Below are 71,333 nucleotides of genomic sequence, written 5' to 3' on the forward strand. Positions count from 1 at the left end.
TTGGGAGCTACTGGATATGTCCTGATACTTCTTCCATTTCCAGTTTCCTGCTGGGTGGGGGGAAAAGACCTTCCAGGAACATGGAGGGCAGACAGCAATGAAAACTAAGGACCACAGTCAATGAGAGAGAGGAATTTGAAGAGACCAAGCAAGTTTAGTGGAAAGGAGATGAGAAGAAGTGAAGATTGACAAATGAAGTAATGAGGAAAACCAGACTAAAGGAATAAATATGTACATAGCAATATCAAATGGGAGGAGGCAGCAGTTAAATTTTAGAAGGGAGTGAAATAAGCTTTAAAAACACTCTGAAAGTACCTTTTGGAGGGGTGTCTGGGAAGGAAAAAATAAATTCACCTTAAAAATGAGTACAGAATAAGTACGGGGGGGAAATAGACACAGAAGTTGGTGTATGATGATTATGTCTATTGATAGAAGCTTGTCACCTTTCAGTTTAAATACACAGCGGTGTCTTATGCAACAGAAAGATATGGGACATAAGGTCTAGAATACAGAGATTTGTGACTAGCATTGATGCTGGGTTTTTATATCAGTCATGCTATCTGAGTAACCTCGTAAGTTTTATGGTTGCAAAACAGTTTCTACTAGAACTCCCTATTTTCAGAGGTTCACAGTCTTCCAAATGTAAATACTTTGGATAAGGAAAACCTCTGTGCTTGGCAGGCCAGAAACTGGGGATGGTGAAAACTTGAGTAAAGTCCTTTCAGCTGCCTGAGCTGCAGAAGAGAAGGATGAGGAAAGTGTATTCCTCATTAATTATACTTTTTGTTTTAAAAATAGGGCTATAGCTCCCCCCCCCGCAAAAAAAGCTAAAGTTCTGAAACATTTACAAGACTCGGGACTAGTGAGTCTCTTGGTTTGGGAAAACATTGTCTTGCTTTAACAAAATGACTGTATGACAATAATATATCTAGCATCAATATGGTTCTACTCTTAAAAGTACAAAAAAAGCTACACAGGGTTCTATGTTTGTCTCAATCATTTCATAGCATTTTTTTTCAGTTTCTACAGGAAAAAACTTCTAACTGCCAATGACACAGTCTCCTGGGATTTGAAAATCAAACTGGGTTCTCTCTCAGACATGATCACCAGTAATAAAGGTAGTATAGACCAAAACCTGCCCTCAGCTAAACCTGTGAAAATCTATTGAACATCATTTTGCACAGGTGTAACTGAAGGCATAATTTGACCCTGCATTTATTACTGGTCCAAACTTAGGGCTTGTCTACACTACAACAGCACAGCTGCAGTGATGTTGCTGCAGTGCCATAGTGTGGACACTTGCTACAGCGTTGGAAGGGTTTTTTCCCCCACTATAGTTAATCCAGCACTCCAAGAGGCAGTAGCTAGTGGTGTCTATATGGGGGCCTAGGTCAGAATTTTTCACAACCCTGAGTAATGTAGCCATATTGATCTAAGTTTTAGGTATAAACCAGGGCTAAGTAAAAGTGGCTCAATGATCAGAGGTGCTGAGCAACTCACCTCCCAGTGCTGCATGTTAAGTGGCTTTGTAGAACTAGACTTTCTATTTAGGTGTCTAAATATTATTTTAGGATCCTAACTTTAGACACATAGTTCTAAATGTTTTGGAGTAAGTAAATATTCTGATGTGCATGAAAGCTCTTAGCTGTTTTGATTCTCTGGGGTTACACAAGTGTAGAGCAGTAAGAATGTGTTACAAAAGTTGTAGACATGATTGAACACATAAAGGGAGCAGATCTCTTGAGAAATGCAGATGCTTTTTTTACAATTGTCTTCAACATACGACTATACCCCTAAGTCAGAATGAGGATACCTTTTAAATATAGATGTATGTGCTGATGGGTGGATTAAGGCAGGATCTAAAGCCTAGGCTAGAAGGAGCCCATCAATATGTAAAGCTTGGATCTGAGGTTAGGGAGTAAAAGTCCTGGTGGAAGCTGATTTGTGTGTTTCAGTAGGCAGACAGATTAGGACATGAATATGGCTTTAGTGTGTAGGGCCCCACTCAATAGAGTCATGTGAAATCAGAACTTAATTCATTTTTTAAAAGTTTCTACCCTTCCTGGTTGCAAAGAGAACCCAGAAAATGGCTTGTAAACTGATGCAGTGTTGTCTGCAAACTTCAGGAAGGCATTTGAAACAATAGCTCTGGCGATGTCAACCTGACATCATTTACAGTGGCACACCTGCACTGATGCAGCTGTGCTGCTGTAATAGCACTTCTGGTGCAGATGCTCTCTAAGCTGACAGGAGAGAGCTCTCCCATCAGTTCAATAACTCTTGCTTCCATGAGAGGGGATAGCTGTTGGCAGGAGAAGACATAGCCACTGCTCTTCTGCCAACATAGTGCTATCTACAGCGGCACTTAGGTCCATATAATTTACATCGCTTAGGGGTGTGGATTATTCACATCCCCTGAGTGACTTAAATTATATCAAAGGAATTTGTAGTGTAGACATAGCCTCTGTAAGGTCTGAATTGTCCTTTCATTTTAATAGGTTAATGCTGAACCCCCACCACCACCTTGCCCGGAACAGTAGTGTCACACCAATATTACCTCAGCAGAGTACCTGTGTTTGTCTAGATGAAAAGATTAAGGTCATATTATCTCTGTTGGCTAACCTTGACCAAACAAAGCCTGCATCTATACTAGGGGAAAGGCCAAACACCTTTTACCTTTCTTTAGCTGGTCCAGGTTGATACGAGGCACCCATTTTAGGGTTGACTTGGTATTAACCTTCATCAATACTAGGCAAAAGGTTGTGGTAGCCCTGATCTTTTTCTAATCTTTGTGTGAAGAAGCCAGCCCTTGCTGCTGCCACCTCAACAGGTTTGTGAGGGGGATGGTATCAAGGGCCTTTTGACAGAGTCAGCTGCGTTGGTGCGTACAGAGTCCTCTCCCATCAGGAGGGATTCAATTTATCTGAAGACCGAACAGTAATCTGAGGGCTTTTATAAAAACAAAAATTGTACTGATTTAATTATACCAGTACTATTTGAACTATACAACACCCTTAGAATGGATGCGCTGACATTGGTATAAAAGCTTTTATTTAATTTATTTATATATATATATATAATGTAGATATCTATAGGGAGAGAGGGGGAGGGAGAGAGTGATTGATTATTCTAGTTCAGGAAAGAAAATCGGCTATACCAGTATAAGGCACTTTTATGCTAGTATAACTGTGTCCCTATTAGGGGTTATACTACTGTAACTGTATCAGTAGAAAGTCACACCTGTAACTGACTGAGGGCTTGTCTAAAGTACCCGCCGGATTGGCAGGCAGCGATTGATTTAGCGGGGGTCAATTTATTGCATCTAGTAGAGATGCGAGAAATCGACTGCTGAATGCTTTCCCATCAACTTCGGTACTCCACCAGAACGGGGAGCGCAAGTGGAGTGGGGACACTGCGGTAAGTAGATCTAAGTACATCAACTTCAGCTACACTATTCACGTAGCTGAAGTTGCATATTTTAGATCGACCCCACGTGGTAGTGTAGACAAGCGCTGAGTTGTACCAGTTTAACATTTCTAGTGTAGACAAGGCCTAAACTATATTGGTCTAAGCACCTTCATATTGATATAACTGCCCACACTAAAAAGGGTTTACTGGTCTAACTATGCTGGTATGATTGAAGGGGCACTACTTTTGTGTGTAGATAGGGTCTTAGATCCAGGAGCTTGGCTCCTAGCATGCTTGTGTGAACTCTGCATACTGAATAGGTGTGGTCAGTGGAGTCTGCACTTGGATTCTGATCCTGTGAGCCAATCGGTGCAGGCAGACCCTTTAGGGAACCTAACTGACTAATCCCCCCCCCCCCGCGCACTAAGATGGGGAAGGGAGAGATAGGTAGGCTGGAGGGTAGGCATAGGGTCCAGAGTGACCTAGACAAACTGGAGGATTGGGCCAAAAGAAATCTGAGGTTCAACAAGTGCAGAGTCCTGCACTTAGGACAGAAGAATCCCATGCACTGCTACAGGCTGGGGACCTACTGGCTAAGTGACAGTTCTGCAGAAAAGGATCTGGGGAATTACGGTAGAGAAGCTCAATATGAATCAACAGTGTGCCCTTGTTGCCAAGAAGGCTAATGGCATATTGGGCTGCATTAGTAGGAGTGTTGCCGGCAGATTGAAGGAAGTGATTATTCCCCTCGATGTGGCACTGGTGAGGCCACATCTGGAGTATAGCATCCAGCTTTCCCCCTTCTCCTCCAAGGATGTGGACAAATTGGTGAGAGTCCAGCGGAGGGCAGTGAAAATTATTAGGGGGCTGGAGCACATGACTTACGAGGAGAGGCTGAGGGAACTGGGCTTATTTAGTCTGAGAAGAGTGAGGGGGAATTTGATAGCAGCCTTCAACTACCTGAATGGAGTTCCAAAGAGGATGGAGCTAGGCTGTTCCCAGTGGTGGCAGATGACAGAACAAGGAGCAATGGTCTCAAGTTGCAGTGGGGGAGGGCTAGGTTGTATATTGGGAAACATCACTTCACTAGGAGAGTGGTGAAGCACTGGAATGAGTTACCTAAGGAGGTGGTGGAATCTCCATCCATAAAGGTTTTTAAGGCCCAGCTTGACATAGCCCTGGCTGGGATGATTTAGTTGGGGTTGGTCCTGCTTTGAACAGGGGGTTGGACTAGATGACCTCCTGAGATCTCTTCCAACCCTAATCTTCTGTGTTTCTTTGACAACCATGCAGGCACAGGAGTTAATGCACATCGATCAGCTCACAAGATTGAAGCCTTCAGTTCCACAGACTAACTCTGTTTTTCATTTTTCTAATGGATGATGTAGATAGGGACAACACAGCATCCTATGGCAGGGAGACAATACTCCAATTCATCCTTCTGGATGGGGAGACTACAGCTTCCCTTTCCTGTTAGGTTTAAATGGACACTGCAGGACTGTAGGCTGCAGTTTACTAGCTAGTCAGCCACACTGCCACTGCTCCTGTCTATAATCCTTATCAGTTAGTGCTGATAGCTACTACTGATAAAGCACCAAGGGCCCTGGCCCCGAAGGATGATGATAACCACCTACCTTTGTATATTCCAAGTGGGGGCCAAGGCACAGAGCAGAGAAGGGACTTGCCTAAGGTCATACTTAGCTACTGATGTTACTTGTGCCTGTACCAGTGGCTCTTTGCTAAGATCACTAGTTGTGTTCCTCCTGCCCGGTGAAGGGTCCATACCTGCCCCTTGTGGCGCTGGAAAAGGTGGAGGTAGGCAAGGTTAAATGCGCTGGGGCGGGTATTTACGGTAGTGGGGTTGGCGAGGCGCTCGGCGGCATTTACGGTAACTGGGGAGGACGGGGGTATATTGCGTGCGCGGGCAGGGCGGGCAGAGCTGCGTGCGCGGCCCCGCGAGGCGCGTCTCTCCCTCGCGAGCTCGGTGAAAGGATTTGGCGCCAGGCGGGTCCGCTCTGCAGCTGCCGCAGCCGCACGAAGCAGCCGCGCCACCCACCCACCCGCGTCCCACCGGGGCCTCGACCCAGCGCCGCCGTCTGACCGAGCCCAGCGCCGCCAGGCACCGCGCCGCCGCCATGAGCTGCTCGCCCGTCAACGTGAAGAAGCTGAAGGTGTCGGAGCTGAAGGAGGAGCTGAAAAAGCGGCGTCTCTCCGACAAGGGCCTCAAGGCCGACCTCATGGAGCGGCTCCAGGCCGCGCTAGACCAAGAGGAGGCCGGCGGGGGAGGCCCTGCCAGCAGCGCTGCCGAGCCCGGCAACGGCAGCATGGAGGGGGAGGCGGCCGAGGTCGGCCAGGAGGGAGGCCCCGACCAGGCCGCGGCCTCCACCGCCGAGGACGACGACGAGGAGGGGATGGAGGCGGTCGATGGCGACGCCATGGAGCTGGGCGAGGAGAACGGCGCGGGGGCTGGGGGCGGCCCGATGGAGGAGGAGGCGGGCGGCTCGGAGGAGGAGGAAGAGGAGGATGAGAACGGAGACGACCAGGGCTTCCAGGAGGGGGAGGACGAGCTCGCCGACGAGGAGGAGGCCGAGGCCGGCGACGCCAACGGGCACGGGGAGCAGCAGCCCCCGCAGCAGCAGCCGCAGCCGCCGCCGCTCCTGCAGCCCCAGCAGCGGGGGCCCGCCAAGGAGGCGCCCGGGAAAAGCGGCGCCTCGGGACCCCCGGCAACGGCTCCTGCCGACCCGGCGGCTGCCGCCAAGTATCAGCCGCCGCCGCAGCAGGACAAGAAGAAAGCGGAAGGCGGCGGCGGAGGCGGCCGCCCCGGGGCCCAGGCAGTCGGGGGTGAGTGCGTGGCCGGGCCGCAGCGGCCTCCCCGGGGCTGAGGGGCCGGTCGCGGGGGGGCCGTTTCCGGGGTGAGGGATTCGTAGCTTAGCACGAGATCCGGGCCCATCCCCGCCGGCGGTGGGGTTCGCGCCCCTATCACGGCCGCGTGTCTCCCCGCAGGGCGGGGGCGGGGGGGTCTCGGGCAGGCGGGGTCGTTGCGCGAGGGCGGGACCGTTGCGCCGGACTCTGAGCGCGGCGGGGGGGTGAGGAGGGGGGTCGAGGGGAAGGGGCTGGTGCGCCGTGGGGGAGGGGCGGTTCCGGAGGGGCCGCTGGGGCGCGCTGTATTGTGCAAACGAACGCTGCGCGGTGTGACGTTGCTTCCGGCCTGGCTGCTCTTCGGGGGATCGCGTTTTTGGAACGTTCGGTACAATGGAGGCGGAATCCCCTTCCCTGCGGCCAGGCCCCATGCGGAGCGGCCCCGCCGCCAAGCTGCGCCTGGCCACGCGGAAAGGGGGGCGCTGCAGCTCTGTAGTGCCCTTGTGCGCAGCTCCAGTGTGTCCTACAGGGAGCGCGTGGGGGAGGGGAAGGAAGATAGATAGAAATGGTCTATTTAATGCAGCGAGTTACTACTGGTCTCTCTGCCGCTTAACCTTCCTGTGCCCTGAGCGCAGCAGGTGTCTTCTCTGTGCAGGAACAGTATAAATGAGGTCATATTATTCTTGCCACATTTTTCACAGATCTGACAATTCACGAGGTAACTTTCAATAATTTTCAGACCACGTTATTGTCAGAACAGATAGGACAACTCTGCATTTCTTTTCTCTTAATTTTAAGAGATCTCTATGCCAGATGTTAATATAATTTTTCTGGCACCTAGATGGTGTGCTCTTAAATTTTAATTTGAAACCTAACGTTTAGGGAAACACTAACATGTACAAATTAAAATGCATTTCTCAACCGGGCTTACCTTAAACATATTTTTCATTTAAATTACTTTCTATAGGAGATACTAAAACAGAACAACAAAAAGCTAGTGATAAAAAGAGAGGTGTGAAGAGACCACGTGAAGACCATGGCCGGGGATATTTTGAATACATTGAGGAAAACAAGTACAGCAGGTAGAGAAACTTCAAACAATTTAAATATTATTAGAGGTCTATCAATGAAAAGCCCTGAAAGCTAGGTATTAATTCCACTTTGTAAAACCAAAATGTATTCTGTTGGTTTGTAGGGCCAAATCTCCTCAACCACCTGTTGAAGAGGAAGATGAACAGTTTGATGACACAATGGTTTGTCTTGATACTTGTAAGTATATCTGCTTTTTTGACTCTCCCGGCCCTCTCTCCTTCCCCCTCACCCCCGCCTTTTTTTTTTTTTTTTTTTTTTTTTTTTTTTGAAACTAGCTTGCTGAACTTAGTAGGAACAAACAGGTTGACTCACCAGTAAAAGCTACTTGTGAAGGACTTCAGAATGCCATTTTTCTGCTTTTTATGATATATGAAGAGAGCCTGAAAGGCTTTACTTTGAAATAGCACCCCTGGTTTTGATGGGGGGAGGGGTTTCAGGATTTATATTGCAAAGGGGTATATCAAATATATAACTAACACCTTCCAAAATGTTCACCAATTACTAAAACAGGTGTTAACAAATGAGATTCAAAGTTGGGAGAATGATGTACAGTGAGGGCATAAACCAAGTGAAAAGAAACTTGAGCTGGTTTAAATTGAGAACTTGATTGTGAAATGGTATATACAGGCTCAGTTATACTGTATAGCCTTTTTAACTTGGGAGGGAAGAGGCAGTTTGCCACAATTTCAAAGATTAAACAATACAGTGATAAGAGTACATATTGTGATGATGTAACTGCTTTTTGGTTCGCTTAAGCCCTATTCTACAAGAAGCAGTCTTTGCATTGATATTAATAAGTTAGAACAAACCATTAGTTGACTTGTAACTGGTTGTTAGTCATTAGTGCAGGAAGTAGAAATGTGTTGGTATTGTGTTAAAACTTTGTACAGCTGTAAAGTCTTACTATCAGTCATCTGTAATGTCAGCTGTGCATTAATCTCAGAATTAGTTCAGCACTAATACGTCCAGTTCCAAACGTGTGTGATTGACTTATGCAGAGTAGTAAATTTATAAAGGGGAGAGAATTACCAACTTGTGAGCTCTTGATGCTGCCACAAAGGGTAAAGCGACGGGGAAAGGACACTAGTTCTCCCAGTTATGGCATGTCACTAGCATTTAATGGTCTCTGTATAAAGCAGTACCATATTTTCTACAGTGCCTTGACACAACGGACAGTTACAATGTCAGTTTAAAAAGAAACCTTATCCAATCTGTTAGACATCTGCAAATTATATCCTTCACTTTCATTAAAGAGAGAACAGTTTAGATGACACTTGTCTAAAAATATCATACATAGTAGTAGTGTTGCAAGTAACGCTAAGATTACTATTGCTGAAAATTATAGAAATGTTTCATATTTCAGCTTGTTTGCTCTGCATATTTTGACACCATTTTGTCATCTGTTTCTGCTCGTTGTGGAGAAACTTTTTAAAACTGGGAAAATTTGGATTGACAGTCACATCAACAGAGAATACGGGTTAGATGTAGTTTAAGAAACTTAAATTTTATTTATATTTTTTTTGGAAAGTACCTAGCAGTTAATTCAGTTTAATAGTGTTTCTTGACACTATTCTTAATTGAAGACTGCTAGTCGTAAGCAGCTGTCTTTTAATGATAGAACTTTGAGTGCCTAAATAATAGCCGTGGTTTTATTGTACTGCTAGTAGTGGTCTAGTTTTCTTGAACACAAGTAGTTATGCCATTGAAATGCAGTCATCTTTACACAGATTTCAACTTAATATGAGCAGTGGCATGAGGAAACATTATGTGTGCCTTGGTGGCCTGTATTTGCTAGGGTCTGCCACAATTTTCAGATTGCATTAAATTTCTACTTGTCAGCCTCTGGGCAACATTGATCCAAATTATATGTTCTTGACGCTTCCATACAAAGGAGTGTTAACTTTCTAAATTAAAAACTTTAAATGTTTTTACAAGACAGGTAAGCAAAACTGTGCAAATGTATATCTTATCAGTTTCACTTTCTGGTTTGTATGCAATAATATGTGGAGGCTATGGGAAGTGTCCTGAGAACTATGAATGAAAAGTGTTTAGTAGTAGTACAAAATAAATTTCAGTTGCAAACTTCATGGTTGTAGAAGGGGGTCATTCCATACAAACAAAATGAGAATTCTGGTAATACTAAGCTCCTTAAATCTTAGGCCTAAAATATGTATTCTGTTAAGACTTCTTAGTTTTTAAGAATATCACAAGATGCAGCATGTAAAACAGTACAGTTCCTCTGCATAGACTGGTTATTGTTAACTTTTAACACTTCTGTGCTGTTCTAAATACAAGTGGGAAGGCAAGTCTTGTACATGGGCAGGAGAATATATAGTTTGCTAAATTTTAGCATGGCTGTGGCTTCTAATACGTTCTTGGGCACTTCAGGGGTTGCATCCCACACCTCACATCCCCATGGTACATTGGCTTGTTATGGCTTTAGATCTGCTGTTTTTGTTCTCTAGAGGCTTCCATGGTGTTACTGGTTTCAGTTTTGACATGCTTTTTGGGGCTAAGGTTCCAACTGTGCACTAGTAGTGTGGTTTTTGTTTAGTTGTTTTTGTTCCCATGTGGCACTTTTTTATCATTTTTGAAGGATCATCTGCTGCTATGCTCTCTCCGTGTAAGCTTACCTATTTCTGGTTTGGAGTATTTTATTTTAATTGGCTTGAAATTAATATGGCTACTTGTTAGTAACGTAGACAATTTATATATAAATAAAAAAAATATGACAGCTTTAGGTACTTGTTTTTATATTGTTGTTCTTTAGAACCTGTTGTATAAACTGTTAGTACCTATAGGTGTTCAAGGCTATTTTTGATGTCTGCCTGTAAACAGTTACACCACATGGTAATTAGAAATAAATAAACAGTGGCATGTGGACTTACTAGCAACATGTTTTTATAGGAAATTGGGAAACTTCAATAAATGTGTGAAACTGATTCGGAACACACTTCCTCAGGGCTTTCTGGTTGATCAGCTGTCTGAAACCTTGGGCTGGGAAAGTACACCAATTTTTAGCAAACCAGTTGGTTTATTGAAGCGTGGAGAAGTGTCCATATCCAGGAGCAGGACAGCTGTGTTCTGGTCATGCCTCATTTGGAATAACTTTGAAAAAATAAATACTGAAAACGATACTGAGAACTTTCTGAAATTAATTGTAACTAAATTTAATAAATTGTATGCCAAAACTTTCTAGCATGAGTGCCTAAAATTAAATCTAAGTCATATCTGAGCATCTAAATAATGAGTTTCATGAGTTCACTTGCAATCAACTGCTTGGCACTTTCGATAGTCAAATCACTTATTTAAGTGCCCCAAATTTAGACATCCATACTTAGCAATACTTCTTATAAACTAATCTGTTTAAATTTCAAACATACATATGAATAGCAGTAAACAGTATGATTTTTATTATATTGACAGATAACTGCGACTTACATTTTAAAATCTCAAGAGACCGTTTTAGTGCTTCCTCTCTGACCATGGAAAGTTTTGCCTTTCTCTGGGCTGGAGGGAGAGCTTCCTATGGAGTTTCTACAGGCAAAGTCTGCTTTGAAATGAAGGTAAATCAGATTACTGTTTTTAGTGGGGAATGATCTTGAGCATGTGTAAAAACTTTTAATTATTGCTCATCTTGGTATAGCTCAAATTTTACAGAAATATAATTCCATTCAGTTGTACCTAGATCAGATGGGATAAATCCAGAGCATGGGGATTTTAAATCACTTTCTTTATAGACCAGAGGAACAATTTTATTTAAAACATGAAAAATAACAAACTTTATTGGAAAAATGATTTTTATACAAAGACTCTACAAAATGCAGAGATTTACATTTGAATCATGTAGCTATAAACAAGGCTTGAAAAACTTACCTGACACCAACTAGTCAAGACCAGAGGATTGTGCTTCATGCCACCTACAGTCTATAAAGGAATAAAATGCTACTGTATTTCGTTGTAATTTAACCCAGCAATCTCATTCCTGGCCATACCCAGTCATCTGCTTATGCCACAGGAGTTGGTAACTTTACCAGGCAACCAATAGTCAGGACTCAGTCTTCTAGCTGAATCCAGCATTGATCAAGGTGGGAAAGGGAAAGAAGTAGTAGTGCTGTAGATGGTCCACGGCCATGTAGGAAGCCAACACTTTCCACCTGCCGGGGAAGGAGTGGGTGCTGAAATTACTAGCAGGTATTGGTCCTTGTCTTGGCTCACTGCCTTCAGCTTATGTCTTAAATTCTTAAGCCTTTTCCTTTCATGCACCCTGTGCACAATTGTAGTTGCTTTTTATTCTCCTTTCAGTACCCTTAGGCCTCGTGGCTGCTGCAAGGGTTGGTAGGTGGGTATCTCCTTTTACCCAGGCTCCCTTACTGTATTATTCTTGGTGCCTGCTGCCATTGCCATTACTGCTGCAGCTCCAGTTGTCTTGTCTTCAAGTCAGTGTCATTCTGCTTATATGACTTTGAAGCGCAGAGGATTCTGGTTAGTTTTCACTTGATACAGCTTGGCAAAGCTCGGAGCAGCAGCAAGTATATGGCAGCTACCTGTCTACATATTTATGGGGACTTAAGGATTTTTTTTCTTCTTTTTTCTTTGTCATCATAAGAGTAGTATGTCTTCATAGAAAGCATAGGTTCTGCAAAAGCTGATACTCATAACATTTACCAAAAGAGCTGTTTGCTATCAGTCCCTTGCTATAAAAGAAATACTGTTAAGCTTTAAACTGTCCTTGTATAACTACAGCCAAAACACTGGCTTAATTTCTTCATGTAATACTGTACTTTAATCTGTACCGTATTGGCTAGAATAATGTTCACTGTCTAAAGTTAGAAGGGCTCCTTATACGTCAAATGCCCTAGCCTCCCCATAAACAAAGCTCTTGAAGTCACATGCACCTTAACGTCCTTAGCGAGAAGATATAAGTACTTGGTAGCTGACTTGTAGTTCCAGGAAGTTTTAACTCAGACTGCTTAACTCTTTCCCCATGCCAACCCTTCCCGCCTTCCCCCCAGTAGTGCCTGAAAATGTGGTAGGCTCTTATTTGTACTTAATAATTTGAAGCCTGTATTAAGAGGTGATGCAAAATATCTTCAGGAACTTGATATTTCATTTCACTTTCTAATCATTTTTTGTTTAAAAACAGGTTACAGAGAAGATTCCTGTTAAACATCTGTATACAAAAGACATTGACATACATGAAGTGCGGGTTGGCTGGTCACTGAATACAAGTGGAATGTTGCTTGGTAAGACTTCAAAATATGTCAGTCAGTATTACTTAAATTTAGCTAAAAGGCATTCAGCCTTTTTTTGATGACCACCTCATTTCTTATGGAGTAACTGAATCTGTATAGGCTTTTTTAAACTGTTGGTGATGCCTCCTAAACACACTAAGATAGGCATTGTATCAAGTGATTCTGTGAAGGCAATGGCTTTGAAAGAAGGATACACTTCTTGGGCCAAAACAGGTTGGTTTTTAAATATAGGTGTAAGGGCTACTTGACTTTGCAAGAGCTGTGCTTCCCTCTTAATGATAAAATGCATCAGCTGTGTAGAATAATTCTGTATAATTTTTGCTCTGCATATCACCTGTATGCCATCAGCACAAGACTGACTTGAAGAGCAGATTGCTAAGTATGTTGGCACAAGTCCAGAGAAAGAAACAAAGGTATTACACTCAGAATTATTAATAGGAAAATAAAGAATTATGTGGTGATTCTACCAAAAATCTTTCACTTTTGAAAATGAGTAGGAGGGAAGAATACTCTGCTGGATGAAAGGAAATTAATTTCCTAGTATTCTGCTGTTAAATATTTAACACGCACCATCTTTGTAGATAATATTTGAGTTCCGTCTGTTTCTGCTGCAGCAGCTGTAAACTAATATTTTTAAAGGGATGCTGGTGCACAAACTGTTCATCATTTAAGATAGTTTTAATACCTGTGTCTGCTGCACTTGTTGAAATGTTCACTATTGAACAAATAGTAATTTGGAGTAGCATTTGATGATGGTATAGGCTCCTTAAAGATGGTTCTTAGCTGCCATCTAATTCGTTTCAGTAAAAGTCAAGTGTGTGTTTAAAAACTAAAGATGTCCATTTTGACAGTTTATAAGGTAGAATTTGGGAACTGTGAGTAGAGAAAGTCAAGAACTTCAAGGATCTAACAATCTATGCTGTACATTTTTTTTTTTTTTTTTTTATAATACTGGAAATATTTAAAAGAACAGTGTGCTGGAAAACAGATGGCCTTAGAGTAATTTGGAATATCTGATTTATTTGTGTCGATGTCTAGCTGCTTTTCTTTCCTCTTTTATTGGAACTCCTGCTAGATAATGGCCTGTGGTGAAGTACCTGGAAAATGAGACACAGCACAGTTCATTTGAATGAATATAAACTTTTTTAGAATGTTGACAACTACTTTAAAAGTAGTTAATCTAGAACACAAGATTGTAACTAGTCACTGTAGCTTTAATCTAAGTTATCTTTTCTTTCACCAGGTGAAGAAGAATTTTCTTATGGATATTCTCTAAAAGGAATAAAGACATGCAATTGTGAGACTGAAGACTTCGGTGAGAAGTTTGATGAAAATGATGTGATTGCATGTTTTGCTGTAAGTTTTTTCCACTATTTCTCTGTTTTTGAAACTTGAATTTTCTGGCTTAGTTACGTGGAAAAGGCTGACCTGATTTTAAAAAACTGGAGCAAGATACTTGTATCTTAAAGATTCTGGTTAATTTTCTTAGTGTTGGTATATTATTTGATGTTTGTTTAACTGAGTTAAAGCCATTTACTGTATAGAAGATATTTACATTATACAAAGTTTGATAATGTAGATAAAAAAGTTATGTTAAGGGCTGCAAAACTTTAAATAAGATTGTTTGGTTACTTGTATTGTGGACAAAAAGTGGAAACTGAGATTCCATCATGAAGCCTTGATAAAAGGAAACTTGAAGTGATTATATACAGAGTACTTGGATTCCTCCAAATTTGGTCTTTATACTGTGCAAGTTGAACTTTTGTTTCATATATTAACAGAATTTTGAAGGTGATGAAGTGGAACTCTCGTATTCCAAGAATGGGCAGGATCTTGGTGTTGCATTCAAAATCAGTAAGGAAGTTCTTGATGGGCGACCACTCTTCCCACACGTTCTCTGCCATAACTGTGCAATTGAATTCAACTTTGGTCAGAAGGATGAACCCTACTTTCCCGTACCTGAAGAGTATAGCTTCATTCAGAAGGTTCCATTAGAAGATCGGGTTAGAGGACCAAAGGGACCTGAACAAAAGAGAGACTGTGAAGTAAGTTTGATAGTTTTCAAAAAAACTAATATTTTAAAGCATATTAATCTAATTACAGTAATCCTATTGAAAATCTTACTACACAACGAGCTTTGTCCATCTGTGTGGATGCTAGTTCTCGAAACAAGTAACTTAGGATGTTTAAAATCATAAAATTTTTGAGATTGGGAATTCTATAAAGTTTACCAGTTTGGACCCATTCTGATTTTTCTCCATATTTTAACTAAATGAAACAATTAAAGCAATAATTGGCATATTTATGGCCACATTTTTTGATAAGCTGCCAATTAGCACAGCTTCTGTATTTGGCATTTCACTTTAAACTAAACTATAACAACCTAAACCATGTCATAATAGGTGGTAATGATGATTGGCTTGCCTGGAGCTGGGAAGACCACATGGGTTTCCAAACATGCAGCAGAAAACCCTGGAAAATACAATATCCTTGGAACAAATACTATTATGGACAAAATGATGGTAAGTAGTGACAGGGCTGAGGTCTATCAGTAGATTTATAAAAGTTGAAAGCTTGCTTGGATTTTTTTTTCTTTCCCATATTGTTTGTGGACTTAAATGGCAAAGTATTGAATAGTTGTTTTGGGAGACTTAAGGAATTTTGACTAAACAAAGTAAATATAGCATGAATTACAGCAGGCTTCTAAACCTTATGTATGTTCTTAGTAGAAATCAGGTTTCTTTGGTTGACCTGCTAGTTATGAAATGTTAAGTATTTTTGGCCTGTATTGCTTTTTGAGCATGGATTCTAAATTCTGACATGGATTGTAATGCAGTAATTGTTTTTGCATGATGTCTGTGGTGATTTATAAAGGGAAATATTGCTCACGTGCCATAGCAGACTTTTTAAAGAATCACTGTTCCTTTGTGGGATATTGTTAAGAACACCAATTCAAATGAGTTTGCAGTGCTTCACTTGGCTTGAAAAAATTAAGCCTTCAGTGCCAGATAAAAACACTTAACAAAGGAATAGGTCAGCAACAGGAGGAGTACTACTATAACTTTGGAATATGTTTCTGTAGGTTGCAGGTTTTAAGCGGCAGATGGCTGACACTGGAAAACTTAACACGCTGTTGCAGAGAGCCCCGCAGTGTCTTGGCAAGTTCATTGAGATTGCCGCTCGTAAGAAGCGGAACTTCATTTTGGATCAGGTATAAGTTAATGTATGAAAATAATTTTTAAATTAGAGTGGAAATAACTCAGTGGGATTCAGGTTTAAAATCTAGCAGCTGTTTCTTGCGCTCGTCTGCTTTTCCTACTTACCTCATTGAGGAGGCCAAAGGTTGAACTGTACTACCAGCATTTTTAATCACTTCATGTGTCATTTAAGCTTTCTCCAAAATTGTGGGGTGTTGAGGGAAATAGTGTTCACATCCAAAGTGTGTAAGATTTTTGTAAAGGTGCACCATGCTACATCTGTCCTTCCACTTACATGTAAAAGTCATTGCAAGCTCTTGTAGAGATGAAATTTATACACCATAAGTTTAACTTCCTTTAGTTCTGACAATGACAGCTACGTGTAGTAAGTTACTGCATTTTTTTCAGACAAATGTGTCTGCAGCTGCGCAGAGGAGAAAAATGTGCCTGTTTGCAGGCTTCCAGCGCAAAGCAGTTGTTGTTTGCCCAAAAGATGAAGACTACAAGCAAAGAACACAAAAGAAGGCAGAGGTGGAGGGAAAAGATCTTCCAGAGCATGCAGTTCTCAAAATGAAAGGCATGGAACATAATCCTATACTGTGTTTTAGGATGTTGAGTATCTGTTTAAAGGGATAATGTAAATTTTTAGACTTCAAATTTGCTTACCTTAAAACAGTTACACTAAAACCTAGAAACTGGAAGACTATTGTAGCTTTGTTAGACAACACTATATTGTGTGTTCCCTCTGCTGCAGTCCTTAATACTACTCAGTCATGCTGATATGCTCCATGCAGATGCACAAAGCTGTCGTGGCATAAAGTGCCCCATTAAAAAAAAAAGACAAAAAACATTAAACATGCTTGACAGACATTGATGTTTGTTCTGAGTGCAGGTTTCAAAAAATTAACAGGCAGAATATTTTAGCTTTGGATAGTGTTAGCAACTTCTTGGTGAACTGTTTGCTTCACTTACCGCTCCTCAGTTTTGTCTTCATATTCAGTGATTCAGTTTCTGGAATTTTGTCCCTGCTCTTGGAGGAGGAGTGAGTAATTGCATCTCAGTGGGTATTCTGAACATCCAGGGTTTTCTCCTTTATAGGAAACTTCACACTGCCGGAGGTAGCAGAATGTTTTGATGAAATAACCTATGTAGAATTACAGAAAGAGGAGGCTGAGAAGCTCTTGGAACAATATAAGGAAGAAAGTAAAAAATCTCTTCCTCCTGAAAAGAAACAGAACACTGGCTCAAAGAAGAGTAACAAAAAAAGTGGTAAAAATCAGTTTAACAGAGGTGGCCAGAGAGGACGTGGAGGATTCAACATGCGTGGCAACTTCAGGGGAGGAGGTAGGCCTAGAAACAGACCTGTTAACTTTATAGACATTTCTGGCTTTGATGTTCGCCTTTGACTGTAGCTGGTTCATTACCTTTATGCTGGGGAAAGCTTAACTTCAAATACACTTGAAGAGGAAGTTAAGGCATTAGCAAAATATACTCCTTCATAAGCTGAATATTTTTGGTAAAAAATGTTTCAGGGTAGCAGCTGTGTTGGGCTGTTTCCGCAAAAAGAACAGGAGTACTTGTGGCACCTTAGAGACTAACAAATTTATTTGAGCATAAGCTTTTGTAGGCTACTGCCCACTTCTTCAGATCCGAAGAAGTGGGCTGTAGCCAATGAAAGCTTAGGCTCAAATAAATTTGTTAGCCTCTAAAGTGCCACAAGTACTCCTGTTCGTTTATGGTTTAAAAAAAAAGTGACTCATCAAAGAGCAGCTTATAAATGGGTCGACACCAAGATTTGATTTTAAACTCTATGGAATCATTTAATTGAATACATTGTTGTTTTTGTTTTTCTTTTTGTTTTTAACCTGGAGCGTTCACAGGCACTGAGCCCCTCAGCTCGCCGTAGCCGCAGTTCGCCATTCCCAGCTGATGGGAGCTGTGGGAATGGTGAACCGCGGCCACGGGGAGCCGAGGAGCTCTGTGCCTGTGAATGCACCAGGTTAAAAAAAAAAAATCCTGACCTGCCAGTGGTTTACCCTCATGGGCTGGGAGCCAAAATTTTCCACCCCTGAAATACAAGGTTGGCTTATGAGAGGGTCGTGCAGTTTTTGCTATTTTTACTTATCCATTTTTGGGGGGGTTGGCTAATGAAGGGTATATATGGTAACTTAAATTAGTCCATAATTTAGAGGGAACTAGAGATCCTATACTGTATTCATATGGCTTGTCAAAGGCATTGCTGCTGAATTTTCACATTTGGATTTGGTGTTTAGTTTTGCACTGTATTGGTGTCTCTGGATGTTTTAATCAGGTATCAGAAATTTCTTATTCAGGCATTCTTTTTCATTTGAAGCCAATGGGCTTGGAATCCAAATCCATTAGGCAAAACAAATCTTCATTAAAATGTAGTATGTGTAAAACATAGGATTTGAGATATGTTGGCTGTATCAGACAATAGTTTTCATATAAGAAAGAATTGTCAAACAGATGCATGGTTTTTGTTTTTTCTTCCTACAGTCCCTGGGAACCGTGGTGGATACAACAGGAGAGGTGGCAATATGCCTCAGAGAGGAGGTGGCGGCGGTGGTGGTGGCGGCAGTGGGGCAATTGGCTATCCATACCCTCGTGGCCCTGTCTTTCCAAGCAGAGGTGGTTACTCAAACAGAGGAAACTATAACAGAGGTGGAATGCCCAACAGGGGGAACTACAACCAGGTAGGTAATGCATTCTGTAGGTGTGCTAAAGTTGACTTACCAGGTATTTAAGGCAATTTCTTATTTGAAAGGTTGCAGTAGTAATTTACAAATTTGCAGGTTGAAGCATGTTGATTCACAGTTGAAAAAACAAGTCTCCTGTGATAGTGGTATGGTGAGTTTGTGTTTAAAAGGCCTGTCTACTTTAGGTAATTTTGGCACTTGCTCACACACATGGCACCAAACCTTTATTAAACATGCTTAGAGCTGGTGCATCTGGTTTAATTGGGAAGATTTTAAGCCTTTGCTCCTGTTAAATAGAAAAAATTTAGAGTTCTTGTTTTTGCAGTCTAAGCACAAGCTTCCTACATTAACAGTTAACTGATCTAACAGAAGTGTTGACCTAGAATTGTTAAGTGAAAGGGACAGCACCTGTATAAAATGCTTCTGAAAAATACCAAACTAAGAAAGCATTTTCACAAATTTAATAGCAGTAACTCAATAAATGAATGTACTTGTTTTATGGAATATGTGGAGAGGCATATATAGGCTCAAAATTGTAGGAGCTAGCATATCCAGACTACTAAGACATGACAAATAACACTAGGAACTGTGTTCCATGTACACAGACCCTGGGATCTCCCAAGATGTACAGCTATGTAAGGCTCCTTTCACATCATTGCAAGTAAAGTGAAATGTATCTGAAGGAGTAAGTTTAATAACAAAAGGGATGCAGAAAGGAAATATGAATTTTAACTGCTTCAGGCACTACAACCCAACCTGTGCACTGCTCATGGTTTAGGAGTGGCTATGGGACCTCCTTATGACTGGCCATGTCACTTGTATGATATGTGAGGACAAATGTATCATGCTGTAGATCAGCCCCCAAAATTGGGATACATCAGTTAAGCAAACAGTTAAGTATTCTGAGTATCTCATAATAGCTGTTTGTGATCTTAACAGCACCAGGAACTTAACTGCTACTCTTTCAAATGGACAGACTTCAGCGGAGGCATTCAAAAGTTTATGTTGAATTATCTTGGACTGTTAAAGAGCCAGCAGATGGAGCTCAAGCTAATAGACTTACTTGAGAAACTTCCGAAACACTGATGCTAAACCAGAATGCTGCATTTCTTCCAATATAGTGAAAATTCTTAAGTACACTTCCATAGTGTGGCTTGTATCCCAAACTCTGTGCACCACCCTTTTCTCTCATTAAATAAACCATATCTTTGCCTGATCACATAATATCCTTGTGGCGACTGCAGCATGAAAGAATAGGAACCTATTTTGTATTTATAGTTGTCTTAATAGAATTAGCCAGCTGGAAAGGAGTCAAAACTGGATTAGCCAGTTGTTCAGACCACCAACAGCAGCAGTTTGAGAGCTACTGGTTTATGAAACCTATCAAAGCCAAAACCCTCACCAAATATAAATCGCTGAAACAATGGAGAGAAATGTAAGCGTTTTAAGAGCTTTTCAGTGTCTCTGTAAGGTTTGTACCATGACAAGTGCACTAATAAGTTTTGGATTCTTGTGCATACCCTTCTGGAATATGGCCTACAACAGATGTAGTCGTGTTCTAAAACACCTTCTTCTTACAGAATTTCAGAGGAAGGGGAAATAATCGTGGCTACAAAAACCAATCTCAGGGCTACAACCAGTGGCAGCAGGGTGTAAGTAACTTCTGAGACTTTTCTTTAAGTCCTTAGGATTTGACTCACTAACACATGTGAAAATGCTGTGCAAAGTTGTCTCGAAAGTCTAGGATATGCTGTTCAAAGTCTAGGATATCTTGCATTCCAGCTGTGGCTTATATGCTTATAATGGCTGTCAGTATATTTGGTTTCTTCTCAGTATGGCATTACATTAAACAGTATGACGCCTCCTGTTTCTTACACAGTTCAGATATTACTGCCAACTGAAAAGTTGTTTTTCCCTGGTTAGTTAGCTGTCATCTAATTTCCTTGTAAATATATTTAATGTAGGAAAGTGAGCTGTGAGTAATGTCTAGTTACAGTTCAAAATTAATTATTTATCCATCTATTGCAGCAATTCTGGGGTCAGAAGCCATGGAGTCAGCATTATCACCAAGGATATTATTGAATACCCAAATAAACGAACTGATACATATTTCTCCAAAACCTTCACAAGAAGTCGACTGTTTTTCTTTAGTAGGCTAACTTTTTAAACATTCCACAAGAGGAAGTGCCTGCGGGTTCCTTTTTTAGAAGCTTTGTGGGTTGATTTTCTTTTCTTTTTCTTTTTTTTGTACATTTTTAATTGCAGTTTTAAAGTGATTCGTAAGAGAACCTCAGCATTGTGCACGATAAGAGAATGTGTCAGTATTTCAGGGTTCTACATTTTATCTGTAAAATGTGACTTTTTTTTTTTACCACAACAAAAGTAAAACGTTGCTTTGTACCTGGTGTCTTTTTATTAAAGAATTTTCTCCTTTTTCCTCCCTCCCCCCAATTTCTAGGAAACAGTCGTGAGTCATTGTCACAATTGAATAGAAATGTTAGCAACCAGATTCATGTTGAGGCTCATAGTGGCCTTCATGAATATCATGAGACTATGTAATGCTCATATTACACTCCATCCTCTCTATGCGGTTTCTGGGTGGAGGGATTGGGAAAGCAAAAGTTTCTAGCAATAACTAGAAAGGTTTTATAAGATTGGAGTTCTGCAAAACCTGGGGCAAAGGGGAAACTTAGAGCTAAATAGTGAAGGTGGAGTGCATGTAGAAGAGCTCTTAAAGTGTAAAACTTGGTTGCATTAATTGTGAAGGCTCAAACTTGTGAAGGTACAACACCATGAATTCTTTTCCATTTGTTCTGCATTTTGATTCTGAAAAGAAGCTGGCTTTGCCCATTTCTTATTAAACAAAACTTGTTGTAAATCCAGTTGTCTAATGGGATCTATATGAAGTTAGCTGTGTGTCTGTATAACCCTTTTCCCCCAAAATACTGTATACCTAGTGTGCTTGTAGTAGTTACTCCACCATTTTGTAAGCTAATGAAACTGTGAGTCACCCATTTTATATCTAATTTTTAATCATGTCAATTCTCAAATGGGTGTATCTCCTTAGCCTGCTGATTCCTTTTTCTCTTTAAAAAAGTAGGTGGAGAAATTTAACTTTAGACGTTTGTTTGCAATAAAATAAATTCATTTTACTCTTGTTTTGGGATTCTCGCCATCAAGGTCTAAAATCCCTTTTTAAAACTCTTCAGAGGAAGAAGAGAATGTACAAACTATTATGTTGGATAGCTCCAATGCTTTACTCTGTACACTCTAAAAATACTGAAATGAAAATTGGTGGCTTCTGTAGTAGAAATATCAAAGTGGGATTTTGTTACTGTGGAAAACTTGCTTGTAAAGGAACTACATTTATCAGTCTCATAAGACAACTGTTAACCTAGCTGAAAGAAAAGTCTTTCATTAAACTTTCATATGACAGTAAATTGTTCCGACCTAACATTACCACTGCATATGATCCTTAAACCCTCCACCTATCTTGAAGGAAGAAAGTCTTTTTAAAAAAAAAAAAAACTACGTAAGAGGCAGTCTTTTTATCAAATATTTGAGCTTTCTGGGGTTGAGACATACGTAAAATGTACCTCCCATGTATAATTCCATAATCTACTACACTAATACGTAAAGATTTAGCCTTTGATGTGGATTGTACTGACTGCTGTGTAAATCAGTTTAAAGAAATCCAGCTCTTGCTGTGAAATAGAAAATAGGGAGGGAAGAAAACAAAGGCCAACTGTAACATCTTAAAAGCTCCAGTTTTACTGTAGCAGCACTGTTCAATTATAAGCATATACACAATTGTTGTAATGATGTTGTTAGTTAATTCTTGGCCTGCATAGATCACATTATATGGGCAAGTTGGATACTGTTGACCTAAAGCTAGAATTATGACAGATGTATTTACATCTTACCACTAGTACAAAGAGGTAGGGACTCAATTTTTAGTTTTAAAACCTAGAACATGGTGATCCATTATAGCAGAAACTGACATCCTCTGTCCCGATGTAGAGACAAGTGGTGTGCACTTGAACAAAACAGGTTTTCTTTAAAATGTCACTTGGCTAGTGAAAGAAGTCCTGTGTAGTGTTGATGTTCAAAAATACTTCACTTCTTTTATTAAGAACTTGTAGCCATAGCAGCAGATGGTAATTGGGTACTAAGGCAGGGCCCCTCTCCTTCCCCCCCAAACCTCCATACATCCTTCTGTGAGGTAGTGTTAGATAGTAGTAATAAAATTGCTTTGAGGGAAAAGAAATTCATGAATCAATCAATTTTTTCCCATAAAGATACTAGTTGCTGAAGCCAAGTGGGAACTCTAACCACAGTACCTCTCTTTGACTGGGAATCAAGCATTTTGAGTACTCAGTGGCATCAGAACACCTTTTTCTCTAGTACTGCTTAACTTTTTGCTCTTTTCCAATGTTTTGCTATATACATGATTTTCCTTCCCGTTAGTCTTTAAATATTAGAAAACTAGTCTGATATGTAAGGTATCTTTGAGCATGCAATTTCAGTAGTCATGAAGACTACAAATGCAGTAAAAATGCTTTCTCTAAAAATTCTCTTGCAAACTGAGCTGTAAGAACAAACCTCTCCAATTAGCTTAAGATCTGAGCATGGATATAAGAGATGCTGACTCTTGACATCTCTTCTGATCCTATAGCTGTTCTGTTTGCACTGTTAAAATGTAGATTTTAGAAATCTCCATCAAAAAACACAAATTATTTAAAACTTGAAGAAATTCATTCTTTACTTTGATTACAAAAGCCTAGTCTTAAATAGTTTTTGTTTTTTTTTTCCCTTAGCCAGCCAAGCAAGGGAGAGGCTTTTTCTGTAGTTTTAGTGAATCGTGTTTGAAGCTCAAAAAATGAGTGTATACATTTATTGGGCTGGTTAAGGTAGTGTATGAAGCTGGAATGTTAACTGGAGAGGGAGAATGGAAACTAAGTTGGGTTTAAACCTAGCCAGGTCACAGAGACTTATTCCTCATATGACCATTACTACACTTTCTGCATTTAAATTTTTAGTCTGAGTAAAAAAAATTAAAGGGATAACAAATCCATGAGAATTGTAATAATTACATGCCTTTCCCCCAAATTACTGGTCTCTTGGGTTACAAAAATGCAATTATTTCCCCACTCCTTGCTTCCAAAATGACTTGCCAAAAATCCCTACATTTGCAGTTAACTCATGACTAAGGAAAAGCAATAGAAAATTTGCATGGAGTTGAGTTGATGAAACTAAGACTGTTTCAGCAGAGTATAAACCACAGCTGTCACCAAAGGGCTTGCCATCTGGCATACTAAGTAACCACCAGCATGTTATAAGGCCTTGTTTACACTGGAAAAAACTGCCCATTTTATAGCAGTTGCACTTCTGCTAGCTATGCTGTGAGTGCTCATAAAATGGGCTCTTATTTTACTTCCATGTCATAAAAAGTACTGGAGCTGCAGTGGTGGTGTAACTGGTAGAGTTAATAGTGTAGTGTAGACAAGGCTCTATTGTACACATATTAGCAGTTCTGGTACCATACATATTGCTCAAAATAACTTGTCTGGTAAAATTGCTTGAGTCTTTGCACTAGAACTTCAACTATAGCTACCAGCTCCTGTAATATGGGCATTAATTTTTCTGGTTTCAGTATACCCTAAGGATTTGTTTTCTGTACTATCAATGAAATTCCACTTGTGACAGAAACCGGTTGCTAATATAGAGAAGACAGCCATCAGCATTTTCTAAAGCAGCCATGGTGGTAAAGCAACTGTAGGAGACATCCCAAAATACTTTGTGTGGGCACCCTGTGCCCTGAAGTTTTCAGAATGGGTGGCTCTAAGAAACTACACTCCCTTTAATGTGCTGGGAGAATGGTAGGTACTGTACTACTATACACTTTTATAGCAAATCTAGTAGAAGTTAGTGTGAAAGAAACCTTTTTGGAATTCTGTTTAAAATCCTGACTTGGAAATAAGCTGTGTTTATGTGTTTCTTTTTTAACTGAGCTCTGAAAAGCCTAGTAAATAGGAAACTAGATTTTTGGGTCCACTCTTGCTCCCAACCCAGACTGGCTTGTCTCATCTGCCATATTGGCCTTATATACACAATGAAATAGAACCATTACTGAACATAGTTGTCAGCAAACAATTCAGGTGACTTGGAGCTAAACACAAATGGCTCACTGAGCAGGGTTTGTCTTGACCTATGCTTACTCATTAAGTGTTCAGTTACAGTTCTGTTTTCTTGTTTAGATAGGTATGCTAGCAAGCTTAGTCCTTAATGGCAGCAACTATCTTTCTTTAGTTGACTGTTGTGGGAATTCATGTAGTATTTACAGCTTTCATTTTGGTATAAAACACCTTGTTGGTTCCTGAAATATATTTAAAACATACTCTTTTGAGTCTGTTGTTTCCCATTTGCTTCAATGGGGGAGGAGGGGTGGATTCAGTCCAATTCTGCTGTTTTAAATCTGTACTTACTGTAATAATCACTCTCCCAAAAGGATCTTCAGTGGGATTCTGCCGGTTCCTAGAGAAGGGCAACAAAGGTGTGACAAGATTATGGCGATCAACAGATGGCTCGGGCAGTGGTGCTATAAGGAGGGCTTTGGGATGTACGGCCACTGGGAAGCATTTATGGACAGAAGACTTCTCGGGATGGACTTCACCTGAGTAAGGAGGGAAATAGACTTCTAGGATGGAGGCTCACCCAACTGATTAAGAGAGCTTTAAACTAGGAATTTGGGGGAGATGGTTGGGAGATGTCCAGGTGATCTCCATGCTGGACTTTAACCTTGAGAGGGAAGAAAACAAAGTAAGAGGGGATACAGCTGTGGATAGAAGAATTGACATAAGGAGGAAGGGTAGTGTAGATACCAGTCTAACAGGTGCTGGTGGTAGAATGTCTGTGCCTAACCGGGTAACGGATGTCAGTGAAGCCAAACGGCAAAAAATAATATGTCTGTACACTAATGCGAGGAGCCTAGGTAACAAAATGGAGGAACTAGAGCTACTGGTGCAGGAAGTGAAACTGGATATTATAGGGATAACGGAAAGATGGTGGAATAGTAGTCATGACTGGAGTACAGATATCGAAGGCTATGTGCTGTTTAGGAAAGACAGAAATAAAGGCAAAGGCGGTGGAGTAGCATTGTATATCAAAGATTAGGTTAACTGTAAAGAAATAAAGAAGTGATGGAATGGATAAGACAGAGTCTGTCTGGGCAAAAATCACACTGGGAAAGAGCTACTAGAGCCTCCCCTGAGATAGTGCTTGGGGTGTGCTGCAGACTGCTGGGATCTGATCTGGATATGGATAGAGACCTCTTTAATGTTTAATGTTTTTAATGAAGTAAACACTAATGGGAATTGTGTGATCATGGGAGACTTTAACTTGGGGGGAGGGATAGCTCAGGGGTTTGAGCATTGGCCTACTAAACCCAGGGTTGTGAGTTCAATCCCTGAGGGGGCCATTAAGGGAACGGGGGTAAAAATCTGGGGATTGGTCCTGCTTGGAGCAGGGGGTTGGACTAGATGACCTCCTGAGGTCCCTTCCAACCCTAATAGTCTATGTTTCTATGTTTCCCAGATATAGACTGGAGGACAAGTGCTAGTAAGAATAATAGGGCTCAGATTTTTCTGAATGTGATAGCTGATGGATTTCTTCACCAAGTAGTTGAAGAACCAACAAGAGGGGATGCCATTTTAGATTTGGTTTTGGTGAGTAGTGAGGACCTCATAGAAGAAATGGTTGCAGAGGACAACCTTGGTTCGAGTGATCATGAGCTAATTCAGTTCAAACTAGATGGAAGGATAAACAAAAACAGATCTGGGACTAGGGTTTTTTTGACTTCAAAAGGGCTAACTTTAAAGAATTAAGGAAATTAGGGAAGTGGATTGGACTGAAGAACTTGTGGATCTAAATACCAAGGAGGCCTGGAATTACTTTAAGTCGAAGCTGCAGAAACTATCAGAAGCCTGCATCCCAAGAAAGGGGGAAAAAACCATAGGCAGGAGTTGTAGACCAAGCTGGATGAGCAAGCATCTCAGGTGATTAAGAAAAAGCAGAAAGCCTACAAGGAGTGGAAGATGGGTGGGATTAGCAAGGAAAGCTACCTTAGTGAGGTCAGAACATGTAGGGATAAAGTGAGAAAGGCTAAAAGCCATGTAGAGTTGGACCTTGCAAAGGGAATTAAAACCAATAGTAAAAGGTTGTATTGCCATATAAATAAGAAGAAAACAAAGAAGTGGGACTGCTAAACACTGAGGATGGAATGGAGGTTAAGGATAACCTAGGCATGGCCCAATATCTAAATAAATACTTTGCCTCGGTCTTTAATAAGGCTAATGAGGAGCTTAGAGATAATGGCAGGATGACAAATGGGAATGAGGCTATGGAGGTAGATCCTACCACATCTGAGGTAGATGCCAAACTTGAACAGCTTAATGGGACAAAATCAGAGGGCCCAGATAATCTTCATTCAAGAATATTAAAGGAACTGGCTCATGAAATTGCAAGCCCATTAGCAAGAATTTTTAATGAATCGGTAAACTCAGTTTGTACCGTACGATTGGAGAATTGCTAACATAGTTCCTATCTTTAAGAAAGGGAAAAAAAATTGATCCGAATAACTATAGGCCTGTTAGTTTGACATCTGTAGTATGTAAGGTCTTGGAAAAAATTTTGAAGGAGAAAGTAGTTAAGGACATTGAGGTCAATGGTAATTGGGACAAATTACAACATGGTTTTACAAAAGGTAGATCGTGCCAAACCAACCTGATCTCCTTTGAGAAGGTGACACATTATTTAGACAAAGGAAATGCAGTAGATCTAATTTACCTCAATTTCAGTAAGGCATTTGACACGGTTCCACATGGGGAATTAATAGTTAAATTGGAAAAGATGGGGAGCAATATGAAAATTGAAGGTGGATAAGGAACTGGTTAAAGGGGAGACTACAACGGGTCATACTGAAGGGTGAACTGTCAGGCTGGAAGGAGGTTACTAGTGGAGTTCCTCAAGGATCAGTTTTGGGACCAATCTTATTTAGTCTTTTTATTACTGACTTTGGCACAAAAAGCGGGAATGTGCTAATAAAGTTTGCAGATGACACAAAGCTGGGAGGTATTGCTAACACAGAGAAGGACCGGGATATCATACAGGAAGATCTGGATGACCTTGTAAACTGGAGTAACAGTAATAGGATGAAATTTAATAGTGAAAAGTGCAAGCTCATGCATTTAGGGATTAATAATAAGAATTTTAGTTAAATTGGGGACACATCAGTTGGAAGCAACAGAGGAGGAGAAGGACCTTGGAGTATTGGTTGATCACAGGATGATTATGAGCTGCCAATGTGATGTGGCTGTTAAAAAAGCTAATGCAGTTTTAGGATGCATCAGGTGAGGTATTTCCAGCAAAGATAAGGAGGTGTTAGTACCGTTCTATAAGGCACTGGTGAGACCTCATCTGGAATAGTGTGTGCAGTTCTGGTCTCCCATGTTTAAGAAGGATGAATTCAAACTGGAACAGGTTCAGAGATGGGCTACTAGGATGATCCGAGGAATGGAAAAACTGTCCTAGGAAAGGAGACTCAAAGAGCTTGGCTTGTTTAGCCTAACCAAAAGAAGGTTGAGGGGGGTTATGCTTGCTCTTTATAAATATATCAGAGGGATTAATATTAGGGAGGGAGAGGAATTATTTAAGCTTAGTACCAATGTAGACACAAGAACAAATGGGTATAAATTGTATACTAGGAAGTTTAGACTTGAAATTAGACAAAGGTTTCTAACCATTAGAGGAGTGAAGTTCTGGAACAGCCTTCCAAGGGGAGTAGTGAGGGCAAAAGACATATCTGGCTTTAAGACTAAGCTTGATAAGTTTATGGAAGGGATGGTATGATGGGATAGCTTAATTTTGGCAATTGATCTTTGATTATCAGCAGGTAAGTATGCCCAGTGGTCTGTGATGGGATGTTAGATGGGATGGGATCTGAGTTACTGCAGAGAATTCTTTCCTGAGTGCTGGCTGGGGAGTCTTGCCCACATGCTCAGGGTTTAGCTGATCGCCATATTTGGGGTCAGGAAGGAATTTTCCTCCGGGGCAGATTGGCAGAGGCCCTGGAGGTTTTTCGCCTTCCTCTGCAACGTGGGGCATGGGTCACTTGCTGGTGGATTCTCTGCAGCTCGAGGTCTTCAAACCACAATTTGAAGACTTCAGTAACAGACATAGGTTAGAGGTTTGTTATAGAAGTGGATGGGTAGGATTCTGTGGCCTGCTTTGTGCAGGAGGTCAGACTAGATGATCATATTGGTCCCTTCTGACCCTAAAGTCTATGAGTCTAAGTCCTCTGCTTTGATAGACATGTCTATTGAAGTCATACCTCTTCTGAAAATCCCAGCCCTTTAGAAATCTCTGTTAATGTTTTCTAATGGCACAACTTCAAACCAGGTCAGGAGAAATCAAATTAAGTCCATAACAGAGCATGAATTTCTTAGATGGAGGAGGGGTAATAAGATGCCAGAAAAAGCTTATGGAGGGAAAGTAGAAATTGAAAAGTGCTGATTTGTAGTATAAAGGTGTTATCAAACCAGCTATGGTGAGGTTAAAGGAAGTATGCTAGCTCTTCAGCACCCCCCGCCCCGTTTTGTGATGCAAAGTTCACGTAATCCTACACAACTGGCTGCATGTGGTTGGTTGGGAGGAGGAGAGTGTATTTTATTGCAAGATAGATTAAGCCAGGGTGCGTCCCGGTTTTATATAGATTCTTCCCCTTCATTCTCTCAAAGATTGAGGTGCCAGCTGTCCATTCACTGGGCCTTTTGGGGGCTGTAACAGTTGTACAGTACAGAATCAGCCAACTGGAATAGTAATTGTGGACAGTAATGAATCTTCATTTGACTCCTGCCTTTAGTCGTCCATTTCACAAACATTGAGAGTGGCAGGAATCCATTGGAATAAACACCAAACAGCTGCTTGAACACTATTTCATTTAGTGAAACAGCTACTTTAATTCTTACTATATTTTTGAAAGTGGAATAAGGAACAAAACCCTTTTTCATTTCAACAGCTGTTTCCCAGTAACAACTTCTTTATCATTCCTTGTCACAATATTAGCATTGTACAAACCATTTTGTAACTGTTTCTGGTTAAGCAGGCAGTGTTAGGATCAAAATTGTTCTATTTCTGGAGAAGAAAAGCAGTTGAGCCAATTCTTTGAAAATAAGCTAATAGTATTAAAATTGTATGATAAAATAGCTCAGACAACTTTATTTTAAAAAGAATACCTTTTGAAATGTTTTGTAACCAGTTTACACTGTGGTGGGAGTAGTGGTAAACATGAGAAACTGCAGTATAAAGATAATTACTTTGGATCTCATTGTCTGGACAGTAAATGGGGACTAGGGGTATGGTTATCACCTCAGTGGCATGATGAACCATAATGGGAAGTCTAGGGTTTACTTCACCCCAACTACATTAAGGTAAAGCTATACTGTGGCGCATTTAGAGTAGGATTTTGTGTGTTAACTATCGTGGTGTAAAAATACTGTTTTTGTAGTCTAAAGTGGCATTAGACTTTATGTAGCTTTAAACTGCATTAATTCTTCATGAGCCCTTTCACACTCAGAAACTTTCACAGGGTCCTACGGAAACACACTTGCAGGGGACAGGTGTAAGACCAAGGCTAGAGTGAGGGGCATGTTCTAAATATTTTGAAATGAACATGGGTATCCGAAAGAATAGCTTAAACAGTGGCTTATCCGAAGAGACTCCATTGGAGCTACTCACATGCTTAAAGTTAAGCATCTGTGTAAGTCTTCACACGATCAGGCCCAAAAAAATTTTTTTTCATATGGATTTCTTTATAAGTAGTCTGTACATATTCTGTTAGTACTTGGGAATGTAGACAATTTTATAAAGAAGGCTTTGCTGTTCATCTTTAATTCATAGGGTTGTTCCTTAGATAAGTTGGTAAAATACAACGGCCCCATGTAGAAAAACTTTGCTTTTATGAAAGGCCGGGGGAGGGAAATGTACCAGCTGCTTTTAGTTGTCAGAAATAATATTGCTCTGGAAAAGCTCATGGATATAGTCACTACATAACTTGCTTTTAGTATTTTCTAAGACAAAAGTAGAAGCTCCCTTAAACTGGCAAACTTTTTATTTCCAGAACATGGATGTGATCCTGTAAAAATTTAGGAACGGAATTATGATTTGAATAATCTCACTGGCTTCACATGTGCAAGTCTGTGCAGCATCAGGCCTTATGTATGTGCTTGTAGATATCCTGTACTATATATACACACAAAACCCCCCTCTCTATTTTTAGAAATATTTAGGTTGCAAAGACAAGCACTGGAAAGATAGGAAATGCCAGAGTTATCCTGGGAGTGAAGTGTGGGGGAAGGGATTAATTGTTGGGGGGCCAGTGGGTGGTTGACTTGAGTCTGGCCCAGCATGACTCTCTTCTCCAATATCTGGGAGTTGAGGGAGATCTTGCCCCATGTGGTGTCTGAGGGATAGAATAAGGGCAACTGTGGCCATGTGCTGGAGCAGGGGGAAGTCCACCATTGCTCCCTGCGCTATAGCTGCTCCGGCAGCTGCCAGGCATTCTCAGTGCAGTGACTTCTGCTGCTTTAGTAGTGGCATAAGCCCAGCTATGAAATGTTAATGTTCAATTATTATTTTGGCACTTTGCTAACACCTGAGCAACACTGTAAAGTGAGAGAAGGAAAATGGCAATTTTCAGCAGTTTACATCTCAGCAAAATCTTGGGATACAGAAAATCCACTTCTCTAGCTGGAGAGCTTTACCTTTACCTGCTGCAAACAATGGCGGTGTTAGAGCTTCTCACTATGTCTCCAGTAGTCTCCAGACAATGGCACAGCTACTGTGCTGCTGTAGCGTCATAGTGTAGATGCTTCCTATGTTGTTGGAAGAAGTTTTTCTGTCATAGTTAAACCACCTCTCTGAGAGGCGGTAGCTAGGTCAATGGAAGAATCCTGTTGACCTAGCCACCTCCAAGCCTTGGTTCGGTCAACCTGACTATGGTTCTTAGGGTTCAAGCCCTAACGAATGTACATAAGTGGACCAAAGTTTTCGGTGTAAATGAAACCTCAGAAAAAGGTCCCAAGAATCTTCTACAATGGAAAGTGTTAGGCAACCTAAATATGGGGATTTCTGCCAGCTTCCCCTATAGTACAGCAAGAATTACACTACTGCAAATAATTAAAAAATTAAGATCAGGAGAAAGAACAGTTATTTACACTCCAGTATATGCTAATGTGGATCCCTCTATAGGTGACTGGCAAGCAGTAACTTCCCTGGAAGGTGAGGTGTTTCAGCTGTATCAGTAATATAGCCATTGAAGTGCTGCTCTCCCAAACTTGGCATCTGACCTGGCTGTCATGTCAAGCGCATAAAATTTAACAGAAGTCAGTGGATTGCTTCACATTGCAAGCCCTGCAGCTCTCACAGATTGGATGCTGCTTGTCTTGGTGTCGTTCAGAGGGAGAGGCTCTCTGGAAATGCACTGTGAGGGCCACTTAGAGGTTCTCAGATGAAATGGCTTGGCCTTTTGATGGGCTAGATTATAGCCACAAAGAGATGAGGATATTAGAGCAAAAGCTCTGGATATAGCCAATATATGCAGCTTCTCTTCTTCTAGTGTCAAGTGTGGCTCCAGGAAGATGACTGGCAAGGTAACTGATCAGGTAGAATTCAGAGGCAACTTGGGAGATTAAGTTGGAGTGTGGTTTCAACACCTCTGTCTATATGGAAGGAGGAGTAAGCTCTCTTGACTGTCCATGCTGAGGCGACGGCTGTGACAAACTGGGAAACAATTTATTTTTATGGAACAGTAGATGTGACTTAGTTTCCTCTCTCGTATTGTTACTAGCCAGAAAGGGCCAAATTAATTTATTTTCTTGACGCAAGACAAGCAATACAGCGACTGAAGAGAAGTCATCTAGTATGAATGAACTATCAGGAATTAAAATCATTGGTGGTGGTAGTGGCGAGGGGCGGGGGGGACTTAATGCAAATCTCTAGACTGTTAAACAAGTCTGTAGAAGTACCATGCCTGGGAGGGAATTGTTTTTACCGGTTTTGATGAGGTTCAAGAGGCTCAGCAAACAAATAACTGAGAATAGTATAAACTGGGCATCTTGATCTAGAGAAGAGGTGACACTCACACAATCCAAGAACTGATATGATACTATGAGCAAGAGGGACAGACCTTGCAGAAAGGGCTTGAAAGAGTTTAAACCAACCAGGGTCTCCATATGGAAGATGACTGGCATCTGGTAAGACAGGCATGTGTATAAGCTATTCATTGTTTTCAAGGTAAGTATTCTCCGTTATGCTTTTATTCTAAATTAATCTTTTGTTTTATGAAGGCTGGTTGGTCATTCCCCCCTGAGAGAGAACAGGACCCCCACGTGTTGATCTGAACTCAAATTTGCTAAGGTGATTGCACTGGAGAGTGGGAGGAATTGCAGCCTAAATCCCAGGTCTGGAGGGAGAGGAATGTGAGTTCTCGCCCTGAGAAAGGTGATGTCTAGAGACCTTAGGCCTGTCTGGGGTTCCCTCAATGAGGCCATGAAGGAGTCAAAACTGAATTTACCCTGAGAGCTGTGACAATGGCCACCAGAAAAAAACATGTTGATGGTCAAGTGGTGTATTGAGCAACCCAATAATGGGTCACAGAGCAACTCCATGTGTTTTAGGAGGATATTGAAGTCCAAGGTAGGAGTTAGATTTCTAGCCAGATGGCAAGAATGAAGGAGACCCTTAAGGAATTTAGACACTAGCAGATCAAAGATCAAATATGATTGTACCTGAATATGACATACTGATATTGCTGTAACGTGAATTTTGAGTCAAATGTTAGTTGAGGATCTTAAGTATTGGGTCTGCCACTTGTTGATTTTAGTTGGGAATTGGTCCTGCTTTGAGCAGGGGGTTGGACTAGATGATCTCCTGAGGTGCCTTCCAACCCTGATATTCTATGATTGTACTAGATTGCTTTGTGGGGCCCATGTGGAAAATCTTTTCCATTTCAAGTTTTCCTGGTGGAAGGTTTCCTGCTTTGTACGAGAACTCCCTGAATCTGTAGGGACCAATCTGTGTCAATAGCAGTGTTTGACCTTGGTTCAGAGATACTATGTCTGAGGTGAATGAGAGGCCTCCTGGACATTAGCAATTGCCTGATGGAGAGAACTGCGTTGGCCAATAAGGGGAGTCTCAGGATGAAGTAAACCTTGTCTCATCTGATCTTAGATATTATCTTGGAGATCAGGGAAATTGGCAGAAAGTTATATAGGAATTTATGAGATCACCATGGAGAAAAGCCTTGGGTGATGAGCCACTGGCACCCATTGTCTGCTATCATGGCAGACCACATCTGGTGGAAAGGTACAAGGCGGCATTCAAAAATCATGCTCTCTGGACTGGATCTAATATGAATCCCAACAGTTCTGACAAACTTGCTGATGTGTTATAGGAGTGTTGTGAGTTGCTGTGGAGGAGAAAGGCTGGGGGTCCTCTGCTGTACCTCAGTCTTTTTTTTTCCAACCTGGTATTTGGTTGCTTTGGATGGTATGATGGCATCCATTGTCTCCACTGGGGTTGATGATGGTACAGCTTGTGGTATTATCTTCTCCTGCATCACAATAGCATTTGTGCATCTCACAATTACTGACAGGTCACCTGTTAGGGAAGTATTATTTCCATTTCACAGATGCACAAGCCTACAGTCATACAAGAAGTCTGTGACAGAGCCAGGAATTAAACTATGATCTCTGGCATCTTAAGGCATTTGACTAACAGTAAGACCAGCCTTTCTATACCAATCTACAGGGAGATGATCTTCACTTATATATCCCTGCTGCTTCAGGGAGCCATAAATATACTCTAATTAAAGACAGACTGACCTGTGAGCAGCCTCCTCTAAAAGAATCCTGCTACTTGTGGGTAATGAGGAGAGAGAGGCAGCAGGCTATTAGTCACATCTGCTGAAGAGTCCTACTGTAGCAGGATTTGGTAGTGATATATGCCAGTTCTGGTTCATCTTGGAGGTGTTTTAGATTTGCTTTAAATGTGGGGAAGGTTTTCATTACATGGATATAAAAATAAAATTGTGTCGTTGTTGAGGAACAGTAGAGAAGAGAACCCTACCTAGTTAAATAGTTGTGTTTTCCTTTTGGATTTTAAAGTTGGGTGTCACTCAGAACGCCTAATCTTATTTTAAAAAATCAGTTAATCGGAGAACAGGAAAACAGAAATGTTTTCAAAGGTATCAAGGTATGTTATTTTATTGGAGGATCAGAGAAAAGTAGTAAAGTTAAATATGGAGAATGTTCTGCACTGAAGTAAAACTTGTTTATTTAGGGTAACAATCATAATCAGAGAGAACTGTGTGAGAAACATGGTATTTGGACTAGATTACCCCATCCTTTGTCTGGTTATCAAAACTCAACTGCAGTACCCCTGACAGATTATGACCATCAAGGAAGGAGGTATTTTTAGTGATGCTGCAATGGAATACACTTTGTGGCACTACACAGTAGAAGAGCCATGTCAAACAAGTTTCCTAGCCTGAAAGGTTTACAGGCTAAAGCTCAATCAGTTCAGGCTCATACAGAAGGATACAATGTCATAATTGCATGATGGGAAGATAACTGGAATGTATAAAGGAACAGGTTGAAGCAATTCATAGAAATTATCAGGAAAGCATTAGCTTAAAAACTCCCTAAGGCTCATGTTCACAACTGTATTTTTGTAACCCGTTTTCGTCACTCATCTGACATGCTTACAACAAACTGATCTGAGGTCTACATAACAGCTTTGTCACAATACAGTAATGTTTTATCTAACTTGTGCATCCATGCTTATCGTGCTGCCTGTGTTTATCTGTGTGTTCTGGAAAAATCCAGGCAGCTATCCTGTATTGACTCAGTGGGAGTTAGTTCCCATAGGACATGCACATGGGGCAATGCTCTCCGTACAGTAAGTAGGATGTTCCAGAAGGCTGTATTTTGGAAAAATAAAAGTTAATGAAAGGCATGATAAATAGTTCCTATTAGGATATAATAGGGAACTTATAAAGAACTCTAAGTATTTTGGCAAAGGTTCCATAGCCTCCAGCCTCTCTCTTCCTGTCCCTCAGCCCAGTGGCCCTTTCAGTTTACTTTCGATTGTTGACACAAACAGCTGCAGCAGGCACTTTGAGATACAGATGATGTCAGAGTGCTTTCTACAGTTTTTTACTCTGAATATTCTTCCCCTTCTTCTGACTGTTCAAAACCATTTCCCTTTTCATTGCAGCTTAACTCTTAATGCTCCTTTCCTTTCTTCCTTCCCTCTGTTTTCACTTACTTCCATCTTCCTTTTGCAACTTCATTTAGCTAACTAACTCCCTCCCAGCAAAACCCCACTTGAAAAAAAATGGCACTTAAATCATCGTTCAATCTGCTTGTATGTTATAGCCAGTCCCCTCACCCTTTGTCTGTCTCATCTAGGTTGTAAATGCTACAAGGTAACCAGCACAGTGGTCTTAAGCACTACTATAATTCAAATAAATAATCTATCATAAAAACTAAGGTGTCAATCCTACCAAGATTTGTGCATTTGAGTTGCCATATGGGGTTCAATGGGATGACTCAGGTGAATAAATTTAGATCATTGAACAGTTTGCAGTTTTGTTTTTACAACAGCTAATAATAAAATCATGGCTGTAGGGCCATGGGACAGCTGCTGAAAAGCTACTTGGCAAATGGGGGGGCCGGAGGGGGGAGAAGGAGTTTAAAACTGACACCACCGCTGAAAGGACAGCAGGGAATAACACCACCTTCCTCCCAAAATTGGAATATAAATACATATGAAAAAAGAGGCCACTGATATTTTCAACCGTTTCCCTATTTTCTGTTAATCCTCTAGAAGAACATATTTTTAGTTTAGTGGAGGAAAATTTTATATAAACTTAATCCCACAAAAGTCAGTTATTTTAAAACAAGTATAAAAAGGAACTAAATATAGTACTAACAGCAGGAATATGTAACCTTAGTATGAATGTTTACCAGTTACCCAATGCAAGTCCAAAAAAAAAAAACCACACAATTTTGCACTACACAGTCACATGAGCAGACACTCCAGTCTTGTATAAATACTTTTTACCCCTATATTGTAGCATGGGCATCTAATGTCCCTAAACTGACATAGCATAAGATAGGACTGAATGTCAATCTAAATTTGAAGTTTCCTTCATTTGAATCTTAACTTACTTGCTTTTACTATTCAAGTTTTTGCTAGTTTCTCCTCCCAGATGGGACAGTCTGTTCACTCCTGATCACTGTTATGTGCATGTTACCATCCAAAACTGGTAGGGAAGGAGTTTATTAAACCTTTCTTTGCAAAGAGAGGTGTAAATTGTAATCTGTGATTTTGTTTTCCTTTTAACTCATTTATGACTTTTCAGCCAGCAAGCATGCTCAACCCTTAATTAAGCTGTAATTCAATCAGAATTCTTAGTCTATCAGATGAGAAAGAACTCAGTCATGTATTAAAATAGGAGTTTGCTAAGCATTGTTCACTACTGTCAATTCCCCAGTCTCATGCCATATATGGCAATTGGGTTGGACAGAAACCTGGGAAATACTTTCCTTTCTGATCTGGGATTAGTTTTGTATGGCTGCTGACCTAGGAGTCTGTACAGATTCTCTGGTCAATGGTAGATTTAAGGAAGGAAGCAGGCAGAGTACTTCATAAGGTTACTTGAGTCCAGCAAAGATTATTTTGTACTTTATACAAAATCTCAAACTGAAAAGCTCTCTCCCTGAATAAAATCCATTTTTCCTATACAAGATCGGACAAGAGAATTCAGCTGCACAAGGAGGAAATAAAAAGAGAAGAGAAGGATGGAAAGGAACTCTGTTGGGAGACTACTCTAAACTTGTCAATGCTCTCACCTGTAATAATTTTAAAGAAAAAAGTTCTTTGGCACAGACAAGTGTTTTCTGAATTAGAATGCATTAAACAAAAATGATGCACTGGTTAAAATTCAGAAGGTTTGTGTGTAAAACTTCCCTCAGGATCAAGCAATATATAAAATTATAGCCCTGAGGTGCAAATAAATTCAAACCCCTTTCAGTCTACAGGGTAATAAGAAAAATATGTATTATTTTACTCACTAAAAAGGATGAACTACTTTGGACTAAAAGCAGTCTATTGGGTAATGCACTTTAAAAAGAATAATACAGAGCTTGATTCTATGAGGTACTAAGCACCCTCATCGCTGACATTAATTGCACAATGTACAAACAAATGGAAACCCTGAATCAGAGCTAAGTTTCAACAATATACTACTGCTAAACAATACAATATCATCTCCAGAGTTTGCAATACAGAACAGTTCATAGTGTTTTTTTAAATAAAATTTAATTTGACAAATACAGAAATGATAAATTTAGGGTACAGTTTCAAAACAGCAATTTAACGATATTATGCACATTTCAAAATAAAATATCAACCCAACAGTGGTTTGTGTAACTAATCAAGGCAACCAGGTACCGCGCTACCCAATTATTAAACTGTAAATAGTACAGGCTACTGCAAAGTAGTGCTCTAATTGGAAGACTGGGACTTAAAGTATCCCAAACATAAGGTACAAAAGAGTATCAAATAGCCGTCTTGAAGATTTATTAGTAAATTATTTCATTTTTAGTTTCAAATAGTAAAGAACATCCCATCTTTATCCTCAATTTAAAAGTGTCTTAACTAGCCATCATCACTAGTAGAAGTTGCCCATTATACTATGTTTCACAGAGATAAGAAGGATCTTTACATTATTCATTTTGTTTCAGTCAACCAGATTAATATTCCTTTATTATAATAATTAGTAGGAATAATTTTTCACATTAAACAGCCTAGATATAAATTGCATTTAATTTTAAATATTTATAAACATCTTGTTTAGATATGGGAAAATAATTATAGCCTGGATTAATTTTTTCTTTTATTGTAAAATAATGCCAAAGCCTCTAGTCATTTTCGAAGAGCTACACACCGTTGTTCTAAACAAGTCTGAAACACTTATTAATCCTCAGCAATTAAATTTATTTTCAAACACAAGGGGCCAGAAACTAGAAGGCCATCCCTGATTTGCATATAAATATATACAACTTTTAAATCTATACAGAACCCTAACATTTGTTAGGGTCTTTTTTAACAGACTGAGTAGTTTGTTTGAGTCCAGTAGAAAAAAAAATTGTGTGGGTTATCAGTTTTGTTCTCATCCCACACTTACAGGCAGTGTGCCTTTGCACTTCCATTTTAATACCCCACAGGTTGTATTTGACCATTGGGTTGCTCTGTGATAAGCTAAGAATTGTTTTCTAGATTGCTGTTTTGTTTTCTTTCAGGATCAAATTCACTACCTTCATATAAGAGCTTGTTTCTCATCCCTTCTTGAATAATTCTTTGCTGGATCCTTAGTTTTGCATGATTGTATCTGCAATATATCCTTAAGGAAGAAAAAAAACAGTACACGTTACAACTATTCAATTAGTTAATATGAACTGTAAATTCTACACATAACTGGACATTTTATAAGCATTTATGTAAATATTAGCATAGCTGCTAATTCTCTAAGGCATGGTTCTACAGCCACTTTGCACAAGGAATTCCCATGTGAAAGCAGCTACAGAATTGATTCCTAAACATAGAATTATTTTTTACTTTTAAAGATCTGAATTTGGTCCCAATCCTGCAAATACTTACACACCTGCATAGTTTTAAACATGTGAACTGTCCTCATTGATTTTAATGGGACTACTTATGTACCTAAAGATAAGCACATCTTTAAGTGTTCACAAGATTATGGCCTAAGCTACAATTTTAACTGAAAGACTTGACACTGGGAGGAAACAGAGACATGAAGGAAGGAGAGGACAAGAGGACTCTAGGTCTCTTAGGAGACTAAGCCACATGTAGCAGAATGCTTTTTTAAATTTAATTTTTATTAAAAATATCAAGTCTAATAGCTTAAGGTTTATGAACATCCTTGCAAAAATAAGTTTTGGGAATGCATTTAAAGGAGAGGAAGGAGGCACGGCTAAGAGTCATGAAGGGTCTTCCAAGAAAAAGAGTATGAAAGGTGACAGAACAGCACAGGAATATATGTACAAATTTGCAGCACTGGTCTGTCAAAATTCAAGAAACATCTTATATACCAGCATCCTAAGGTTGTCAAAACAAAACCTCCCATTCCAAAGTCAAAAGATCTTCTAACTCTACCTGAAAGAGAAAAAACAGATAATGAAAACAATTATCCAAACTACTTTTATTTCTCTCAACTAGCAGAACAAAGCCAAGCAGAAAAATTAACCTCCCTTGCAGAGGAAATACAGGAAAACAATAAAAAAATACTCACTGGTTGCTAAAAAATGTCCAAGGCCCACAGCTAGGGAACCAAGTGACCCGTAGAGTATTGACTCTCGTGAACAGGGAATATTTTGGACATCAAGGATTCCTAGGAGCTTAAAGGTCTAGAATTTAAAAAAAAAAAAAAAGTTAAATTATGACAATATCTTAATTCAGATAATTTTTAAAAAAGAAATAATACATTAGAGTTGTATTCTCCATCCCTCTTTCTGATTTTCAGACAAAAAACTTGGTCCCCTATAGATTAAGTCGTTAGTACAAAAGTTAATTTGTTGTTGGTTTTATTTTAAATATTCCATAAGACTTTCATTATTTTCAGCTATATTTGTTTTTGTGCAAAATAATGCACTGTCATACAAAACATGAGATTGTGAAAACAGAGTCAAATTCATACCAAATCTATTCTGTTAGACCACTGACTGCTACTGAATTATGTCAGGGATGAATTTGGCCCTCTGTGTAATTCAATGATATGAAGCAAACTTTGAAAATTTACCAATACTACTCATTCATTATAAGCAATCAGTGCCTTCTAAAACCAGATTGGGGCTAATAAAGTGATTATACATTTGCTAACTAGTTCCATCACTTCAATTTAAAATCTAGAAAAAGGATAAATTTCCATACAGAGGCTCCAATCTCAACTCTAGCACAAGGCTGACTTGGATCCCCCTTTAGTGTGTGCGCACGCAAGGGTGAACTTGTGTACACACATAGCGTGCCACGGCATCTTTCAGATTTTTAGGGTTGTCTCCATGACAACTAAAATGTGTTCAGATTGAGGAAGTATTTTTTGAGATTAAGACTTAAAATGGCTCAATTCTGAAATCTCAGTGTCCTGCCTGCCCAACAAAGTCACATTACCCCACAAAATTTGAGACATAGCCCATGTCCAAAGTCTACCTAATGCAAGAGGAAGTGTTCAAGGAAGAGAAAAGTAAAATGTTTTTTAAAACTATTATTCAAAAGTTAGACATGATCATTTCAGTGAAAACAGTGATGGGGAGGAAAAAAAAACCAAAACAACCATGGTGAAGAATATTCTTATTCTCCAAACCCACCAAGGCTAATTTTCATCTTTAGGTGCCTAAAGACCTTTAAAAAAATCTGCCCTTAAGTAACTTGCTAAAGGTTACATAAGATGTTTGTGGCAGAGCTGGAAACAGAATGCCAGTTTCTAAATTAACTGACCCATGTCTACCCACCAGATCATACAGGCTCAAACTGCTTTATATATCTTTTCTTGGCCAACTGCAAAATAAGGATAATATTTACCCACTCTATAAAGTGATTTGAGATGTACAGATTAAAAAAAAAACTATGTTTTTCAGAGGCGTTATCTTGAACAGGGGTTCTCAAACTGGGGGTTGGGACCCCTCAAGGGGGTCGTGAGGACATGGGGGGGGTCATAAGCTGTCAGCCTCCACCCCAAAGCCTGCTTTGCCTCCAGCATTTATAATAGTGTTAAATATATTAAAAAGCATTTTTAATAGGGGGAGAATCACACTCAGAGGCTTGCAATGTGAAACCAGTACAAAAGTTTGAGAACTACAGATCCTGAAGCACTGAAATTCGATAAATGAGCTAGGAGGGCTTTGAGAACTAATAGATTAAGCATTATATGTGTAGGCAACAGACCAGGGTTTTAACCCTGAGTTGGACAATTTATGAGCTGTTTTAAAGCATATTTTACCAGCATTCAGCTTGTAGTTATGTTGTGCTGCACATGAACATGTGACTAACTTAATTACATAGTGAACGTGTGCATCTTTGTCAGGCAGGCACTGCAGGAGATAATTTGTTTGGGCAGTACTACTCACAATCCTTTAACATAATAATCTGATGACCAGTCCATCCCATTTAAAATTGTAAAAAGCTATATACCTTCATGTACATTCACAAAAGAACAATAGTATGTCTTACAAAATTCAAAAAGAATTAGTTTTAAAAACATATGCATTTCTGTAAGAACATATTTCAACAACAGAACCACCTTTACTCTGACCAAAAATAAATAAATATAGTTCTTGTCAGTAATCATGAACACAATCCTTTTGGGAAAAAAAGTGTTATATGTTGCCTTGGGTTTCTAAGGGAATTGAGCACCTACTACTCTTAGATCCCTTTGAAAATCCAAGGGATAAACATTATTGAATATTGATCAGCCTCAAATGCTGGTGTGTGTGTATTATATATACATATATATATATATAAAATTTTACCCAAAACTGATAGCTATTCACTTTTGTATTACATTAGTCTCCAACAGTAATTAGAAGTAACATTACCAAAAGAAAAACATTTAACAATTTACAATAGATTATTATTTTAGATTTATAAAAGCCTTTATAGGCATCTCTAGATCCTCTGCTCTGAATAAAGTTAAATGACAGTATTTCCGACTTAATAATATTCTTCCAAAAAATCTGTTTAGATATAAAAATCAAGATGAAAAAATATGCATAAAAGGCCCCCAAAATATAAGGTTCAGAGTCAAGGTTGCTATTGTTGTGATGAAATCTGCATTTCTTTGCTGATAAGAATGTATTTGTTCATTATGAAGCCACATTTCTGTCTTGCTTTTACATCCTTAGATTTAGCATATGTTATGATCAATAGCTACGCTGTTACTTAGTATCTTTAGTTTTTTTAAAAAGTTATTTTTTAATTTGGAATGGTACTGTTCTTGGACACTTTAGATATATCACTGACCAGGGCTTCACTCCAGCTCCAAAATATACGCTGCCACACCCCATCTTTCAAGGAGTTTTGTTTTCTTAACTGAACAGAAAAACAGTCTTCACTCAGTCTTCAGTTTCAGTTCTATCCCACTCACAGGCCTCACAACTTCCCACTTCTAACCAGCTCTGGCCCCTCTTTTGGGCAGCAGCCTCAGGGCTGTCTCCCTGAGGATCTGACCCTTTGCTCCAGGAAACCTACCATGGGAGTTAGCTCCACTCCATTGTGGCTTTCCTGCCTCAGGCACACCTCTCTCAATCACCCACTAGCAGCTTTTTAGGGTCAGGTGTATTCAAGCCCCTCCCTTTGAGTGGACCGGACTCATCTGTTATGATCCAAGGGAGCTGGGCCTAGGTTATCCACAGGAACCAACTACCCTGTGACAAGATGGTATAGAAGAAGCTATGCTATTGTATTACTTTTGAGAGACTTAATTTAGGTTCTTATGCAATTCTTACGACTAGTATTAGACAGCCTGTATACATATGAGATTAGAATTTGTACACAAGTGTAGAAGCTCTACAAAAGATTTTCGTAGAAAGTTTAAATACATAAATGTCATTGGCTGGGAACAGCGAACTGCAGCCACAGGGAGCTGAGGGGCTCCATGCCTGCAGATGCTCCAAGTAAACAAAACTACAATGTATTAGATATTCAATGATTCCATAGAGTTTAAAATCATCAAATTTTGGTGTAGACCCATTTATAAGCCAACCACCGTTCTCTGATGCGTCACTTTTTTACCAAAAATATTTGGCTTATGAATGAGTATATACAGTAATCTGAAACTAGTCATAAAGCAGAGAACAGGGAGTCTCAATTTTTTCAAAGTTGTGGTCCACACATTAAGTTTCAATGGACCATCTCCCCTCCCACTCTCAATTGTACTGACTGCCTCTGTTCCCAGCTGTGACTGCATAACATTCCTGTGACAATTAAATCACCTGATTATGTGGAAAAGAGATATTAGGAAAGCATCTACTGTATTTTTAGCTATCTTTAGTACACTTCACCAGCTGGAAATAAGGATGAAAGCCAGCACCATATGACCTAACAACCTCTGTATTTCAGCAGGAAGTACTTCAGCAGATCACAGATTGAGAACCTTTGTCCTAGAGTAGTTATATTCAGTTAAAATTAACTGGAAGTAAAGTTTAAGAGCATGTAAGAGGCTTCAATTAAAATGTAATGTATTTTAATACAAAAAACATTGGTGGTAAACAATATGCTGCATTTGTGTACACAATGGTGCCATCCATTGAAAAAGGAGACCAAAAAAAAAAAATAATCATCACAGGAAACCTTCAAGCTTCTTCAAATTACCATGAGTTTTTCCATCTGTTTTTCAATGGCTGACACTGCATCAGAGCAATCACCAGGCTCTTCAGAATCTGGAAGAGCCCTAAATCACATTCCATAGAAAAACCTGTGGGGAAGGGTATATGGCCATCTTCATTAGCATCTCCCCTGCATGCCCTATTCTTTTGATAGGTTACCACCCCCCAAAAAGGAGGACATGGGTCTTGTCCTAAACCTGGCAGATTCCAGGGGCTCTTGGGATGCCCTGTACCTCGTCAGCATCTTGAAGGTAGGGCAGCTCCACTGGAGCCTTGGTACTAACAACTCTTTATCTTACAACGTATGTCCCCAGTGCATGTTAAAAGATAATTAATACAGCAGAGACTGTGACATATTAAATATATAAAGGATCCCAGTCACCCAAAGATCCACACCCAGATCTAGGGGAGAAGATAATCAGGTCCAAGAGAGCACATGACATTTACCAGCACATACTTATTTGCTTTTTAGTATTACTGGTTATTTTAGAATAGTCACATATGAACTGTATGCATAATAGACAGGCTTAAAAGGACTAGATTGTATTGGTATGCATCAGTAAATGTTGATTTTACTATCAAGGGGTAGCCCTGTTACTCTGGATCTGTACAAAGTGACAGAGTCCTGTGGCACCTTATAGACATATTGGAGCATGAGCTTTCTGTGGGTAAATACCCACTTAGTCAGAGGTCAGCTTATGCTCCAATACTTCTGTTAGTCTGTAAGGTGACACAGGACTCTGTCGCTTTTTACTGATTTCACTGTACATACAAATTACTAGAAGATTTCATGAATAATAATTGAAATGTACAGTTAAGTTTGAAAAGTGCTGCTTGAACTACAGATTGATTTCAGCATATATACTGTGTATATTTTGACATGCAATGTTGACAGTTTGTGCTTTAACAGTTACTAAGCTTTAACTTCTTGAATCTCAACATCTATTATCCTAAAATAAGTATTTGGGCCTGTCCTAATTTCCTACAACCGTGAACACTGAATTAGATTAAACTTTTAAAAAATGCTTAAAAATCCCTAGCCATTTTATCGGGCAAAATTATGAAAACTCCAGTCAGGGGCTCTGGAAGCCTAGTTAGGGGGCGATCGCTGCAACCAGGGAACGGCCGGCCCGGCGCGGGGCTCTGGGTACTGACTTCGTAACCTTGAGGATGCCCCTGACAAGGACGGGGGATCTAAAATCAGCTTTAGCAGCCCCGCTGTGAGCGGGTGCTGGGGGAGGCGCGTCAGGTCTGCACGCTGGGGGGGACCTGGCTCTCGTCGCCACCACGCGGGTCAGACACAGGTAGGGCGCGGCCGCCTGGCTCTGCGCTGACTCCGCAGGGATCAGTCACCCGCCGGGGTTATAGCCCCACCCCGGGGCCGCAGGGACCCGCCCCGGCAGCGGGGGATGGGGAGGGCTTGCCCCCCCCAGTGCAGCCACCACCCCGCGCTGAGGTTTGGGGGGGAGACACACCCACCTGCGGGGCGGCCAAGGGGCTCCCCCGCCTGCTCCGGGAAGGCGCCGGCTCCCGGCGAGCCGAGCCCGCGAGGAGAAGGCGCCGCTCTGCTCCCCACCCCCCACCTTACCTTCTCCGAGCCGGGCTCGCCCTCCCGCGCCATGGCGCGGCTCACAGCGCCCTCCTCACGCTACCAGTGAGGCAGAGCCGGGCCGTGTGTAAAGTGCGGGAGAAAAGTGCCAGCGGCGCCGCTCTAGCCGTCCGCCCCGCCTCATCTCTATGGTGGCTCAGACGAGCGCGCCGGGCGCCATTTTAGGTATAGCGCTGAGAGATTCCAGCAAAATCCTTTGTTCACTGAAATGGGTCACGGAGCAGCGCGGGGGCGCGCGCGGAGGCGCGCGAGCTCTTTCCTGGCGCAACCGCCGCGCGCGCGCGCGCGTTTTCGCTGAGCCTCTTACCCGTACACGCTCACGGCGCGCGCGGGCACGGGGGAGGTGTCTCCGAGAGACGTGAGAGAGCTGGGGGAGGAGGGAAGCTGGAGAATAAAATGGAAGGCGGGTATCAGCGCTTCCTTCAGGCGGAGACACAGACTTGGGGCCGATATTGGCCAGTGCTTAGTGCCTCTTCACAACCGGGGTGCAGCGGGCAACAGCACTTTTGGAGGCACGGGGGGGCGCATGACATTGCCCCCTCGCCCAACTGAGACAACCCCCAGCCCCTCTCAAGAGCTTGAGGAGAAAGTGACACAGCCTCTTTCCACAGCTCCCTTCCAGCCTAGTAGGCCCAGTGCTGGGGTATCTAATCACCAGTCACTGTACTAGAAGTTATGTCAGGAAAGTTATCTAAATTACAGTTTGTGTAATTACAGGTTGTAACATGTTTGACGCCCTGTACAATACATAAAATGAAGCTAGGCTGTGTCCCAAGTTAACAGCCATCTCCAGCTCCTATTGGCACCAGTGCAACCTGAATATTAAGAGAGTTAAGGGGCACTACAAACCAAAAAAGTAAACATGCTAAATATGCTGGTTGAGCAATCATAAGGTGGAGGAAAAGAGAAAGTGATGCATAACAGTATATAAATAATTGAATGATGTGAACACTACGGAAGGAAAGGGATTATTTAGGGTTACAATGGAAAACAACTAGAAATAATGGGATATGATGAAGAGAAAATGTATGTTGAGAATCAAGAAAAACATCCTGACAGTCATGAGATGGTTCATACTGTAATTGGTCTTTTCCATCCCTCATTATTACATTATATACACATGAAATCAAACAGTAATATTTGGGGAAATAAACAGTGATAAACTTTTTAACGCTGTTGAATGACATAGAACAGAGTTTTTCAGTGGGACAGAATGGGAAAATTGAAGCTATTTTGCTTTAAGGGAAATGGAGGTTCTCTCTCATAAACTGAATTGTTGCGAGGGTTCATTTTAGGACACTGCAATTGTATGGAGATTCATTTTAGGACATTTAAAAAAATAGAATCCTCTCCCTCTTGGTGATGACGATCTGTGTTGTTTCAACAAAACATTTGTAATATTGCTTATCGGTTTAAAAAGATCTTCCCTCACTGATTTAAATTTTCACAGTGTTTGAGAGCCCAGTCTCTTTACTAGACTAATAGTGTAGTCTGCTCTTTGCTCTATTCACGAATTTGTTGTCCACAGAGCATGCTCAGAAAAAATTAATAGAATGTATATCACTAAAATGCACTGGTTAAAAGTTTCTTAAGAATCAATTCAAGACAGACAAGTATGGATTGAATTCTGATAGGTATACATTAGTTTTAAATATTTTCAAGTGATGATGATTATTATTTATAGTGCTGTAAATGTATGGCACTTTACTACAGGTAAAATATGTTAAACAGAAAACAAATGGCAAAGTCTCTGCCCTGTGACGTGTGCAATATATACTTTTATTTTAAAATGAATTCAGTTTTTAAAAATAAATTAAATTTTCATAAGGACTTTTCAAACAATGAGGACTGAAATAAGGAATTATACAGAATAATATTTCTAAGATATTAATCATGCCATTATGAAGAAAAATAGATATAACTGTTACTCCTGCTTAGATGCATTGAAAAAGAATGTGATTATTTTTGAACAACAGAATGGGAAAATAGTTATTTTTTTCTTTAAAATGCTGTAGTGTCATCTACTGTACAATAATGTTATTATTGTCATTTATTTGTATATTGTAGCTCCTAGGAGCCCTCATCCTGGGCCTGGAACCCATTGTGCTAGGTATTGTACTGAGCCTATGATGAAATCTACCTTGTGTTTGATATGTAGGCAAGGGAATCAATTACAAATATTACTGGATAGAAGAGACTTCATGGTATTGTGCCTGTCCATACAAAATCACTGACTCCATGAATATCTCCAATGTCACAATGAAGAAGCTACTGGCTCATACTCACATAAAGGACAAGTTAACCACATACCCTGCAGGAAAAGCATTCCAGCACGCAAAGAATTTCTAGAAGAATTTCATTGTTACATAGTGTAATGAAGTTGCTGCCTCACACTGTTCAATGGAGTTTCTTCATAGTTCCCTTGAGCAGTCTGACACTACCATTATTTTGCATGCCATCAGTGTCACAGAGAGAAGTGCTTCTAAACTCTGGATTTTTGCACAAAACACATGCTCTAGTGCTCTCTGTGGGACAATTTTACTACATTATGTTTCCAGACTATGTACAAGAGCATCTGGGAGATGTTGAAGGCCCCCTCCCCACCGATCTTCATGACCCAGTGGTTGCAGTCCATGACCCTCAAAAGTAACTACATCAGAACTGTTGACCGAAACTGGAGGCCAGGAGCGTGGGTCTCAGGTTCGCCTCTCTTCCCGTATCTGTCACCGAGGGTTTGTGCTCCCAGATATGACTCAGACAGGATAAAGCGGTGGTTCTCAAACTTTTATACTGGTGACCCCTTTCACATAGCAAGTCTCGGAGTGCGACCCCCCCATTATCAATTAAAAAAAACTTTTTTATATATTTAACAACATTATAAATGCTGGAGGCAAAGTGGGGTTTGGGGTGGAGGCTGACAGCTCATGACCCCCCATGTAATAACCTCGTGACCCCCTGAGGGGTCCTGCCCCCCAGTTTGAGAACTCCTGGGATAAAGGTACAACAAGATTTATTGATGGGGTGGCAAGGACTCCCCAGGTAACAAAGTGAGATGGATAATAAAACAAGGCTTATCAATAGGGATCTATATATGAGGATCAAAATGGCAATGACACTACCATCTCTGGCAGCTTGATTTGATGGTGTCTTCTCCTCTTCAGGATGGATGCAGCACGACAGGACAGCCGGATCCCTCAGATGGAGACATGACCTCAAGGCAGAAAGTATTCAGGTAAATCCCTCCCCCTCCCTTTACCTGCGTCGTCATGCGTGGGACAAGCAATCACTATAGGTGCATGTAGGTCAGTATGTAACCCTTCTGCCCCTCTGAGTTGGCAGCAACATGGGCCAGGTTCAGTATCCAGGGGTTCCGTTTCAATAACACAATGCATAACCGGCTCGAGCCCCCACCCAGTGACCTGGGACACTTACATACCACATCCCTGTGGGCACCTCTAGGAAGCAATACTGCCCCTCTCGCAAGCACGGAGTCTGAGTGTAGCAAAATCCTTTTAATAAAGGAAGGAAACAATGTGGCATCCCATTGGAGAAACACCACAAACAGGATTATAACACAAACCATAAGCAAACACCCACCTCCAAGTACTTTTGGCAATGTCCTTTCCCCCTTAGGGTCTTAAGCCCAATCACCCCAAAGTCCAACAACCCAAAAGTCTCTGGTCAGTGCCACCCCAGAATTCAAAAGTTTATCTGCAGAGTTTTACCCCCCTAGTCTGGGTGGAAATGGGGGGGAGTCCACACAAGGTGTTAAGGGGCACCTTACATGGGCCAGGGCCAACTGCTCCACCTCTCCGTGGAGTTCTGCTGCAGCCTTCACCACGACCAGCTCCACTACACCAGCTGTGCCGCTCCTCCAGCTGTCCCTGCAAATCACTTCACTCCACTCACTGTTCCATGGGTTGCTCCAACATGCTGCAAACTGCTCCGCTCTGCCAGCCGCTTAACGATAGGTCTTCAGGCTCCCCCACTAGTTAACACAGCACTCAGTGAACTCAGCTCTTAGTAGGGGAGCCCTGGTGCTGGTGCACCATTGGCCCAACATGAATTCAGCTCAGTAGTCTCTAGATGGACTTCTAATGGAATCAAAATTAGCTCTACTCTTTTACAGTGGAGAGAGGAGGATGTGCAATTGGTGTTCCAGGCCCTCAAAAGCGGCCCATACCATCAGGTACACACACCAGTCCCTAACCTCTCTCAATTCACTGGGTTTTGGAACCCATGTCCCTTGTCTAGCAAGTGTCACTTAATTTGTATTGAGACATCTCTGTCATAAAGCAGTCTCATAGTTCCTCATTCACATAATCAGGTGGCAACACTTTATCCTGTCCCAATAACAAAGAAATTGGGGATCCCAGGGCTGTCAAAATAACCATCCCAGGCTGCCTTGGGCTATGCTGGGCGTGCCCATGCAAATACCTGAGATTTCACACTTCCTGAAATTCTTTCCACACTTCCCATAATTCACAACCAGATGTCAGGGTAGAGCTCATCCCGACTTTGCTTACAAGTATATTCCCTGCTTCAGATGACCCTTGTGGGATGAATGGCCTACCCTGTTAACCCTCAGCCACTTGCTCTACCCCAAACTGACAGCAACAAGACTCCACCACTCCGGTGGGCAGCCTGGATCTAATTTGAGCTCTGCTCTTATATAGACCTAGGGTTGCTAGGCAGATTAGCTGATGACAGTAACCATCTTTTCCTGCCTAAACATAAAAAGGCACCAAATTCAGAGTGAGGAGGGGAGAAGAAGGACTTACAAAATGGATGCCTAGTTGTCCTTTAGAGGATCCAAAATGGCCTTAGGATTTTTAACTCTCCAGCATGGCTTTTTTTTTTACATTTTCCTGGGCTGGCCAAGACTTCAGAAACAGTGGAAGCTGTCAACCTCAGGTAGAAATCCTTCTCTCAGGGGTGAAAGTAACTTCAAGGACTTACCAGTACTCCGTAGTCCTTAGAAGGGGGCGGGGTCTCTACCAAAAGAGGTGGGTCCTCTACCAGATGAGTTGGGTCCTTTAAATACCCGGAAGCTTTACATCAGGATTTAAAGGGCCCAGGGTTGGCGCTGTAGTAGCAGCAGTTGGGAGCCCTTTAAATCACCTCTGGAGCTACCAGCTGCAGATGTGGCTAGGCGCTCTGGGGGTGATTTAAAGGGCCCGGGGCTCCAGCTGCTACTACCACAGTGGAGCCCCAAGCACTTTAAATCACCATCAGAGGGGGCCCCGGTCTCTGGCGGAGCTTTAAAGGGTTTGGGGCTCCGCTGCAGTAGTGGCAGCCGGGAGCCCCTGGCCGTTTAAATCACAGCCAGAGCGCTGCTGCTGCTACCCCAGGGCTCCAGCAGCGGGGCTCGGGTGGCAATTTAAAGGGCCTCAGAGGGTAGCCACAGTGGGAGCCCTGAGCCCTTTAAATCGCCACCCAAGCCGTACTGCCGGAGCCCTGGGGTAGCAGCGGCAGTTGGGGGATGGGGCGGTGATTTAAAGGGCCTGAGGTGCCGGTTGCCGCTATCACCCCGAGCCCTTTAAATCGCCATCCGAGTCCCACTGCTGGAGCCCTGGAGTAGCAGCAGCGGGGCTCTGGTGGTGATTTAAAGGTCCTCATTGAGTAACAGGACTACCCTGTCCTTGGTCTTCCTCTTGCTTCTAATTTATATGTAGAATGTTTTCTTGTTACCCTTTATGTCTGTTTGATCTCATTTTGTGCTTTAGTCATTCTAATTTTGTCCCTACATCCTTTGTAATTTGTTTCAATTCATCCTTTGTAATTTGACCTAGTTTCCACTTTTTGTAGGACTCATTTTTGAGTTTCAAATCACTGAAGATCTCCTGGTCGAACCAGGGTGGTCTCTTGCCATACTTCCTATCTTTCCTACGCAGTGGGATAATTTCATCTTGTGCCCTTAATAATGTCTCTTTGAAAAACTGCTAACTGTCTTCAATTCTTTTTCCCCTTAGTCTTGCTACCCATGGGATCTTACCTACCAACTCCTTGAGTTTGCTAAAGTCTGCCTTCTTGAAATCCATTGTCTTTATTCTGTTGTTCTCCCTCCTACCATTCCTTAGAATCATGAACTCTTCCCTTTCATGATCACTTTCACAAAGCTGCCTTCCACTTTCAAATTCTCAACTAGTTCCTCCCTATTTGTCATAATGAAATTTAGAATAGCCTCTCCCACAGTAGCTTTCTCCACCTTCTGAAATAAAAAATTGTCTCCAATACATTCCAAGAACTTCTTGGATAATCTGTGCCCTGCTGTGTTATTTTCCCTTACACCATCTCCCTTTTTTCCCTGCCTGTCCTTCCTAAGCAAGCCGTAACTTTCTATATAATATTCCAGTCATGCGTATTATCCCACCAAGTCAATTCTGTGATGCCAACTATGTCATAGTTATGTTTGTTTAGTAGCACTTCGAGTTCTTCCTGCTTCTTCCCCATAATTCTTGCATTAATATACAGACATCTAAAATACTGATTTGATTCCTCCCCCACCCCCCACAGTTCTGTCTTGTATCTCTCTTATCCCTGCTATAACAGCCCAAATTCCAACCTTCTCCCAGGTCTCCATGTTTTTGACTTACCTGTCGGCTTTTGTCACCTGTGTTAGAGGAAAGGACAGAAAGGCAAAGAAATATATGTGGGCCTATGCTTCCTGTTTCCTTAGATCAGGGGTAGGCAACCTATGGCATGCGTGCCGAAGGCGGCACACGAGCTGATTTTCAGTGGCACTCACGCTACCCAGGTCCTCGCCACTGGCCCAGGAGGCTCTGCATTTTAATTTAAGTTTAAATGAAGCTTATTAAACATTTTAAAAACCTTATTTACTTTACATACAACAACAGTTTAGTTATATATTATAGACTTAGAGAAAGAGACCTTCTAAAAATGTTAAAATGTATTACTGGCACGCAAAACCTTAAATTAAAGTGAATAAATGAAGACTCGGCACAGCGCTTCTGAAAGGTTGCCAACCCCTGCCTTAGATTCAACCCTCCCTTTCCTGCACCTGTCAGCTGGTAGGTTTTATTTTCCCATAAAGGGGCATTCCCACCTCTAATAACGAGGAGTCAGTTGGGATAAGGTGAAAAACAAATAAAGTGTATTGAAGAATTGGTGTACAATGAATAGCAAAGAAAGGAGGGAGGAAACAGTAAAATTGTGCAATACAGTGATTCCCCAAAATAAACCCTATAAACAGGTAAAGTAAACCCCAATAGAAACCTTCCTCTATAGATTAAGCTTTGATTGTTGCCTGGGACCTCAGTCCTCTGGCTAATTGAAAGCCATCGGAGAGGAGCTCCAGAGAGTCTCTTGGTGTTCCTCCGGGTCTGAAGAAGAGTAGATGGTATGTTGGGGGACAGCAGCTGAAGATGGATGATGGTAAGTGGGATGTGGCTGTCTGTCCTCTTTTCCTTGCAGGTGATGGCAAATGCATGTCCAAGTGGAAGCAGAGCTGTGAAAAGAAAACCCTAGCCCCCTCTACCACTAGGATGAGTAGGTTAGTGCAAGTCAGACCTGCAACAGTCCTTTGCTGTCACTCGGATGGACTGGCCCCTGAGCAGTGCTTGGGACAGACTTATCTAACTTTGCCGAGGAAACTCCATAGAAGAAACAGAAAACCCCTTCTGGGAAACCCCGTGGAAAAAGCGGTAAAAGCCAGGTCTATCCAGAAGTTATTTACCACTTCTGAGGAGAAATAAAAGGCAGGAAAACTGTGATCAGCTGGGTCACATGGGCACAAGCTCCATTTTGGGAACCAATATGGGTTCCTGAAAGTATACAAAACATACAAAATGGACATAACCCAAGAAGACCTTCCCCCTTCAAACCTAGTTTAAAGCCCTCCTCACTAGGTTAGCCAATCTGTATCCAAATATGCTCTTCCCCTTCCTCGATAGGTGGACCCCATCTCTGCTTAGCAGTCCTTTCTGGGACAGCATCCCATGGTCAAGGAAGCCGAAGTCCTCCTGGTGACACCATCCTTGCAGCCAGGCATTCACCTCCAGGATGCATCTGTCTCTTCTGGGCCCCTACCCTTAGAATCATAGACTATCAGGGTTGGAAGGGACCTCAGGAGGTCATCTAGTCCAAACCCCTGCTCAAAGCAGGACCAATTCCCAACTAAATCCTTGACCGGAAGGATCGAAGAAAACACCATCTGCGCTCCCAACTCTTTCACCCTTACTCCCAGAACCCTGTAGTCACTTCTGATCTGCTGAGGGTCATACCTTGCAGTATCATTAGTGCCCACATGGATGAGTAGCATGGGGTAGCAGTCAGAGGACCAGATGATCTTTGACAAGCTCTCTCTAACATCTCAGATATAGGACCCTGGCAGGCAGTGTACCTCCCAGGATGCCATGTCAGGGCGACAGATGGGTGCATCCGTCCCCCTCAGAAGAGAGAGTCACTAACCATCACTATCTTACATTTCCTCCTGGGCGTGGTGGCTGCAATCCTCCTAGCCTTGGGGGTATATGGCTTCTTCTCCTCCATCTTTGAGGGTGATTCCTCATTGCTCGTTGCCAGGGCAGCATCATGGTTTTCTTTCACCATGGTCAGTGGGTTGAGTTGGGAGTCAAGATGGAGCATTACCTACTGCCAGAAGTAACCAGCAGCCAGTGTCTTCCCTGTGACAGAGCCATATCCTCCTCCCCAGTTGGTGTGACAGCAGTCCTCTGTAGCTATATAGCTTCTTCAGCCTTGGATGTCTCCATAGGAATATTCTCAAGGAACTCCTCATGGGCACAGATATTCATCAGCCTAGCCACCTCCTCCTGTAGCTCTCCTACCTGCTTCCTGAGAGAGTCCACCAGCAGGCACCTTCCACACTGGACAGTTCCCCTAGCCTGGCTTTCTGAGAGTGGGAAATGCAGGCCACAGTCTCTGCAAATCCACACCAGGATCTGGGTAGAGGCATCCATGGTCAGGTTGTCAGTCTGGATACAGATGCAGATGAAGGAGATTGGAGCAGCGTTGGCACTGGTGATGTGGCCCTTCCTAACCATCCCCCGCCCACAAACTCCCTCTCAAACTACCCTGTTTGTGGTCCACTGCAGTCCTGCGGCTGGGCAGGGGAGGTTCAGCAAGCCCCAAAACAAGTCGTCAACTGGTCAATATTGCTATTCTCAACCCCTCCTTGGGGTAGGGATTGGGAATCAGGTAACTATACTGAAAGGCTAGGAGAGCAAGAGCTTCATCTCCTACAAACACAGCCTTTTGTCTCTGAGACTCCTGTTTATATAGACAGGGGCATCCTACAGGCTTTTCAGTGCCCAAGCAGCAGGAGGTGCCCATCAGTACCTGAGAATTGTGACCGCTTCCTGCTCCAGCTGTGACAAGTGCATTTTCTGTCTGAGTTCAGCGGTTCAGCAATCCACTACTGTCACAAGTTCATTCAGGGGCAAAAGGCTCACTTTTGGATTCACAAAGATTGTGAAGAGCACAGCAAGCCACAATGATGCAGATAGTATTGATGACAGCGGAATCCAAACAGTTCTATAAACAGGACCAGTGGGATTTCAGTCTTCCAAGTGCACATCCAATGACCATTCTTTACATTTTGATAGTGTAATGAAACCTTCTTTTGCCAGGGCCTCTGAGCTGAGGGTATGGTTTCATAAGCCAAAGCAAAAGGGAGTATGCAGGATCCCCTAGAATAACAGTGGGGACAGTTTCTCCGTTTATGACAATGTCATAATAGTGTCCTGGTCCATCCATGAAGGTAGACTCCCAATCAGCAGAAAATCCTAGCATCATGAACTTTCCCAGTGCAGCACATGTTGGCATCAATAAATCAACCACTGTGATCCGCAAAGGTCTGGCTAACAACAGAGTAATACCCTTTGTGATTTATGTGCTCCTCCAGAATGGCAAATTATGAGTACATGAGTGGTTCTGGGTATCTGTGACCTGGGTGCAGTTTGGAAACCCCATTCTCTTGAAGACAGCAATTACATCAGGAATATTATGCCCACCGCCTTGGGGTAAACCACACACCTGATTGCCTCAGAAACCTCTGTTACTTTTTTACCCACAGTTGAGTTACCAAACTGGTTAGCAAAGGACCTGTAACATTTTGGAGTAGTGAGCTTCCAGGTGGTTATAGCAACCCACTTCTGAACCAGCATTGAGGAACCTTATGAGTAGGGCCCTACCAAATTCACAGCCATGAAACACATGTCACAGACTATGAAACCTGGTCTCCTCCCCGTGAAATATGGTCTTTTGTGTGCTTTTACCCTGTATTATACTGATTTCACAGGGGAGACCAGAGTTTCTCAAATGGGGGTCCTGACCCAAATGGGAGGTACAGGGGGGTTTCAAGGTTATTTAAGGGGGGATTGTGATATTGCCACCCTTACTTCTGCGCTGCCTTCAGAGCTGGGTGGCCGGAGAGCTGTCGGGTGGGTGCCCAGCTCTGCAGGCAGCAGCACAGAAGTAAGGGTGGCAATGCCATACCATGTCATCCTTACTTCTGTGCTGCTGCTGGTGATGGCTCTGCCTTCAGAGCTGGGCTCCCTGCCAGCAGCTGCCACTCTCCAGCTGCCCAGCTCTGAAGGCAGCATTGCTGCCAGCAGCAGAGCAGAAATAAGTGTAGCAGTACCACAGCCCCTCCCTACAATAACCTTGCGACCCCTCCCCCAACTCCTTTTTCGGTCAGGACCCCTACAGTTACAACACAGTGAATTTTCAGATTTAAATAGCTGAAATAATGAAATTTGCTATTTAAAAAATCCTGGGACAGTTAAATGGACCGTGAATTTGGTAGGGCCCTACTTATGAGTGTGTCGTGATGCTGGAGTGTTGGGACAAGCTGCTCACAAAGCTCCAGAAATGTAACTTTCTTCGTGTGAAAGTTCTGTAGCCGTTGCTGGTCATTCCTGGTCTGCATGATGATGTGATCCTACTAGTCTGTGTTTATGGCCCTGCTTCAGAAGTGCTATCTGCATAGGGGGCATCAGCAGCTATACCAAGAGCTATGAGTAGCATCAGCCTGTTCGAGTTTTCCCATGTCTGTATCATCCTCCTCCTGTGACAGGTGCCTTCACTGGGTCACAAAATGCCACCAAAATGTCCACCAGTGTCTCATGGATGCTCTGCCCATTTCCTGAAACAAGTGATATCCCAAGCAGGACAAGTTCTTCAAATGGTGACTCCTCTATGTTGCTGGCTCTGGGAGTGTGCTAGCTCAAAAGACAGCAGCTCAGCAGAATATGGTGGCAGGCTGTGACAACTTCCTTTAAAGTGCTGTGGGATGGACTGTCAAGTTTTCCTTTTCCCAGAGTGCACTACAAACAAATGTCTAGAGTGGCTACAGCTGGAAGGGTACTAGGAAGCCTGAGATACGCTAGTTTGACTCAGGTCTGCGTAGTGAAGGATAGCAGTCTGAGTGCAGGTATGAGACCTGGGTTCAAAAATTCTAAACCTAGGGCCAATATTCAGTGTGGACGCTCAAGCCGGGGCTTACAAACACTGCACTTGCTCACGTAGCCTGGGCTTACATTACTGTGTAGACATACCTTTAGGTACTTACACGGCCCTGATCACCATAGTATCAAAGTGCCTCACAATTATTAATCTACTTATCTTCTCAACATTATCTCCATTTTGTAGATGGGGGAACTGAGGCACACAGATTAAGTGACTTGCCCAAGTCTATGATAGAGCAGGATCACACCCACAAGTTCCACTCTACCACCTTAACCACAAGACCTACCTTGATGAACCCCTTTCTTCCTGATCCTGTGCTCCTGAATAGATCTCTTGACAGGAAAAGTCAAGGTGACAAAACTCATTCTTCTTTGCTTCAGACTAGAGGTTAATTATGCTCCTTTCTTTCTGCTCACTAAGGGCAGGTCCAGACTAGAGCTTTAAATCGATTTTAAGAGCTCTAAATCGATTTAAAGCTGTAACCGTCCACACTACAGAGTGCATAAAATCAATTTTAAGGGTCCCTAAAATCGATTTTGGAACTCCATCTAAACGAGAGGAGTAACCCCAAAATCGATTTCTTAAAATCGATTTTATGATATTGTGGACGGACATCGAAGTTAATGGCCTCCGGGACGTATCCCACAGTGCTCTAGTGGCCGCTCTACACAGGTAAAGGTACTCTACTGCTGGCCAGGTAAACAGGAAAAGCCCCGGGAACTTTGAAATTCCATTTCCTGCTTGCACAGCGTGGAGCTCTCAGCAGCAGAGAGTAGAATGCAGTCTCCTGAAAATAGGAAAAGAGCTCCAGCATGGAGCACACAGGAGTTACTCGATCTGATAGCTGTATGGGGAGAAGAGTCAGGGCTTTCAGAACTGCGCTCGAGCAGACGAAATGAGAAAACCTTTGAAAAAATTTCTAATGCAATGCGGGAGAGGGGACATACCAGGGACTCGTTACAGTGCCGAGTGAAAGTGAAAGAGCTCAGACAGGCGTATCAGAAGACCAAAGCAGCAAAGGGCAGGTCAGGCTCTGCCCCCAAAACATGCCGGTTCTACGACGAGCTTAACGCAATATTGGGGAACAGCGCAACGACGAACCCCCCCCTTGTCTGTGGATTCAGAGGTGGGCGTCGTGATTCCTGCCACTACGGAAGATTTATTTGATGGCGATGATCAGTATGATGAGGACCAAGAGGAGGAGGCTCCAGCAGAGAGCACAGAGCATTTTATCCCCCCAAACAGCCAGGATCTTTTCCTCACCCTTACTGAGGTTCCCTGCCAGCCATCTCAAGGCAGTACTCCAGAAAATGAAGCTGAGGGACCGTCCTCTGGTGAGTGTAATTTCTTTTAATAAAAGCTTCGGTTTAATGTAAGCCTTTTTTACTGGGTGCTTCAAATCACTACCTGTATTTAGAGTCACTGACCAAGTAGATTAAAAACCTTTCCTAAAACAGTGACCCATGAGGTGGTTTTTAGAAAAGTCTCCATTGTAGCAGGGCGGATTCATCCTGCTTGTTCGGGGAACGCGAGAGCAAACCGGGGAAGGAGACCAGCTTTGCCGCGGTTTGCTCTCGCATTCCCCGAACCACCCAGCAAACCGCAGGGAAGGAGACCTGCTTGTTCGGGGAACGCGAGAGCAAACTGGGGAAGGAGACCAGCTTCGCCGCGGTTTGCTCTCGCGTTCCCCGAACCACCCAGCAAACCGCAGGGAAGGAGACCTGCTTGTTCGGGGAACGCGAGAGCAAACCGGGGAAGGAGACCAGCTTGATTACCAGTACAATCTACTACAGGGATTACTAGCCATTATTAACTTACCCTTTTCTCCGGACACGGTCTGTGTGCTCCCCTCACCTGCGTCTGGGCAGAAATCTCTGTCCTCAGCCACAAGCAATAAGTATTAAAGGAATCCTAAGGCGACCTTGTGGTAAAGTAACATGTTCAAGGTTCGGTAACAGGCACAGGTCAGTGAGGAGAAAGACTGTATGCATTGTTGTGTGAAATGTGTCTCTTATGATTCTTTTATCACTCTTTCCAATCCCCACCCCCCCACACACAGCTGCACATTTCTCCAGCCTCCCTCTCGCTTCTCCTCTACGTGGGGGGGGGGTATCATAAGAAGACTGAGGAAAAGGAGGACGCGTGAGGACATGTTCACCGAAATTATGGCAGTAACCCGTACAGAGAGAGCTCAGCAGGGGGACTGGAAACAATTGGTCGCTAAGTACAGGGAGGCTGCCAGTCAACGCGAAGACAGGAGGGACGCCAAAAATGAAGTCAGGTGGCAGGAAGATCAGCGCTGGCGAGCAGCAACTGTGGATCTTCTTCGTGATCAGACTGACATCCTCCGTGATATGCTGCAAGAGCTCCGTGGTTTCAGAATGCCCCTACAGCCCGTGTATAACCTCCCTCAGTACTCACCCTGTCCCACACCTTCCAGAACCAGGCGTGTAAGAACGCGTGGGGGAAGGCTCTCTGCACCAGCCCCCTCCACCGCTGCGGACACTCCAACCAGAAGGCTTTCATTAAATTGAAAAGCCCTTTGTGTCCTGTTTTTTCCCTCCTCTAATGATCCAAACTTCTCCCATGGCACCTTTGCCTATTTTTACTCTCAGGTCATGCTATTAAGGCAATGTGACTGTAGTTTGGTAATGAAGTAAAGCAAGCAGCTTTGGAAAGCTGCACGGAAGCTAGTTATCAGCATCAGGATTTGACAATTGGGGATATGGGTAATAAAGGGAAAACAAAGAAAGCAGCCATACCGTACCCTGGTCCATGAGAACTCTTGTTCTGTCTTCTCTGATGCATTTTCTTCTTTCCAACCTCCCTCCCTCTTCCTCCAAACCTCCCTCGCTCCGTCCCCCATAGAACGTTGAGTTATGAAATTTCATGCACAGTATTGTAACAACAAGCATGATGCTTGATTGATGAAAGGGTCTGATTTTAAATAAAGAACACAATTCTTTTAACAAATAATAGTAACTTTATGTTCAATAAAAAAGCAGTTAAGGAAGGTTGCAGGTACAGTGCCTAGCAGCAGACGGAAGCAGCTAATGGTGGAGGTAGGTAATAATTGGGAAATACAGAATTATATGTTTTCCAATGGACAGCTCTCGCAAGTAACCTAAGCAAGCAATTGAGGAATGCTGCAGGGAAAGTATCTTGCAGCAGCAACACCGCATAGACAGAGAGGGCAGCAATCAATTGAAAGGAAAATCAGCATTCAAACTGTACCCTGGCCCATGAGGAAGCTACTTTTCAGTGCTTCTCTGATGTGCACAGCATCCTGGTGTGATCTTCTAATTGCCCTGGTGTCTGGCTGCGCATAATCAGCGGCCAGGTGGTTTACCTCAGTCTCCCACCCCGCTATAAAGGCCTCCCCCTTGCTCTCACAGAGATTGTGGAGCACACAGCAAGCAGCAATGACAAAGGGGATATTGGTTTGGCTAAGATCTGAGCGAGTAAGAAGCGTTCGCCATCTCGCCTTAAGCCTGCCAAATGCACATTCTACCACCATTCTGCACTTGCTCAGCCTGTAATTAAACAACTCCTGAGCACTGTCAAGGCTGCCTGTGTATGGCTTCATTAGCCAGGGCATCAAGGGGTAGGCTGGGTCCCCAAGGATAACTATAGGCATTTGGACATCTCCAACTGTTATTCTCTGGTCAGGGAAGTAGGTCCCTTGCTGCAGCCGTTTAAACAGTGTAGTGCTCCTGAAGACACGTGTGTCGTGAACCCTTCCTGGCCATCCCACGTGGATGTTGGTGAAACGTCCCTTGTGATCCACCAGGGCTTGCAGAACCATCGAAAAGTACCCCTTGCGGTTTATGTACTGGGCACCCTGGTGTTCCGGTGCCAAAATAGGGATATGGATTCCATCTATGGCCCCCCCACAGTTAGGGAATCCCATTGCAGCAAAGCCATCCACAATGGCCTGCACGTTTCCCAGAGTCACAACCTTTCGAAGCAGCAGCTTAATGATTGCTTTGGATACTTCCAGCACAGCAGCCCCCACAGTAGATTTGCCCACTCCAAATTGATTACCGACTGACCGGTAGCTGTCTGGCGTTGCAAGCTTCCATATGGCTATTGCCACTCGCTTTTCCACTGTGAGGGCTGGTCTCATCCTGGTATTATGCCGCTTCAGGACAGGAGAAAGCGAGTCACAAAGTTCAAAGAAAGTGCTCTTACGCATGCGAAAGTTCCGCAGCCACTGCGAATCGTCCCACACCTGCAGGACTATGCGGTCCCACCAGTCAGTGCTTGTTTCCCGTGCCCAAAAGCGGCGCGGAACGGGTAAAACCTCACCCATAACCGTCAGGAGCTCCAACGTGCAGGGGCCCGGGGTGTCAGAAAACTCGTTCTCCAGTTCGTCATCGCTGTCGTCCCCGCATTCAAGCATTCTCTCTTGCATTTCTGCATCATGGGTCAGCAGTGATAGAACGAGAATGCATGAAGTATTTACAGTATTCGCGATCAAGGACAAGAGCAGACCTGGATCCATGCTTGCTGCAAAATGGCGTTTCCCTCACTGCAGCCAGTAAACACAGCGCGAACTGACTGTGTGCCGTTTACAGGAAGGGGGGGGGGTGAAGTTGTACCCAGAACCACCCAGGACGGGGACTTTGATCCCATCATGCACTGGGCTAGTAACCCATAATTCCAAAGGGCAGGGACCCGTGCAGGAACTGTGGGATAGGTACCCAGAGTGCAACGCTCAAGCAAAAGATGGACGCCAGGGAAAATGGACGCTCAACATCGATGTAAGTACCTCTAGTGTGGATGCACAAAATCGATTTTATAAAACCTGCTTTATAAAATCGATTTTAAGCACATCGATTTTAGGCTGTAGTCTGGACGTGGGCTAAGTGGCTGCTCGGCCTTTTCCTCCCCAATTGTAAAACTGCAACGGAAAAAAGCAGGGAATTAATCCTTTGTTAAACATCATCCAGAAGTGGGTGAAGGTCTGGGATGAAATAGCAATGAAAGGGACATTGTGGATTTAGGGAACAAGAAAGAAGAGCCCAGGATGATAAACCAAGATCTGAGGCTAGATCCAGACTGAGGCTTCCTCAAAGTTCTGATTTGTGTGTTCAGAGGGAGTAGGGATTTTGCTTTGTCCTGTTACAGAGACCAAATTGGACTTAGACTCCAACAAAGTTCAGGGGAATTGGATCTATTCTTGGTATTCAGATCAAAGTTCAAGTTCCTCGGGTGTTAGGAGAAAGTCTTGTTGCCCCATTTCAAACACATAGAATCATAGAATATCAGGGTTGGAAGGGACCTCAGGAGGTATCTAGTCCAACCCCCTGCTCAAAGCAGGACCAATCCCCAACTAAATCATCCCAGCCAGGGCTTCGTCAAGCCTGACCTTAAAAACCTCTAAGGAAGGAGATTCCACCACCTCCCTCAGTAACCCATTCCAGTGCTTCACCACCCTCCTCGTGAAAAAGTTCTTCCTAATATCCAACCTAAACCTCCCCCACTGCAACTTGAGACTGTTACTCCTTGTTCTGTCATCTGGTACCACTGAGAACAGTCTAGATCCACCCTCTTTGGAACCCCCTTTCAGGTAGTTGAAAGCAGCTATAAAATCCCCCCTCATTCTTCTCTTCTGCATGCTAAACATTCCCAGTTCCCTCAGCCTCTCCTCATAAGTCATGTGCTCCAGCCCCCAATCATTTTTGTTGCCCTCCGCTGGACTCTTTCCAATTTTTCCACATCCTTCTTGTAGTATGGGGCCCAAAACTGGACACACTACTCCAGATGAGGCCTCATCAATGCCGAATAGAGGGGAATGATCACGTCCCTCGAACTGCTGGCAATGCCCTTACTTGTACAGCCCAAAATGCCAGCAGCCTTCTTGGCAGCAAGAGCACACTGTTGACTCATATCCAGCTTCTCATCCACTGTAACCCCTAGGTCTTTTTTTGCAGAACTGCTGCCTAACCACTCAGTCCCTAGTCTGTAGCAGTGCATGGGATTCTTCCGTCATAAGTGCAGGACTCTGCACTTGTCCTTGTTGAACCTCATCAGATTTCTTTTCGCTCAATCCTCTAATTTGTCTAGGTCCCTCTGTATCCTATCCCTACCCTCCAGTGTATTTACCACTCCTCCTAGTTTAGTGTCATCTGCAAACTTGCTGAGTGTGCAGTCCACGCCATCCTCTAGATCATTAATTAAGATATTGAACAAAACTGGCCCCAGGGCCGACCCTTGGGGCACTCCACTTGATACTGACTGCCAGCTAGACATGGAGCCATTGATCAATACCCGTTGAGCCCAACAATCTAGGCAGCTTTCTGTCTACCTTATAGTCCATTCATCCAGCTGATACTTCTTTAACTTGCCAGCAAGAATACTGTTGGAGACCGTATCAAAAGCTTTGCTTAAGTCAAGGAATAAAACATCCACTGCTTTTCCCTCATCCACAGAGCCACTTATTTCACCATAGAAGGCAATTAGGTTAGTCAGGCATGACTTGCCCTTGGTGAATCCAGGCTAACTGTTCCTGATCACTTTCCTCTCCTCTAAGTGCATCAGAATTGATTCCTTGAGGACCTGCTCCATGATTTTTCCAGAGACTGAGATGAGGCTGACTGGCCTGTAGTTCCCCGGCTCCTCCTTCTTCCCTCTTTTAAAGATGGGCATTACATTAGCCTTTTTCCAGTCATCCAGGATGTCCCCCGATCGCCATGAGTTTTCAAAGATAATGGCCAATGGCTCTGCAACCACATCCGCTAACTCTTTTAGCAACCTCGGATGCAGCACATCCAGCCCCATGGACTTGTGCTTGTCCAGCTTTTCTAAATAGTCCCAAACCACTTCTTTCTCCACAGAGGGCTGGTCACCTTCTCCCCATGCTGTGCTGCCCAGTGCAGTAGTCTGGGAGCTGACATTGTTTGTGAAGACAGAGGCAAAAAAAGCATTGAGTACATTAGCTTTTTCTCTATCCTCTGTCACTAGGTTGCATCCCTCATTCAGTAAGGGCCCACACTTTCCTTGACTTTCTTCTTGTGGCTAACATACCTGAAGAAACCCTTCTTGTTACTTTTAACATCTCTTGCTAGCTGCAACTCCAAGTGTGATTTGGCCTTCCTGATTTCACTCCTGCATGCGTGAGCAATATTTTTGTACTCCTCCCTGGTCATTTGTCCAATCTTAAACTTCTTGTAAGCTTCTTTTTTTGTGTTTAAGATCAGCAAGGATTTCACTGTTAAGCCAAGCTGGTCGCCTGCCATATTGGTGCATTTGAAAATTCCCTCAAACACTGGGCTCAGGAGAGACAATGAAAAAAAGAGGCCAAGGAGAAGAATGAAAAACAGAGAGAAAGAGAGAGAAAAGGGCAGTGAGGGAGAGAAAAAAATCCAGAGGATAAGTAAGTTGACTATCATAAGAAGAAACAAATACAGAGAAGAAAGAGTAAGAAAAAGTGGGGGAAAAAAGGCATTACATGAAAAATGAAGCTAAGTGTACGAAGCACTTGTGGATAGAAAATCCTCTTAAATTAGTCACAATTTGCACCACTGTCCCAGATTCATCCTTGTGCTGACTGTAGGCTGGGACAGAGATGGAAGGAGGTGGCTTCCACTTCCCCTATTCAGGGGTTGTGTGGGCCAGTTCAGTCCTCAAGGCAAATTAAAGCAGCCTAAGATGCACTCCCCACTGTACTGCCATGGCTCCTATGGGAATTGTACAGCAGGGAACTGGGGCTCAGGACTGCTCTGGTCATGCTTTGGCCTGTCTTTCCTTCCCTCCCCTGGTCCATCCCCACACTGCCTCATGTGCCAGTGATAAGGAGGGCTTGTATATATGTGTTGTTGGCTCTGTGCTGGCACTGGGCCAAGAGGAATTCAGAAGGATGGGGACATGTGCCTGCCTTGAGACCATTTAAAGCTAGCAGAGTAGCACAGTGCTAACTGTAGGGAGAGTTTTAGACAGATCTGTCTAAAACTCATCCCAACCAACACCAAACTATTGCCACTCACCAGCTAGCGTCTCACCATTGGCACATCATCATTTCTATAGCAACCAGTTTCCACAGGAGCCTGGAAAGCTCCTCTAATGTTTCAGTTAAGCAAAATTGATGACATTTTCCTGAGTCAGCTGTTTAATTGCTGGTTACTTCCAACCGCAGAGTGAGGTGGTCAGAAAGGCCTCGGCCATCATTCCCACACATAGCCAGAGGAGGGCATACTGAATGCTAATGAACAGGAAAAGGAAGTGACATTCAGACTGCAGAGGGGTTCAGGCTGAGGGATAGGTTTGCCAATTCTGAGTGAAGCTATTCCAGGAGATTTTTTCTCCCCAACATGCCATAATGTCATTTTCTTAAAATATCCTATTAAAATCTTCCAGATTGCTTTCAGTAGTCACCGGGAGATCGATGCTGATTCCGGGAGACTCCAGGCCAGTCCTGGAGGGTTGGCAGCCCTACTGAGGGAGACTGTGTGTGCTTGAGCAGCGGGGTGGGAGGTAGCTGCTTTACAGCAGGCTGTAGTGAAAAGGTCAGGAAGCAGGATATAGCCTGAGAACTGAGTCTGGGTATGAAGAAAGAATCCAGCAGTGGAGCGGGCCACTGCTGACATAAATTGCAGTAGCAGGATACAGGTCTGAACAGAGTTTGTGGGGAAGGAGCAGAAACTGCAGCACTGGAATATGCCTCCAGAGCTCTGAATACAGAGGGTCAAAAGGAGCTTTCAGGAGCAAAGAGCCAGCAGCCTTTCAAAGACCTAAAAGGGGCAGTAACTGGATATAGGCAGGATCCCCTGAGTACTCCTGCACAGTGCCACCAAATTGTGTGGCAAAATGCCATCGCAAGGATCCTTAAATTCTGTGGCAGAGTTAATTTAGTCTATCTCCATTAAATATTCTTCATTCCCATTCTACTACCCCTACAAAACTCACAGAACTATAGTTCATACTTGAAAATACCCATGTGGTAAAAAAAAAATCCGTGATTATTTTCAATTATGAATTTTTTCACAATGTTATTCAGACCATCTCTCTCACCCTTTTTTGTTCCAGGGAAGCTTGGGGGGCTTGTAGCTGCCTTCAGTGGCTTATCTCCATGGGCTCCATGGGCTCTAGGGGCTGTGATGTTCTTCTGGTGCCCTTCCCAACTCCCTGGCTGCAAGCTGGACTCCAGCTCTGGCTACCTGAACCCCTGCTGCTTGGCTTCATGGAACAGCATAGAGAACATACACTAATCAAATTAACTTCCCTTTATAGGCAAATCTGGAGAACAAGAGAAAGCTGCTGGCAGGTTCTGATAGGGCAGGGAGACAAAAAATAAAATATCAGATGCCTGGCTTCAGCAAAATCATATTCCATGGCAAAAATGCTGAGTTCCAGGGTATCTGTTCCATGTCTGCAGAATCGCAGAGTTCTGCCCTGCCTGAGAAATGCATTGTGTAGTTCACACATCTCAGAGCTATTTTTCAGGTTTTCTGCAGACCCAGGAAATTACAGTTTCATCAGTTATACTCTGTTCACATTTTTCAAGGCTATTTCCACAACCATGAGGGCTAGGAAAAAAAAATAAAAAAGGTTACTCCCCTTCTCATAACTGTTGTTCTTCAAGTTGCGTTGTTCACATTCATTCCAATCAGGTGTGTGCGCGCTGCATGCATGGTCGTCAGAAACTTGTTCCCTTAGCAGCTCCTGTCAGGTCAGCTGGGGAGCCCCCTGGAGTGGCTCCTTCCTGACGCTCAATACATGACCCTGCCAACCCAAGTCCCCTTCAGTTCCTTCTTGCCGGCTATTCCAACATAAGGGAAGGAGGGTGGGTATTGGAATGGACATGAACAACACAGCCAGTGATGAGCTCCAGCTGGTTCGCACCGGTTCGCAGGAACCGGTTGTTAAATTTAGAAGCCTTTTTAGAACCGGTTGTTCCAGGACAACCGGTTCTAAAGAAGCTTTTAAATTTAACAGAGGCTCGGGCAGCTGTCCACCCAGCCCCCAGCCCCAGCTCACCTCCCTCTTTCCCATAACACTCCGCCCTCCTTCTCCTTCCCCTCCCCTGCTTCCCGCTAATCAAATGTTCGCGGGAAGCCTGAAACAAGGAGCAGGCAGGTAAGCTGGGCGGGGGGACGTGCGGAGGGCTCCAGGGAGGCATGGCGCGCGCGGCCCAGTTTGGCTCCCCCTGGCCCCGGCTCAGGCTGGTCCTGGTCGAGTGACTCCGGCCCGGCTCAGGGAGTCGGGCCCTGCGGTGCTGGCCAAGTGGCTCCAGCCCGGCTGGGGGAGTCGGGCCCTGCAGCGCCGGTCCTGGTCCCGGTGGAGGGGACCCGGTCTGGGCCCCAGGCAGTGTGGTAAGGGAGCAGGGAGGGGTGTTTGGTGGGTTGTGGGGGGCTGGATAGGGGTCGGGGCGGTCAGAGGGCAGGGAACAGGGGGATTGTATGGGGGCAAGGGTCCTGGGGGGCAGTCTGGAAGGAGCAGGGGTTGGATGAGGTGGTGGGGGGCAATCAGGGACAGAGAGAAGGGGTGGTTGGATGGGGCAGGGGTCCCGGCGGGCCATCAAGAATGAGAGGAGGGGTTGGATGGGCGGCAGGGGGCAGTCAGAGGACAGGGAAGGGGGGAAATGGGTCGGGGTCCCAGGAGGGTGTCAAGGAACATGGGGGGTTGGATGGGGTACGACCTCCGGGGTGGGCATGACCCCCTCGTGAGGTGAGGAGGAGGAAACCTGTTGTTAATATTTTGGCAGCTCATCACTGAACACATCTCGAAGAACAACAGTTACGAGAAGGTGATAAAGAAGAAAAAGGGCTAGAAAAAATGGTTAAAGTGTCCATTCACATTGATTCCAATCAGGTGACTCCCAAGCTCTCTTCTAGAGGTGGGATTAGAGTTAAGGAATCACTGATTGGAGAATCGCTCTGCCAAAATCTGCATCCTCTCTGGCATGGTGGGTGATGGCATAGTGAGTGGTGAATGTGTGCATGGAAGACTAGGTTGCTGCTCTCCAGATCTCCTGGCTAGGCACCTGGGCCAGAAAGATGTCTGACGAGGCTTGTGCTCTTCTTGAGTGGGCTGTAATAGCTGGGGCTGGGACCTTGGCCAGCTTGTAGCAGGTATGGATCCAGCCCATGATTCAGGAAGAAATGCGTTGCAAAGAGATCGGAAGCCCTTTCATCCAGTCTGCCGCTGCCACAAACAGTTGAATCAATTTCTTGAAAGGCTTTGTGCGGTCAATATAGAATGCTAGCACGCTCTGAACATCCAGTGAGTGAAACTTCTGCTCCTGCGCACTAGCATGAGACTTGGGATAGAAGACTGGCCAAGACATCTTCCTGCCAATGTGGAATTGAGACACTACCTTGGGTAGGAAGGCTGGGTGAGCCCCGAGTTGTACTTTGTCCTTATGGAAGACCGTGTAGGCGGGGGTTGGAAGTTAGCGCTTTTAACTCGGATACCCTCCTGGCTGATGTGATGGCAACCAGGAATGCTACCTTCCACGAGAGATACGGAAGGGAACATGTCACCCATGGTTCAAATGAGGGCCTCCATTAGTCTGGAGAGGACCAGATTGAGCTCCCAAGCAGGTATGGGTGGTTGCGAATGTGGATATAGCCTTTCCATGCCCTTCAGGAAATGGCCTACCATGGATTTGGTGAATGCAGCGCACCCCAGCTCTCCCAGGAGGAATGCCGAGATGGCAGCGAGGTGTACCCTAATGGACGATCCTGCCTATCCCTACTGCTTTAGACTCCAGGTTGAGTGGTATAGATGGCTGAATTGGGGATGCATGATGCTGCTCCCACCAGCATGAGAACTTTTTCCACTTAGCTAGGTAAGTGTCCCTGGTGGAAGGTTTCCTGCTACCAAGCAGCACCCCCCTCACTGATTCCGAGCATTGGCGCTCCACTGGGTTTAACCATGAAGCTTCCAAGCCATGAGATGGAGGAACTGGAGGTCTGGATGAAGGAGGTGACCATGGTCCTATATGATCAGATCGGGGTAGAGCAGCAGTTTGATCGGGGTGTCCACTGACAATCCAGAAGCATGGTGTACCAATATTGGTGTGGCCACACTGAGGCCAGCAGAATTGCCTTTGCCTTGTGTCTGCGGATCTTGAGCAGCACCTTGTGGATGAGTGGGACCGGCCGGAAGGCATAAAGGAGGTGGTCTCCCTAGGGTAGCATGAACATATCCAAGATGGAGCCCGGACTGTGTTTTTGGAAAGAGTAGAAACATTGGACACTTCCTGTTGCTCCTGGTGGCAAATAAATCTACATGGGGAAACCCCCACCTTTGGAAGATGGAATGTATGACTCCAGATGGATGGACCACTCGTGGTTGCAAAATGACCTGCTCATTCTGTATTCCTGGGAGATAGGACACCTCCAGGTGAATGCAGCAGGCTATACAAAAATCTCAAAGCTGGAGAGATTCTCAACAGAATGGGGAGGAGCGGGCTCTGCTCTGCTTGTTTAAGTAAAACATGGTGATGATGTCGGTCATCACTGCTACACACTGGCCCTGCAATCTGTACTGGAAGCTCTGGCAGGCTAGTCGCACAAGCTCCTTGATACTGATGTGGAGTCAGAGCTTGATCTGTGACCACAGACCCTGTGTCTGGAGATCTCCTAGGTGGGCCCCGAACCCAGAGCTGATGCATGCATTACGAGGCTCATGGAGGGTTGAGGAGTGTTGGAGAGGACTCCTTCATGGACCGTGCGAGGGTCTAGCCACCCATGGAGGGATTCTAGAACTTGCTCTGGGACTGTCACTACCGAGTCCAAGCTGTCTCGTCCTGGGGGATAGGTTGACACGAACCACGCCTGGAGTGGTCTGAGCCTCAGTCTGGCATGCCTGACCACATAGGTGCAGGCTGTCATGTGGCTGTGGAGACTCAGGCATCCCGTTGCAGTTGTGGTGGGGTATCACCTGAGAGTCTGGATAATGTCTGCCATTGCTTGGAATCAGGACTCCAGCAGGATTGCTCTGACCTCTACCGAGCCCAGCACTGCCACCATGAATTCTGTTATTTGGGACGGTGACAGCATCGATTTGTTCACATTGAGGAGAAGTCCTAGTCTCTTGAAAGTAGATCTGACTAACTGGACTTGAGACTCCACCTGCTCCCTGGATCACCCCTGCAGCAGCCAGTCATTGAGGTGGGGATACACCTGCACCTGCCTCTTGCAGAGAAAGGCTGTGACCACCAACATGCACTTGGTGAACACTCAGGGGGCCATCAATAGACTGAATGGGAGCACTGTGAACTGATAGTGTTTGTGGTTGACCACAAACCTCAGGAAACATCTGTGAGCTAGATGAATGGGTATGTGAAAGTATACATCTTTCATGTTGAGGGCGGCATACCAGTCTCCCGGATCCAGGGAAAGTATCATCGTGCTCAGGAAGACCATGCAGAACTTCAACTTCACCATGAACTTGTTGAGTCCTCGCAGATCTAGAATGGACCTGAGACCCCCTTTTACCTTAGGGATTAGGAAGTAATGGGAGTAGAATCCCTTGCCCCTTAGCTCCTGAGGAACCTCCTCCACTCCCCCTATAATGAGCAGCAATGCACCTCCTGGATAAGGAGTTACTCGTGAGAAGGGTCCCTGAAGAGGGTCGGGGCAAGGGGGTGGGAGGGAGGGCAGGAGCAGCACTGGAGAGAATATCCCATTTCTACCATGCGGAGCACCCAACAGTCCAACGTTATTTGTGACCAAGCATGGTAGAAGTGGGACAAATGAATCATGAAGCACGGGGAAGAATCTGGCATCACAGTGGGTACGCCATCCTCGGGTGTCCCTTCAAAAGCCTTGTTTGGAGCCCAAAGATGGCTTGGTCAGGCCCTGTCTCTGCCCTGAATGTGAGTTTGAAGGCTTGCACCTGTTATTTCTGCCTCTACGGTGGTAGAAGTCTTGCCTTGGGCAGGGCTAGTACTGCCTCTGCTGCTGTGGCTGGGCTTTAAATGCTTGCACTGGGTAGCTGGTGTGTGCATTCCCAATGACTTCCTTGTTGCCCTAGAGTCTTTCAGTCTGTGCAGCTTTTAGGCAGTCTGGTCCGAGAACAGCCCTGCGCCCTTGAAGGAAAGGTCCTGCAGCGTCTGTTGAACTTCCGGAAGTAACCCAGACACATGGAGCCAGGAAGTTCTCATTACTACTCCCAAGGAGAAGGTATGGACAGCTGAATCAGCCGAGCCAAGGAAGGCCTGTAGGCAGGTCAGGAGCGGTGCCAGAGTTTCTGGCGCCCTAGGCAGAATTTGAGTGGCG

General features: G+C 43.2%; 2 protein-coding genes and 1 long non-coding RNA gene across 3 annotated transcripts; 2 read left to right on the plus strand and 1 right to left on the minus strand.

The window, feature by feature from the left end:
• Window positions 1–5,425: 5,425 nt before the first annotated feature.
• HNRNPU (heterogeneous nuclear ribonucleoprotein U) lies at window positions 5,426–21,680 on the plus strand. Its single transcript, XM_050950484.1, has 14 exons — window positions 5,426–6,249; window positions 7,235–7,349; window positions 7,463–7,536; window positions 10,786–10,925; window positions 12,506–12,605; window positions 13,858–13,970; window positions 14,396–14,659; window positions 15,017–15,136; window positions 15,697–15,825; window positions 16,220–16,388; window positions 16,910–17,155; window positions 18,329–18,525; window positions 20,109–20,180; window positions 20,557–21,680. Exons 1-14 carry the CDS (start codon window positions 5,544–5,546, stop codon window positions 20,608–20,610), a joined length of 2,499 nt encoding a protein of 832 aa, XP_050806441.1. The 5' UTR covers window positions 5,426–5,543; the 3' UTR covers window positions 20,611–21,680.
• Window positions 21,681–37,966: 16,286 nt separating this feature from the next.
• On the minus strand, window positions 37,967–45,872 carry LOC127049554 (cytochrome c oxidase assembly protein COX20, mitochondrial). Its single transcript, XM_050950472.1, has 4 exons — window positions 45,637–45,872; window positions 39,962–40,076; window positions 39,762–39,825; window positions 37,967–39,052 (listed from the first exon to the last, which is right to left on the minus strand). The coding sequence occupies exons 1-4, from the start codon at window positions 45,667–45,669 to the stop codon at window positions 38,911–38,913; spliced, it is 354 nt and encodes a 117-aa protein (XP_050806429.1). The 5' UTR covers window positions 45,670–45,872; the 3' UTR covers window positions 37,967–38,910.
• Window positions 45,873–57,648: 11,776 nt separating this feature from the next.
• LOC127049566 (uncharacterized) lies at window positions 57,649–60,081 on the plus strand. The gene is made up of 2 exons (XR_007774009.1): window positions 57,649–58,439; window positions 59,165–60,081. It is a non-coding gene; the product is annotated as an uncharacterized LOC127049566 (long non-coding RNA).
• Window positions 60,082–71,333: the final 11,252 nt, after the last annotated feature.

The sequence above is a fragment of the Gopherus flavomarginatus genome, chromosome 4, assembly GCF_025201925.1.
Source record: "Gopherus flavomarginatus isolate rGopFla2 chromosome 4, rGopFla2.mat.asm, whole genome shotgun sequence".
Taxonomy (NCBI): domain Eukaryota; kingdom Metazoa; phylum Chordata; order Testudines; family Testudinidae; genus Gopherus; species Gopherus flavomarginatus.

What these genes read in the sequence shown, in the direction of transcription:
- HNRNPU (XM_050950484.1), top strand. Translation starts at nt 5,544, where the DNA reads ATGAGCTGCTCGCCCGTCAACGTGAAGAAGCTGAAGGTGTCGGAGCTG. An exon ending in TGGCAACTTCAGGGGAGGAG is followed by an intron (nt 17,156 to 18,328) that starts GTAGGCCTAGAA and finishes TTCTTCCTACAG; the next exon opens with TCCCTGGGAACCGTGGTGGA. An exon ending in ACAGGGGGAACTACAACCAG is followed by an intron (nt 18,526 to 20,108) that starts GTAGGTAATGCA and finishes TTCTTCTTACAG; the next exon opens with AATTTCAGAGGAAGGGGAAA.
- LOC127049554 (XM_050950472.1), bottom strand. Translation starts at nt 45,669, where the DNA reads ATGGCGCGGGAGGGCGAGCCCGGCTCGGAGAAG. An exon ending in TGGACATTTTTTAGCAACCA is followed by an intron (nt 39,826 to 39,961) that starts GTGAGTATTTTT and finishes TTTCTCTTTCAG; the next exon opens with GTAGAGTTAGAAGATCTTTT. An exon ending in TTGACAACCTTAGGATGCTG is followed by an intron (nt 39,053 to 39,761) that starts GTATATAAGATG and finishes TTCTTCCTTAAG; the next exon opens with GATATATTGCAGATACAATC.